Source organism: Trematomus bernacchii, unplaced genomic scaffold (assembly GCF_902827165.1).
Source record: "Trematomus bernacchii unplaced genomic scaffold, fTreBer1.1, whole genome shotgun sequence".
NCBI lineage: Eukaryota > Metazoa > Chordata > Actinopteri > Perciformes > Nototheniidae > Trematomus > Trematomus bernacchii.
In genome coordinates, this window is record NW_022987593.1 from 11,930,326 (window position 1) to 11,983,400 (window position 53,075).

Consider the following 53,075-nt stretch of genomic DNA (forward strand, 5'->3'; position numbering starts at 1 on the left):
AGTTATAAAGACCAATTTTACACCCCGCAAAATCCGTTTGTATTAACGTAATTTCCCGCTGTTGTCAGGTAAAAAGCTCTCAAAAATCCCCTGTACACTACCGGCCCACAACCAAATTAAAAACTAAAAAAGGTAATAACTAGTTGGTGAAGATGTTAAACCACAAAGCAAGCCACACATTTTCCGTCAACAAAACAAACAACATAGATAGTTGTTTTTTTACTCATTTTGATTTGAAAATGTTACATATTGTACTTTTATTGCAGCTTAAAAATGTGTGACTGATTTCTTGATTGAGGTCTGGGTAACATAATGTAAATCAATGGAAGTCAATGTAAATCCTCCTAAGTAAAAAGTGTTGTCACTTAACCATTTCAAAAGCTGAACAAATGGAGTAAATTATCAGCACTATGAAGATGTATTGAATATCAAAATACACATCTCTAGGCTTCATGAATCCTTTGCATACATTTCACAACAGCGCTCCAATTAGACTTGACTTTTAACGGAGAAAATCCCTTTATTGAGACACATTTTGTAAAAACAGCTCCTTCTGGATGTTTTTACCGTGCATATATAGAGGCTTGAGCGATGAATACTGTACCTATTTTTGTAAAACAGGGTATATTCTTTGTTCACTTCACAGAAGATATTCTTCCGAGGAGGGTCATGCGATTATCCTCCTTTGTGTTCATTGTTAGATGTGAATGGTGTATAAGGTTGCATTATTCTTTTCTCTGAAGCATCTATTGTTCCCTCATATTTGTCTAGATATGTTAAAGTTCACTTTAAGCCTCTGACTGTTAAATATCTGACGGCCACTCCCTGATTCTGATCTGCCACCAAACACACACCGGCTCAGAGCTTCAAGTTTGTTTTAAACACATACTGTACAGCGACTGCCTGGACAACAATGATCTGACTGAAATGTGTAAAAACAACAAATGTTTGTGATTTGTTAACGTCTGACAACCAGGATTTCAGACATATTTCATGAGGTACCGTACTTGTTGTTGTCAAACCAAGATGATATATTTTTTTAATTTTTTAATATTTTCGCATTTTCCTTATAAGAATGGAAAATGTATTGGTTTTAAATGTGGAATAAACATTTGTATTTCATACTTCTGACACCGTTTTTGGGTTTTACTGTATTTTGGACAAGTGGCTGACATTTTTGTATTCTCTCCCCAGCGATTTCCACCACAAAGCCCTCTCATTCCCATGAGACTCGTCGCATCATGAGATCACGAAACCTATTCCTACTGGTTTACTTATTTTGGAGCTGCTTTGGTAAGAGCATATTTTCTTTCCTCTACATAAGTGTCAAAGAACATTTCCGCTCATAAAAGGACAAAGCTTGTGATATTCTTTATAGAAACCATCATTGAATGGATGCTGTGAGTGCTGTCCCAATAAAACAGTGTATTGTAGCTTATTTTTTAACATTATTATCCAAAAACGATTAGAAACTTTTCAGGTATAGCCAAACTGTTTTACCTCAACACCAACTGATGATCTAACATACATTGCCCCGCTAGCATTAATATTGTTTTAGATATTCCCCAACATATGCTGTATTAACTGTGTTGTTGAGTAACATTTGCTCAAAACTACTTTTTATGAAAATATTGTAATGCTTAATCATAATAATTCTTCATCTCCCTCATATGGGATCTCAAATACAGACAATTAACATGCATTGTGATATCATATTTTCAACTGGCAAATTACACAGATTTTGGTTTCGATTTCTCAGAAAAAAAAGCTTCTTTCTCAATTTGAACCATTTTGACAAACCTTTGAAGAGAAATCTATTCATAGATTTTCAAAAATAAAGAAATATCTCCCCCCAAAAGAGCCTCAATTGACCACAGTACAATGCAGCGTTCAATATCATCTAAATGACCACTGATATAACTCATATTAATACTTAAAGTATATTACAAAATGAATGAAGCAGGATTAAAGAACGCTATTACATTGGAAGCATAAACAATTATAACCTCATAAAAGGCATTTCCTGAATATATTTACATTTGTAGTATCGGCTCTAACAATGAACCTTGTCTTCTGCTTACAGCGGCATCAAGTGCACAAAGGTAAGATCTGAAATGTGAAATTCAAATAATAAGCATAACAGTGTTTTATCAATCGAGCAGACATTTGTTTATCATAATTAAACAACTCCACCCTGTTCTGGTTTAAATGAACCATGCGATCTTTTGTCTGTAACCTTTTGCCTTGTTTCCTCACTGGTGGAAATCTACAGAAATGCAACTTGTACAACAAGAGAAACATGTGGTCCGGTGAGTGGAGCTGTCAGACGCTGTGTTTATACATATAATTATACATATTGTTTTGCTTCTGTATCTTCCCTGATTTTATGTATGTATTTTGATTCAAGATCATTATCAAATACCTTCCCAGAGCCGCAGGTACAAACGTCATGTTCTGATTTTATCTGTTCTTTGAGAGCTGTTTCTCAGATTGTTTTCTAAACAACAAACGATAAGACACCTTTGAAAAAGTTATAAAGAGGTGAAGGGTGTTTCAGTACAGATTCAACATTTTTCACTGTCAGCAGCTTCAAGATATGTTATTCAGTCAGTAAGATATTTAAAGCTATAATTATTTGTTCTCCCTGGGGCAATAAATAAACAAGTCTGTGGTCGAAAGGAACAAAGCCAAAGGTTTTTTTAATTGAGCTATTTGACCAAGTGACGTGATATAAAAACACTTGTATAAACACGTGGAGAATATCCAGTCAGAGAGGATATTTGGCTCCAGGACTTACTCACTATGACTCAGCAACATATCTACGAAGCTCCAAAAACAACATGCTATCCCGTTTCACTCTCACAACGAATGATACAAAAAAGCTGACCAAATCACATTCCAACAGGACGAAAGGCCTCAGCAAAAAACTAGATTTACCTGAAGTTATAGGCGAAATGACACAAAATACCCCTGGGCACAGACTGTAAAGGCCTACTTCATAATTGCAATACAGACTTTTTTCTATAGTTGTTCCTTTACTGGAAAACAACAGCTGTAATCAATATCTTGGACAATGGCTCAGCTTTTTATATTCAGGGTTTCCCTTGTGTTATATCGTTTTTTGGGACATGTAAATGGTCTGCAGAGGCTAAAATCCCACATCACATTGTACCTTCAAGGCTTTCCGGTACAATGCGTTGGAGCGCTAGCCAATAGAAGCGGAGTGTTACATAGTGATTGGTCAACCACGTAGACCAATCAAAACAGAGCCGGCCAGCTAACCAATCAGCAGACTGGGCTCTGGTTTCAGACCCCAATGACTTCATTCAACTCCAATGAATCTGTAATAATATTAATGATACAATTAAATCGAATAAATTCAGAGCAACATTTTCTTTGAAATCTCCCATAATCAGAGAAATTGAAATGATATACACTATACTTGAAACTACTAACTACTATGAAAATATCCACATCTGAATAGAAATCATTAACCTCACCAATAACCACAAAATGTGCTCTTTAGAAACTTCAAATAATTACTCAAACTACCATTAATAACGCGTGACTGCCAATTTCTGTGATAGATTTTGAATGCGTATCAGAGGGCACTTTAACATTTCCAAAAACGTTCCTAGTGCATATTTAGCAACATACTTTAGGTACATCTGACACACACAGCATGATTGGTTTGACACACAACGCTTCAGGGATTTTATAACAATGATCTGGAACATCGTCTGGAGCACAGTCAGCTCTGAGTTCATGGGAAACCCTGTTACAAAACCTTAAATAGTACATGCAGTGCTGGGGAGAAGTGAGCTACTATATGCAATTGAACCAGTTGTTTAACTACATTTTTCAGTTGCTTCCTGGTAGAGGAATGTCTAGGCCACAAAGGAAAGAAGTATAATTGTTATCTACCATTTGTTCTTTACGATAGACACATCTTTGTCTTTGTTATGTTTGACCTGGAATGTGACTATATTTTATTGTAATTTCATATCACATATACATTGACAAGGTGTATTTAAAGTGTAGATTAGCTTCCACAACACTGATTATGTGTCATATTTAATGATATGAACTGATTATGATAGCTCAGGACTTATGAACTGTTCTCTAATTGCCTCCTCAGAAGCTTTTTTCAGCATGGTTCATATTATTCTATTTCCTTGTCACTCAAGTTTTCCTTTTTCTCTTCTTCCCAAGATGCCAGACTCGACCTCTCACTTCCTGCAATGTGTTGGATTACCCCCCAAAGAAACTGGGAGAGACCACATGCGACGGCTGAAGGGAATGCTTGAAGCGACGATGGACGTGTACACCTTCATGGTAAAAAAGAAAAGAACAACACGTCTGCAGGAATGTAGGCGTGCAATAGAAGGAATGCCGTCCCACCTAACCAGTTGGTGTTGTAATGTCTTTTATTCTCTTCTGCTATGAAGAAACATACAGGCCGTGAAAGATTAGCGATGAGTTATGTGTAACTGATGTGTTATGTCTCACGTGATTTTGCACTTTTATTATTAGCTGTTCAAGGAAACTCATGACTCATATCAGGCTTACAGTTAGAGTTTCTATTAGACAAGGGGACAAAAGGTTCACGTTTTTTTACCAACTTCCTGAAAACTTATTTTAACAGTCAAAACTTAGTGGTAATTGTCAGATATTATAATAGTATACTTTCATTTGTTCTCATCCATAGGGGTTACTTGTATGGAATTATAAGAACATACTTTTTGTATTTGTTGTTTTTTTTTTTTAATCAAAAATAATATTCTTGGATTCTTGGTAGTTAATTTGGTTCATAATTGTTTCTTGTATCTATTGGATATTGCTACAAAACATCTTAAGCTGACATCTCCTTCTAAAGAAATGGCATTTATTAAAGTTTCTCGCCTAAAAAACAACAACATAGGCCTATATGATTACCTAGAGCTTGAACGTATCATAATATAACTCATTAGCCATTAGCTTCCTTAATTATCCATATATTTATGTATTATCTGTTGACTTTTGCATGGGCTCCCTGGGTTATCTGTACGATTTGACTCCCCTGACCTGCATAACAACTACTTTCTTTCCTTTACTTCCTCATCTCACCTTTTGTTTTTTTACACCCCTACCACATCCACAGAAGTCCAGTTTGAGGGGAGTGCCACTCCTCAGCCTGCAGGGAGAGCTGGCATTAAACCCTGAAGCAGATCCTCTCCAGAACGAGGCCCTGGTCCAGATGTGGATAGAAGTGAAGATAAAACCTCTGCTGAAGTCTATCAGCAAACACTTCCTGACCTGCCTCAGCACCAAGAACTTCAGCTGCTCCACCTACCAGACTATGTATGTCTCATTTTCTGTCTATACTGTACCTGTGTTTTTCTGTTTCCTTTTTTACAAAAATGTATCTCACTATATCGTCTCTTCTTGCAGGGTGAGGGAGCTCAGCTACTATTATTCTGAGATGAATCCAGTCCGACAGAAGTGGATCTACCAATTCTTCATGTACCCCTTTCTGTCTGGAGACAGAGTGGCCGGTAAAACTTTTATATGTTCATTTAGACTGTTACTACAAAATACTCCGATAGTAGGGGAAGATAAGGGAAGATGCTTCCTTAGGGAACACATTGAATGTACTGTAAACTTAAAACGTGGTTGGAAATGAGTGAAACTTAAAATAACATTTACAAATAATCACAGTGTTAGGAGTAGCCATTTTTTATCTAATAGGCTAGCACAAAAATAGGCTCCCAACTGAAATGAACTAAAATCCCAAATCTTTACCTAGATTAGCTAGCAGATTAAAGTTTATTTTAAGACTTTTCTTCAGACTAAAGGTTTTATTTCAGTTGTTTCCTTCAGAAAGTTTGCTAAAGCAATGCTAATGATTGTTAGCTTACAAGCTAGCTAGCTAATAGTGCTAACTAGCTGGTGAAGCTACAATTAATAATGTTATGGCTATATATAGGGACTTTATGTTATATGTAGCTATATACTATATAAGGCACATTCTTTATGAGTAGGTTTACTGCAATATCTTACTAAATAATATTTTGAGGTGAGGTCTTACCCCAAGGGTTTAATTTTACACGCTAACTTCAACGTTTCCATCAAACAAATGTGACCAAAACCTCATTGATAGATTCATTTATTAAATAATTAAGTTCATAGTAGCATGTACATAGCATAATATATACACAACTTTAACCGACACAATGATTTTTAGATTCTTGATTTGAGATATATATATTTATTGACACGTGTATTCTCTGCTCAGGGTGTGTGAGCCACGACGAAAGCAGTGAGGAGTGGCTGATGAAGAATTTTGGTGCGTTCAAAGCCATGGCCAGAATTAAGGACTTTTCATCACTCAACATGGTCTTCAGTGGAGTGAGTTTACTTAAGTTCGCCTTAAAGATTTCTAAGATTTACATCCCAAGTCACCCTCACATGGTGGACAGTTTTTATTCAGTTAAAAAGACACGGTGTACGATTACATTTCTCACACTTCTCCCTCCACATCTTATCCTTTTCCCCCTCAGTTGGAGGTTCTTCACCTGCTGTCTCCAGTGCAGAAAGCTGAGCTGCTGCTGAGGCCAGAGGTCTCAAGTTTAGACAATGCCACCCTAAGCCTGGTCTTCCACAGTATGATGACAGGAGACCCTAAACCTAACCCCCCCCCCCACCCAAAGCCCTGGATGGGGCAACAACTGGACGACCCCCGGATACCCGAACTATTCTCCAAACCCCACACACAACCCGTACCAACCGCCGTACCAATACGACAGCATAGGACAGGTACTGTGATGAACTGGGATGCATAACGTCAGGTTTTTTAAATTAAATTACTTAGTGTCTGAATTTAAAATGATGACTAGATAAAATAAGAAAATAATGATTTGTCCTCCAGGCGGGACTTTTGTAGAAAAACAATTAGGCATCAGTGAAGTAAAAAGTACAAAATAATAGAAAATTAAACAAAAATATAATAGTAGGCAGGATAAATGGTTAAATTAATTGTATTGCTTGTATTAAATATTGATATTGCACTTTACTCAGTCTTTGGTTTATTATTATTTCTTTGAAAAAAAGGGAAATGTATACGTTTCCAAACATGTCAACCATTTTTATATTACCGTATAATTGTGCAGTCGTAAAATGTACAGTATTTTTATTGGATTTAAATAAACAGGACTCCAAGTTAAAGCTAATTTCTTCTCCTTTTGCAAAACTTTTCATCATGATACTATATGTCGGTGTTACATCATTGTGCCGCAAATGGCCTAAAGAAATCGTAATTTATTTAATCAAAGAATACAGTAGGCTTATGAGGGGACAACAACAACAGTTAAGATGTCAAAATATCTCTTCTTTTGTTGAACTCACAGGTTGTAAATGGCTTCAAGATGGCTTTCAAACCCATTGGGAGCTTCGTTCATGATTTTGTGTCCTTCACACAAGAGGTACAACGCACACACACACACACACACACACACACACACACACACACACACACACACACACACACACACACACACACACACACACACACACACACACACACACACACACACACACACACACACACACACACACACACACACACTGTACACCTTATCGTTAAAATAACTCCTGACCTGCTGGTGTTTCTCCAGAGGGAATCAGAAATAAGGAGCACGACTCTCACCCAGTTCATGCTCAACTGGACTCTGGCCGAGCTGGCAGACATGTATCGGCCAAAAAATACATCCATGGTTCCCGAGATGCCAGATTTTGACGTGACAAATGTGGAGGATTGGTTCCAGTATGTCGTGATGCCGGTGTTACAAAGGTTCCTGCCCGAAGACTTGACCGAGCTGCCAGAAAAAATCACACTGGCTTTCCACCAAGTGTTGTAAGTCAAGCTAACATTTTAGAAGAAATTGGTCCAAACGTAACGGCTACGCGGACGTAACGTAGCGGCTCAGCCGTTACGTTACGTCACTGGAAAAAGAGAAATCTCCAACGAGGCGTTCTGGGGCAGCATAGACAGGTCTTTTCTGTGTTAGAGTTTTACTCGCTACAGGGTGTACTTTGAGGGTTTGTGATTCTGCAGACCGTTCACATGCATAAAAAGCTACATAACACACAAGGGGACGGGTAATAACCTGAAAAGCATGACATGGGACCTTTAACATCTTAGTATGAAATAAAAGCATTATATTAATCCAATACAATTTAAAGCTCCTATCATCTTAATGATGGCTCAGTTCCAGCAATTACTACCATGCAATGCAGCTGTAGCTATCTCTGAACCTTTTTATTAGCCTCTTCAATCTCATTGTTTCAGTTTTACTGTTTATAATTAACTAATACCATCATATTTGACTATACGCATATACAAAATATGCATTGCAAACACCTGAAGTGGTTGCATTCAACTTTGGCTATCGGAAATGAAAGTTTAATTTAATTAAAAGGATTTAACTACTATAAAATCAACATCCAGTTACCAACCTTTTATAAAAAAGGTCAAATGTATAGCCAGCAATTCATTTAGTCTCAATTATGAAGACTCTGAGTGCTATTGTAGAAAGTGGAGAATTTAGTCGCTGGTGGTGACCAAAAAAGAGCAAAGAGCAGGGTTAATATTGAAATTAGATATGTTCAGTCACTCCAAATGAATGCGTATATTGATTCATATCTTTCAAATGTGCGAAAAAGTAAATTGCTTGCCAACATGTTAGTCTCTTTATAAAAAGAAAACGTGTCAGGGTTGTGGGTTTGTTAGCTTTATCGGAAGTTTCTCTGTCACCAGTCGTCAAAAATCAACACCAGTTAACTCAATCCATCTCCGGTCATTTGTTATGTTTCTGTGTTGTAAAATAGTGTAAAATAATGTTTTTAAATGTACTTTTGTGTCTTGTTTGTGTGCAGCCATCTGGACAATGGTATGTACAATGAAACCTCTGAGATCCAGGATGTCTGCAGCATCAGGCTCGATGAGGGACCTTGCGGGGTGAGGAATCAATTTCATCTTTAGTTGAACGTGTAGCATTTGTATTCATCCTCACATTTACCTGTTGCTTCTTCTTGAAAAGTCTTCCTAAAGAGCTTCCTATCCCATATTCCTTTCCTCCTACCAGCTGACTGATGCGGTGGAAAATGTGGCCAAAGTGTTGCACTGTGCGGCTCGCAGTAATCTGACGCTGTCGGAGGAGGAGATCATGAGGCTGATCATAGAGCTGACCGAACGTCTGAACATGCTGATCAAAGAGTTAACTACAGTGGTGAGTACATTCACCTAAAAATACACTCTAATGCAAACAGATGAGCCGGTTTAAACTCAATGTTTACAGACGTAACTGACGTTGACAACCTTTAAAGCATTTGCTAAATGAACGCATGTTAATGGATAGTGTTTGTATAATACATGCAGAATCCATTCGATGTATTATATATATATATATATGCATGTTACCTTTGTTTCATATACAGCAGCAGTTCCCAACCTTTTTCAACTCAGGGCCCACTTAAGAATCTAAAAATTGTTTCGCGGCCCACATTCAACCATAAACAACATGGAGGCTAAATAAAGTTCTGATTGGTCAATTAAGAACATGTGACACGTTGTTAATCCAGTAGTACAGACCACTGTCAAGGACTGTAATGACCGTTGCTAAGGAGGATCGAGAAAGAGAAAGGGAAAGAGGTTCAAATAAAAAAAGAATCTTATTAATGAAAATGTTTCCACACAAATCATAATGTTTTGCAAATTATTTGGCGGCCCACTTGCAACGCAAGGCCCACAGGTTGGGAACCGCTGATATCCAGAATACCACAAATTGTGTTTCTAAACCCACGTTTGATAGTCATTTCAAGTTTATAGTAAGGATTTTAAGTTAAATAATTCTGGGGTTTCTTTAAGGGAGTTTTTCCTTAATCCTGCAAAGATTTAAGGACAGAGAGTGTTATGTACAGAGGCAAATGTGTAATTTGTTATATGGGGCCAGTGGTCTTTCCCTTATGTAAAAGTAGTGACACAACTGTGTAGAAATACTTTTTTATAAGTACCCAATTCCTGCATTGATTTACAGTGATTTACTAATATGTGGGAAACATCTGGGAAACATTCAACTGTCACAGAACTGTATTGTAAGCTATTTGTAAAAACTTTAAATTAAAATCAGTGCTTTTTCCCTTTTCTTTTCTGCAGAACTTCAAAGAGTTGGCGATGGACTTCCAGCAGATCTTCAGCGAGGTGGAGTCTCCGTCTCTGACCCCAGAGAACCTGGAGGACCCGGCCTTCATCAAACTCTGGTTTAATATCAAGATGGTTCCTCTGCTGCCCAACGTGCACTCAGGCCTCCTGTCCTGCCTCAGCACCAAGAACTTCTCCTGCCCCGTCTACCAGACCATGTGAGCTCACTGCAGACTTGTTTCACACATCAATACACACACTTTATGGCAGGGATGTCCAGACTTATTTCACAGAGGGCCACATACAGCAAAATATACGAAGGGCCGGGCCACTCACTAGAGGTTTATTGCCTCATAAGTTCAGTTATAAATTAGCAAAATCAATCCAATGTAGGTTAATTATTCTTGATACTTGAAAATTCAGTTGCCTACATCACAGCTCTCCATGGGGTTTCATTTATTTTGTTAGCAGCTCATTCCTTAAATCAGAAGCTTCAGATTGCTGATAATAAGAGGAAATATGAAGGGTATATTTCAAGGTTATGCAAGTAAGTTATTGGGCTTTTTTCTTATCAACTTAGATTTGTTAGAACATGTTTTCAACTTTAATTGACTGAATTCATTTGAAAACTGGGCACATGAATACTGTGTAAAATATTTGAGCATATATATTTAAGAAGTACAATATAAGCAGAAGTTTATTATAATTTTTCTATTTGCTGAGGGCCGATTCAAAATGGTCCGCGAGCCGAAGTTTGGACACCCCTGATTTTTGGTGTACTTAATGTCATTTCTTCCTATATGTGCAGTGTGGCAGAATTCAGCAAACACGAGACTGATATGTATCCTAATCCTGACATCTATGAGCACTTCATCTTTCCCTTCCTGATGCATCACAACACCTCTGGTAAGTTAACTCTAAGTAGATGTTTGGCAGATTTTAAAATGTCTTAGAAGGACAACAGAAACGCTGAAGAAATAATCACCAGACTGAATCATTTTTCATTGCAAATAAATCGATACAAAATCACGACATGTTGGCAAATAATAGAAAGCCAAATTGTAAGCTTAATGCAGACTCCAGCTCACTTTAAGAGGTATCATGTCTCTGCTGCAGTGGAGGAAGTATTTAGATATCTCATCTAAAGTAAAGTGAGGTAGAAAGATCTAAATGTACACAATGCAACATGTACTTTGAAGTTTAATCAATATACTGAATGTTTTGCAGATCCCCAGTGTGTCTCCTCGACCAATAGCAGTGCAGAATGGCTGATAAAGAACTTTGGTGTTTATTCAAGATTCCCCTCCATCACTGACTTCTACAAACTCAACCCGTACTTCTCTGGAGTAAGTCACAAAACCCTGACAACGCTCCGTCTTAAAATCACTTTAGAGCCAGTACTTTTCTCCTGGATCCATCTCTTCGTATCGTTATTTTTGTCATATGGATTGTCTATGTTGTGATACTGCTATGAGTCCCTCCTCAGTTTCATGTTTTTTCCCTGTCAAAAATACAGTTTGTTTGATTATTAATTATACGTTTCTTCTCTTTGTCTCCTGTCCAGCTGGAGGTTCTTCCCCTCTTGTCTCCAAAACAAATAGTGGGGATGCTGCTGTTGCCTCTTCCTACTCCACCTGAGAAAGACGTTGTTATCGACCGAGTGTTTGACTTCCTGTTTGAGTCCCCCGAAGACACGAGACTTCCTGAGGTCCTGCACGAACTGCTTTATCTCATCAACAAGGTAACAGCTTTAGAATTATGTGTTTCTTCAAAGAGGCCTTATTACATTAAGGGGGTTTTCCCTTTCCTCTAGTGTGTTATATAGGTTTGGCTAAGGCTAAAATCCCCAAATAAATAACTGTAAAATGTGTCTTTGTCAGGTCAATCCACCCTGTGATGTCTACAGACAAATGTAAGTACCTTCAGAAACTTATTATAACTTTTTGTGCAGCAGCTGAAGTGCAAAGAGTGCAAATACAAAATGAATATTAATCAGCAATGTTTTACATTAGCACTACTTTGTTGTGAAGTAGTGCACATATTTAAATGGGCTATTTGTAAAAATGTCTTCCCAGTAAAGCAGATTAAGAATAGAGAATATATTTTAGAGGATTTTGCAGCCGTACTTGGTGTGAATGCTTTCTTATTTCATGTTTCATGTTTCTTTTCAATGTCAGTTTTGAGAGATTGTACGGAGCCATACCAGATCTGCCACGAGATGTAGAACCATTCATCTGGTCTTACATCGATCAGCTGATTAACGTGGCGCCAGAAGGTCAGTCCCTTTCTACTAAATACTGTTAATATTTACATTAATTATGTGGCCATCTATGCTTCCTGTAGTTATTGAATTGCTCTTTTTACTGAACTGTTAGTGTACAGTTTTATTATTATTGTGCTGATGTGTTTATTGTATTTTTGTAACTCTGGCACAACAATTTCCTTTGGGATGAATACATTCCTATCTTATCTTATCTTTCTCACACACATACAAAAAACCTACAGGATTAACATAAGACTGTATTTGTATATACTGTATCGACTGAGTAGCGGGACAGCCTGCAGTTCATGTCCACACGGTAGAGAATAATCCAAATGGTCCTTTGCTTCTGCCGCGGCTCCAGTCGCCACGATCAGATCCAAATCCGACAATTCAAGCGATAGTAGGTTCCTACACGCTCGTAATCCTCACGTCGCTGTCGGACGTTTTTGACTTAATGTAGTGGCCAATTGTCCAAAAAAGGAATGTTCAAAGGCCACTTAGTCTAGGAGGCGAATTCGAGTATTGACTCGCGTACGTTCAAGAAATCCAAACACCTTGCTCGTTCCATTCAAGTGCTTTATTAGGAGGTTCAATGGATCAGCTGGCGGCCCAATGCCGACGTGGAACCTTTGCACGGTATTTCAACATATAAACAAACGAATCCCAGTCGTACGGATGTGTGCGGTCAAAAACTTTTTCCAACTTCCTCTCTAGACTTCCTGCTGTGTCACGCTGGCAGCGTCATTTATACCTGAGCACGCTCCTACAATCTGCTTTCTATAAATAATAATAAAACTAGAGTCGTCCATAAGCAAGATAAAACGTTACAAAAAATGTGAGGGTCTAAAGGACAGAGGGTGTCGTTTTTCTCATACTGATATTCTGAACAAACTGTGCTGTTGTATTTGCTGTAAAGTGTCTTTACTGTAGGGTATTTTATTATATATACAGCACTTTGGCTCCACCGAAAATCGTTTAAAAATGTGCTATATAAATAAAACTTGATTTGATTTGATTTGAAAAACAGTATAATAATAATAATTCATAGTTATTCAGCTCATTAAATTAAAATAATATTCAATTGGCTAACCAAACCATCATTCATTACCATAATATAATGTGCCTAAATGGCTCTTACAATGTGTATTACATTTAGACACTGAATATTTTGTATCTTTTGTTTTTCACAGAGTGTGTGCCACAGAACTTAACGGTGAGATTTCTTTATATTTGCTCAATATGTTTTCTATCTGAATTTTGTTGCTCATGAATTCATTGTTTTAGACGGTTTGTTTTATAATATTCTTTCAAAGTCATTCATTCCTTAAATCTTTCTTTTACAGTGCCCAGATATCAAGTACAACAGTAAGAGCTCTTCACTTTAAAGTCTTATTGTATCACTTATTACATTACTGTGAGTGCGTTTACAGATAAATTGTTATATTTCTTCTGTTTGACAGGTACGCACGTCTGCAAAGGAGTTGACAGGTAGGAAGGAAGCTGTCATTATTTTAATCCAAAATTACAATAAGTCTTTCAATCTGACATGTATTTACCTTTTTGTGTTTTCACAGCTCTGCCCTGCACTCTCACTTGAACTCATCTGAAGATGTGTCCTGCAATTTCACCCTGGAGACGTATGCATGTGCACAGGTGACCATTTTAAAGTCAGAGTGGAAATGCAAAGGTTGATTTCTGAGAGGGTTTTTTATGCATCATGCTGCCTTGTTTGGATCAATTACAAGACAAGATCAGGCTTCTTTTAAATGCAATTTGGAAATAGAATTGTTGCAGAAACACAAGGAAATAAATAAGTACAGGTACATGGAAAAAGGTTAGAAATTAAACGGTATTACTTTATTAATAATAATAATAATAGATTAATTTTGTTAGCGCTTTTACAGGTGCTCAATGACGCTTTACAGATATAGTGAAAAGAAAAGAACAACTAACACATATATATAGTTAAAATTAAATTAAAATCAAGCAATACAAACACAATCACACATTAAAAGCCAGATTGAAGAGGTGAGTTTTTGTAAGTTTTTTTGAAGGTGGTGAGGTCAGTGCAGTCTCTGATGGGTTGTGGGAGTGAGTTCCAGAGGGAGGGGGCAGCGACGGAGAAGGCTCTGTCCCCCCCAGGTCCGGTGATTGATGCGGGTGGGGATGGATAGGAGGTTGGCTTCTGATGAGCGGAGGCAGCGGGAAGGGGTGTGGTGGTGCAGCAGGTCTGTGAGGTAGGGGGAAGGGGTGTGGTGGTGTAGCAGGTCTGTGAGGTAGGGGGAAGGGGTGTGGTGGTGTAGCAGGTCTGTGAGGTAGGGGGAAGGGGTGTGGTGGTGTAGCAGGTCTGTGAGGTAGGGGGAAGGGGTGTGGTGGTGCAGCAGGTCTGTGAGGTAGGGGGAAGGGGTGTGGTGGTGCAGCAGGTCTGTGAGGCAGCGGGAAGGGGTGTGGTGGTGCAGCAGGTCTGTGAGGTAGGGGGAAGGGGTGTGGTGGTGTAGCAGGTCTGTGAGGTAGGGGGAAGGGGTGTGGTGGTGCAGCAGGTCTGTGAGGTAGGGGGGGGGGGGCTGGTTGTTGAGGGCTTTGTAAGTAATGAGGAGGACTTTGAAGTCGATTCTTTGACGGACGGGGAGCCAGTGGAGGTTCTGGAGGACGGGAGTGATCTGGTCTCGGGAGCGGGTGTGGGTGAGGAGGCGGGCAGCAGAGCTCTGGATATGTTGGAGTTTATTGAGGAGGTGGGATGGTATGCCGGCGTAGAGGATGCTATTGCAGTAGTCGAGTCGTGATGTGATGAATGCATGAATCAGGGTTTCAGCAGCAGAGGAGGAGAGTGACGGGCGGAGACGGGCAATGTTTTTGAGGTGGAAAAAGGCGGTCCTGGTGATGTGATTGATGTGGGGATTGCATTTGAGCTGACTGTCGAAGATGACTCCGAGGTTGCGGATGTGAGGGGGGGGGGGGGGGGATAGAGTATTGCTGTCAATGGTGAAGTTGACATTCTGGACTTTACTTAGATAGTCTGCCTACAAATAGTTGTAGAGAGTATGTGGAACATTTAAACAGCCTTTTAGTTGGAATGTAACTGTTACCTATGCTAATGTGTATAGCATATTCTTAAAATGTGTATTTGTACATTCATTTACACATTTACTTATGTATCTCTACAGACTATAAAAAGAGCAAATTACAATACAAGCAGTATAAAAACAGTGCCCTTAATCACAGTTGTAGTCAAACTCTTGAATTAGCTAAAGTATAAGTAGAGTACTATGATAATACCCAAAATAACAGTCAGAATAGTTTATCATATAGTATATTACAGTGTGACATATAAAGCAAATGTAGTGATAGTTTAACATAACGTACAGTATAACACAGAAAAAGTATATAAAATAACCACATGTATGCTGTAGAATTGCTTCAAAAGGTGGAATGGAATTAAGTCCTTGGATGTTTTTGTTTAAGAAAATAACCTGTTGAATATATCAATACAATGGTATTTATATTTTTCTTTTTTTCTTACACAGCTGGAGGACTTCAGCGCCACTCATCTGGTGTCTCTGCTGAAATGTAATCTGCCCGGAAACAGCTCGCACTCCATTGTTTTGTGGAAGATGCTGCTGACGAAACTCTCCTCTGTCCTGGACCCGGCTCTGGACATGTTGGCCGGCATGGTCAGTATTTTTTACATACACACCAAGTTTTTTTTAAATTGAAGTTTTATTTTAAAGTCTCATCGGGCCTCATGAAATTTTCCTTTGAAGTGAATAATTCAAATGTCAAAAAAAGAGCTCATCAATTTGAAAAAGATTGAATTGCTGGACGAAGGCTCCTCAATATATAATGATGCAATAAGTGTATTTCTCCTACAGCCAATGGTCATGGTTGGTCCGTCGGCCTCGGAGGTGTTGGACGTGCTCGGAGAGATGCGAGTGTCTCTGCTGACGGACGAGGAGCTGATGAACAGCAGCGTCATTAGGAAGTGGTTTTCTCAACGTCTGAGCGCGTTTCTGCCATTTACATCCGGCAGATTCCTGCACTGTCTGACCAACAGGAACCTCAGCTGTCACTCATACCAGCAAATGTAAGTGATTTGACATACATGCCATATGTAGTGATTTTACCGGTTTCAATCACCATGTCCGTTTGTTTTGGAGAAGAGTAGACCTCTGCCGATAGTGGGAGAGACTGCCTGTACTGACTATACTCATTGATGGTTGTATCTCCCATGATCCCACGCTGTTTCACAACACCACCAAACGTCATCTCTTGTTATTGTTTTGATTGAGAGACACCAAAAAATGAAATATTATGGGTTTCAAAAGTCTTGGATCAAGATATACATGGCCTCCATACAGCCCATTTGATTTAGGTGTTTCGGTAACGGCATGGCCATATTTAGTGATTCCACCGTTTTCAATCACCGTGTCCATTTGTTTTGGAGAAGAGTAGACCTCTGCGGATAATTTAGCTCTGCGTTAAATCCTCTGGAGCATCTGGATCTTACGTTATCAGAGAAACAAGCTGTTTTAATCACCTGGTCTGTTTGTTTTGGCATGAAGGAGACTTTTTTTTAAGAAAACACCTGAGTGATGCTCTCTAAAGGGAGAGACTGCCTGTACTGACTTTACTCAGTGATGGTTGGGAAGACTCCCATGATCCCACGCTGCTTCACAACACCACCAAACTTCATCTTTTGTTATTGTTTTGATTAAGAGACACCAGAAAATGACATATTATGGGTTTCAAAAGTCTTGCCTTAAGATATTCATGGCCTCCATACAGCCCATTTGATTTGGGTATTTAGGTAACGGCATGGCCTCTGGTGTCTCTTTAAAGGTGGGGTAGGTAAGTTTGAGAAACCGGCTCGAGATACACTTTTTGTTATATTCCATGGAATGCTCTTAACATCCCGATAGCAATGAATATCTTAAGTGCTTTGACAAAAAATCCATAAAAAATGTCATCTGTGGAAGCCGTAGTACTGTAAAAAGCATGACCAATCATTTTAGCCGGCCCGGCTAAAATAACTGGATGGCCTACCTGCCTGTCAGCCTTCCATCTGTGCACAAACTTATCTCGTGCCCTCATTGGTCATGTGCGCGTTCGTGTGTGTTGGAGGAGGGGCTCTGTAAGGAAGTGGCAGATTTTCTCCGGTTGTGTATTTTCAAATTCTAGCGATCTCGAGCCGGTTTCTCAAACTTACCTACCCCACCTTTAAGTCTTAATTCTATGTATTTTTGCAACATTGGTATTGACGAGAATGTCTTGTTTATGTTTTTCATGCATCCAAAAAGTGTGTTACAAGAAATACATGAAAAAAACCTTGAAAAGATAAAAATGTTTCTAATTCTTTCGTTGATTCTATTCTAAGACTGCAGGTATTTATCCACCATTTTGACAACATGACCTCACACCAACAACATGTGGTGCTCAAGGACTTCATCCTGCGCTTCCTGTCACACCCACACTCAGGTACATGATGCATGATCTGAGCAGCTACAATAACTATTTTTCAAAACGTATTTTAGCCTTTACACGTGTGTGTTTCCCTCCTCGTGTCTCGTTCCAGGTCCAGGCTGTGTGTCTGCCTCAAACAGCAGTGCTGAGTGGCTGATGAAGAATCTCGGTCCATTTTCACAGCTTTTATCCATCAAACAGCTGCTTCATCTCAACCCACACTTCAACCCTGTAAGATTCAACTTCTCTTACATCAAGGATCTAGATTATTGACAGGTTTCATGTGGTTTTATTTATGTTTGTTACTTTATGATTGGTTTACTCTCTTTTTATACTGTGTTTAGTTGCTGGTCGTTAGTTAATTTAATTCTTTGTGCCAGTCAAATGTGTTTGAAGAGTGTGAAAAGCACTTTGTAACTATATTAGAAATAAGCTTTAGAAATATTTTTATTATTTTCTTTTTACTTTTTATTTTTTTCAATATTGTTTTTTTATTTATTACATTTTTATTAATTCTTCAATATTTATTTGTATTATTTATTATTTTGTAATTATTTTATAATTATTCTTTAATTATTTTCTATTCTTTTTTTATTATTTATTTATTTTATGAGGTTTTTTAAAGGGGACCTATCATGCAAAATGCACTTTTTGATGTCTTATATACATAAACATGTGTCCCCGGTGTGTCGGGGAACTCACACAGCGTCAGAAAATAAAACCCTCTCTCTTTTCCTCCGTACCCAAATCTCTAAAAACGGGGCTACAACGGAGCTGATCCAGATTTGCGTTCGATATGACGTAATATCGGAGATGTAGGCTGGCTTTACACCCACGGCCCTATCAGAAACGTTGCTATCAGAAACAATGCCTGACTGTTTTGGACGTAATATGGTCGGTGTTTACATTAGCATCGCTAACACTCAGAGCTAACCTGTACTGGAGAGCATGTGTGTGAAGAAGCAGGAAATAAAAAGGAACTCACCTTGTGGTATAACCGGCAAGAGAGAAAGCCTTTGAGCTCCATACTGTTTCAGAGATAATCCTTGATAATCCATGATATGGCGTTTCATCACGGCAGTATTTAGTTTAGACCAGGGGTATTCAACTAAAATTCAACGAGGTCCAGTTAGAGAAAATGTCCCCATGCAAAGGTCTGGAACATCAAAATGTCTAAGTTGCTTTATGAATTAGTGTGATATATATTGAAGTAGCCTGCAGCTTTATCAACGTCTGCATGTAATCAACAACCGACTGCCAATCAAATAAAGAAAGTACAATTCAAAAACAACAATATTTATTGTCAATGAACATTGAACTATACAGATATACAGTAACATACTGTGGATATGTGTAATGTTCCTCTCGGGCTGCATTTAAAAATAAAATAGAGAAATAAATAAAATAGCTTTGTTAACCGTTTCACATCATGACTTAACAGTTTCAGACGATTATAGAACAACATCAGTCTTTACACATCATAACAATTGAACAGTTTTAAAGTTTCTCTTGCTTTCCCTCTTATATTGCAGTCCCTCACTCACTTTTCTTTAATTCAGTGTGAGAATTGAGCTTGAGCTTGTCCTGCCCGGAGTTTAAATCTGCGCTGAAATGGTGTCAGGGCCATTCTCATACACACATGCAGGTGCTCATTGGTTAGCCTCGGTTAGCCTGCCCTGGAACCATATTTAGTTTTAATTTTGATCCTGGTGGACTGATCATATTGGGCTCTGAGACTGCTTATTTTTTGTGACCTCAGTTCTGACTTGAGAGGGAATGTTTGGTCAAACACTTTGTGTTTTGTCTCATAGTGGCGTTTTGGCACTTTTAATCAGGGTTGGGAGGGTTACTTTGTAAATGTAATCGGTTACTGAATACTGAATACATGGCTCTGAAAGTAATCCGAATACCGTTACAGTTACGTGTCTTAAAAAAGTAACGTATTCAGATTACTTTTAGAATACTTTTGGAATACTTTATTTTTCCATAACAGATGGGTATGTTTTGGTGAACAGGAGACACTTATTTTACTGTTTTAATGGCTTATCAAGAGCACAACTCAAACACAACATCTTGGTGTCATTCTGGACAGCTCCCTCTCATCTGCACCCCACATAAAAAACATCACCCGGACTGCATTATTTGTACTCTCTTAAACCTTTCCTTAGAATATGTTGTGAATTGTCAGGTGTCCTTGGGTGCTTTGAAAGGCGCCCCTAAATAGAATGAATTATCATTATTATTTATTATCTGAAACGACGTAATAACTTTTAAAACTGTTTCCAGTCACTTGCCCCATGCATTCAGCAGCAGCAGGCCATTCATTATTTGTCTCTCCCTGTCTGCCGCTAACACGCCTGTTCACTCGCCTCTCCGTCTTCTCTGCCTGTATCGCTAATTATTCTCTTTACTCACTTTCCTCTCCGCTTCTCTCTGCCGCTCTCTCATCTCTTCTTCTGTGTTTCTCTCCCTGTATCGCTCACTCGTCTCTTTCGCCCCCTGTCAGCAGCGGTTAAAATAGAATCGCCCCGTCAAAATTGAAATCCCCTATTAATGTATTGATTATAGGTCCGGGTCCGTATAGGTCGGCGTCTGGGTCCGGATCCGGACCGCGGTCCGCCTGTTGCCGACCCCTGGTTTAGACAGTAGCTGCCGGGTCCCGCATGAGCTCAGACCCCTCCTTTTTTTTTTTTTTATCAATTTTTTTAAAGCTTTATACCCAAAATCAGCACTTTTGAAACAGGAAGTGAAATAGAGGGATATGAGGCATGGCTAGAATGGGTGATCTGTTTGGTGTTTTGAGCAAAACACTTCATAGACATGTTTTTTATATATTTGTATATATCTGAGACCTATGCCTATGCTACTTTTAATGTTATTGTTTTTGAAATTAGAACTATGACCTTGTTATTCCCGTAGCAGTGAAACTCTTTTTGTTCCTCTCTCCTCTCTGCAGCTGGAGGCTCTGCGGCTCCTGACTCCCTTACAGACCGCTGAGCTGCTGCTGGTGAATCTCCCCTCTGATCTCGATAAAGACGCCATCATTAATGTGATTTTTGACTTCCTCACTGAGTCTCCTGACGAGAAGAAGCTCCAGGAGTTCCTGATGAACCTCGCCAGGCTCCATAACCAGGTCAAAGATTATTTCTCTTGAATAAAAATATACACTTTGCACTGCGTCTTAAAAGTAATAATGTTGTTTTTTCTTTATTTAAAGGCAAACTTTACCTGTTCATCGTACAAAACACTGTAAGTTAAAACGTATTTATGTTGATTTTATAGACTTTATATTGATATTTTTAAAACAATTATATGAACATGAAACTGTGATTTAATCCCACATGTTGTTGTTCCAGGTATACGAGAATGGACATGGCCTTATCCTCCGTTTCTGTAAATACAGCGCACACCATCACATACATCAAGATGGAGTTATCCAAATACATTCCTCCAGGTGAGAACCACAGTCTACTAAACATTACACACATTTACAATAAAATAATAATACAATACTTTACTTGGAAAAGCTTTGAGGTTGGAAAAACCATCTTAAAAATTGAAATCCAAAATGTGAAACTCTTGCTTTGCCATTTATCTAAATTAGAATATTATAGATTTCTTACTATTGAAATGATCATTTCAACTTTTGATCTAAACCACATGTGTCAAACTCAAGGCCCGGGGGCCAAATCAGGCCCTTGGTGGATTTAATTTCGGCTCGCAGGATAATTTCTAATTACTATTAGATCTGGCCCGCCGGTATATTGCACGCACACCTTCACTCCATCCTGAGGGTTTCCTCAGCTCAGAGCCTGACCCCAAACATTGATGAACTTGCACCCAAGATGAGATGCCAAGTATCTGGCTTGAACTAGCATCACAGAGCAGCACACTGAGTTTCAATGGATGTTTCCTTCTGCACTTTGGTTCTTGCGACAACAGGGCATGTTTGGTTTTTTCTTTGAGGGGAATTGTTTTTTTGAAGCTGTTGTTGGCCTGTGGAAAAATGTAATCATAAGAAATGACTCAGATAGAGCCATAAGAAATGAATGCAACTGATTATTTAATGTTTAATGTTGTTTTTATAGGCAATAATTTAAGCTTTGTTAGTTCCAGGTTTAATATGTGCAATAAGTTCATTTCAATAAGTTAAGTTAAAGCCTTTTATTGTCATTGTACACAGAGTACAAGTTTTGCAATAAACATTGAACCAGTCCGGCCCTCGACTAGTACCCATTTTATTAATTTTGGCCCACTGTGTATTTGAGTTTGACACCCCTGCTCTACTCCATGAACTAATTCCTTTTTCTTTGTTTTACAGGTTGCATCATCTACAGCGTACAGGTACATACATGTGATTTATTCTTGTTCAATATTGTGTATCTTAAATTTGATTTATGTTAAAATACTTAAACCGTCTTAATCTTTTTCCCCCTCCAGTGCAATGTCACCATGACAAACGGTAAGTTCTCTCATTGCCTGGAAACAATATACGATATTCAATATCTTAAACAATTAAATGCATCTATTTCTTCTTATTTCTCACAGAAACTGACATTTGTGTTGGAGTGAACAGGTGGGATATATAATCCTCTCTCTCTCTATATATCATACCTTGAGATAGTTTGAACATTTAGTATTATTAAACTGTCACTAAATGTTTAATGTTCCTTATTTATTGTGAAACTACAGCACAAAGCTGCAGCTCAGCCTGAACAGCGGACAGATGCTCGGAGGCTTCTGTGACTTTTCTGTGGAGGAATACGCCTGCGCTTCTGTAAGACATAAAACATCTCAAGTGGTGAAACGCAGTACTTTTATTCAAGTATTTAACAACAGAGTATTTGTTCTTTAATTGAATATTTCCCCTTCGTTCTACTTTGTACTTCAAAGTCAACTTTATTGTTAATCTTCCAGTTTGTGTGTACAGACAGACAGATCAAAATACTGTTCCCACAATCCGAATATAAAAACAAATGTATATAAAATATAAAAATATGTGTGCAAATATGTATATACACAGTCAAAGTTGACTTGTGTAGTATACTTGTCCTCCACTGAGACGTATTTTTTCTCTCAACTGCATTTTTATGACACTTGTAGTCACTTGTCACATGAAATCCTACGGTATAGTCTAGTTGGCAGCATAGTGAACCCAGAAATGTTGAGTACAGAAAGGTTTTATGATAGAAATAAGGGTCCCCAGCACATAGAAACTTCCAGATGCTAACTTGCATATGTTGGGAAATGTGCACAATTAGCACAAGTTGCGTTAATTGAAATGAATGGCATTTAAGCCTACGTAAACAATTGTAAAAAATGTTGACTTTGGACAACTTGGGAGTGGTTTTGGAGGTTATTGAGGATGCTTGAATTCCTTTATTCCTTTAATGGGTACATTTTTTGATTTTCAGGATCAAAAATGTAAGTTTTCACCAGAAAGTGTCACTATTTGTACCTGTTATCATTCTGCTCTTTCGTCTCACAGCTGTCGGGGTTGAAAGCAGAACATTTAGCGGCGGTTCTGATGTGTGATCGATCCTCAAACTCCAGCAGCTCGAGGCCCGTCTGGAAGCTTCTCCTCTCCAAAGCCTCTCATGTTCTGGACGCAGCTCTCGATCTTCTCCCCGACAAGGTACGAATCAGACCTCATTTAAATCTGGTCATAATGAGCTGTGGAAAATAATGTATTTGAATGGTATCATCAATATGTCAATGATTAAGTAAAATGATTGCTGAGCTGACAATTGTTTATTTCTGTAGTAAAACATTTAGTTTAAGTATATACAAAATCTGTGTAAGACTGAGGAGAAGCAGACTTTGATAGGGTTATAAACCATTAAGTCAAATGCAGCTAATGGCTTTGTGGTAGGCTGTAGGGAAATCAGTGTGCATCCTGTGTGTCTCTTTGAGCTTAAAGTAACATCTAAAATCCTTGAATTGTTCTAAAGCACATACATTTGACAATATGACAGCAAAGGGAGAGTGCAAAAAAAAAGAACAGCTAAATTCATTTGAATATTTTAGATACACAGTGAACGTATTCATAATGCACTCATTTTAAAATCTGTTTAAGTGTGTGTGTCGGTTAACAATCTAAAACCATCTTGCCAAGTGTATTCATCCTATCAAGTCACTGTATGTTTCATTCTTCTTGTAGTCTTTGGACCCCACAAATCCTGCAGTGTCGATGATTTTGGACTCAATTCGAGAAATCCGGTTGGATATGTTCGACGTGTCCAGCTTCAACAACCCCGCCCTCCTCCAGCTGTGGTTCCAACGCCGCCTTCGCCCGTTCCTTCCCGCCGTCTCCCCCGAGTTCCTCTCCTGTCTCACCACAAAGGGCTTGAACTGCAGCAGCTACCAGCTCATGTGAGGAGCTCATCTACCCTCCAACTAAATGCTCTGATATTTTATAGGATTTTCTTGGATTAATCACGTCCACTTGTTTGATTTCAGGGTGAAGATTTTGAGCAGTGTGCAGCCTGACATGACACGCGCCACGCAGATGTCTGTCGTCACACACTTCATTAAGGCTTTCCTGACCAGGAATAACACCACGGGTATGTTCTCACATTTATACAAAGATGGTGTGGCAAAATCAGTGAGTGAGTATTTTAAATATAACGTGTGTTGTTCCAATACCCTTTAATGTGCAAGTTATCAAAAGTTACAGTAACAGTTGAAATGGCTGAAATGGCTCATTGTCCACCTGAAAATAATATTATTGGATAAGGATGGAGACAACTTTAATAGATTCTTATAGAAGGACGTGAAATATATGACTTTGAAACAGGCATATCATGTAAACGCAATATACATGTTTTGTGTTTTCTGTAACCTTTGTGGCAGGCCACCTCTACTTTTAAAATAAAGGCACGTTGCAACTAACTACATACAAATGTAGACACATACAAAACACCCTAAATCAAGCATTGTAACATCTAGCATGTCATTTCTATCAAGTTGGTATTTATGTTGTGGCAATTTAGTCATTACTATTTGAGGTATCATGCAATGTGTGCAAAGTAAAATATTAAAGGCAAGTCAAAATAGAGTGCCACAGTGACGCGTCCTAAAACCCGGAAGTAAGTTAGCATTTTACCACTTCCGGTTCCTTCGACAAAAAGCAATGCAATTTCTCCATAGAGACATTGCATTTTGTCGAAGGAACTGGAAGGAGTTTACTTCCGGGTTTTAGGACGCGTCACTGTACCACTCTATGTGCACAATATTCTAAATGCATAATCTATAACGACAATAACTGTATATTATAAAGTTGGTTTTGTTGTGTTTGTGGTGCAGACCCCAGCTGCAGCGCTCACACTAACAACAGTGCAGAATGGCTGCAGAGGAACCTGGGAGGTTTCTCCGTCCTCCTGTCCGTCCAGACCCTGCAGACGCTCTACCCAGACTTCACTGCGGTACGTCCTGTTGCCTTTCTCTTGTTATCATGTTCATTTACTTATTTTTTCTGTGTTTTAACCCTCATATTTGTGTCTGTGTGCACGGTGCAGATGGAGGCGTTGCCCGAGCTGACGGTCCGACAGCTGGCCGAGGTCTCCTCCACCCCGGGTCAGCTGACCTCTGCTGCTGACGTGGAGATGCTGATGACACACGTTCCCGACAGATCCCTCCCCGCCTTCTTCGATGACTTCTCCCCTGCTATCATGGTGAGTGGGAATCAAACACCGGTTTTATATCAATATCTGGACATCATCGGTACCAGGAAACAGTATGTTCACTTAAGTGAGGACAGCATTGTTTTATGCTGTCCTAAACGTTGTTGTAGGCAATACTTGATTTTGCTAGACAGCTATTTTAACAACAAAGTACATTGGTAGTAACTCAATAATGTTAGTAGAGAACAGATCACTTACACAAACCAACATAAACAGGTGCTCTCAAGGATGTCAGTGTATGTAAGAGCAAATATAGAAATATTGTAAAAAACTATTGTAAAAAATGTCAAGATAAATCATTGTTAAATAATGAAATACAATTGTTAATGTTCATTTTAGGACAAAAAAAAACCTATATTTACTGTAACACGTATTAACCCGGAAGAAGCTCTATACTTATATATATATATAGCAAAATCCCACTTCCCACAATAATATTATCTGTAGTTAAAGAGGTATCATCTAACTATATGCTATTTATAAAAGCTGCACTTTTTCTGAGTGTTTTTTTGCCTTTTGTAGAAAATGTTCTCTTTTTTATTTCCGCTCTTCTCTTCTCCCTCAGGGTCATGAGAGCATGTTCCCCTCCTCTGTGCGGTCGGCCCTGCTGCAGGTGGTGTTCGATCGAGCGAACCTCTCCGACCCCTCTGTGGGAGACTCAGAGGTGATGCTGTGGCTGCGCGACAGACTGCGCCCCCTGCTGGTCGAGCTGTCGCCGCGACACGTAGCGCCGTTCTTCAGGATACTGGAGGGAAGAAACTGCAGCATCGAGGACCAGGGGTAGGTTTGGACCACACCGGGGATTTGATTTAACTGGAATCAAGATCATTTTAAAATCAGTCCCTTTTTTGTTTTTAGAAAATGTCAACTGTCTTTTAGATTTTTTTACAACTGTCAGTGAATTAAATCATACAGCAGACAGAAAATCACTGATTGCCTTTTTTTTTTGCTCACTTCATTTCAGAGTGACAGACCTGAATTCAACGATCTCTTCTCTGAGTGAAGAAACACAGGAGGAAATCTACAGCCACATTGTTCAGTCTCTCAAAGGTAAATAACCCACAATGAAAATACACTTTATGAAACCTATTAAAAAAACGTTCAAAAATATGAAAAATAATAGATTTCTTAGTATATTTTTGTACATCTGTTGTTCATTAACCCTTCTTTATTCAACACTTTTGAAAATCCTTTACAGCAAGCAAATGTATGGCCCATAAATCCATCACCTTTGATTTACTATCTTTAAAACCTTGAAAGACTGACAGCCGAACTTTCTCTCTCTCCTTCCTCCAGGACCGATTCCTCTCAAATGCTACGGAGAAAACTACAACCAAAGTTTCTACGGTTTCCTGCAGCGCTCATTCATGAGTTTCCAGTTCCCCAACCTCACCACCTTCCTGTCCCTCATGCCTCACAACAGGGTGCATCAGGTGTGTGTCCCAAACATTGTTCAAGTTAAAGTCTGTGTTGATCTGAGACGATGACACCTTTTTAATGTTTCCTCCAGCTGGTGAACTCCATGCCTCCGTCACATCTTGGAGATTTCCTCCGTCTCCCCGATGTCGTCGACAACGATGCAGAGCTCTGTACGATATACGACAACTACGTGCAGACACCCATGTTCCTGGAGACTGTATGTACACACACACACACACACACACACACACACACACACACACACACACACACACACACACACACACACACACACACACACACACACACACACACACACACACACACACACACTCTCTCTCTCTCTCTCTCTCTCTCTCTCTCTCTCTCTCTCTCTCTCTCACACACACATACCATGTATACATCACTTCAGGGGACATTACATTGACTTACATGCATTTCCTGGAGACTTATCCTAACCATAACCAACACATGCCTTACCCTAACCCTAACCAAGTCTTCACCCTAAAATTAATGATTCCCCTCCATTATGTCCCCATAAGGGAGGCGAGTCCCCACACGTGACTGTGTAAACAGATTTAGGTCCCCACAAGTATAGTAATGCTAGGACACACACACACGCACACACACACACGCACGCACACACACACATACACATACACATACACACACACACATACACACACACGCACAAACACAAGAAATGTAAAAACAGATATTCATGATGATACAATAACGTGTCTTTGTCCACTCACTTACATGTTTTATTTTATTGCACATCATACATACATTATATAGGATTTTATTTATCTTTTATTTTATTAATGCTATAAATGGAAAGAAAAAACTATTTCCCTCTAGGATTATTACAGTATTTCTGATTCTTTTGATTTCTTAAATACATTGTATATTGTCCTGGAGCTTATTCCCTGCTGCATTGGGCTGCAGTTCTAGTCCCAACTGGGGACCATTTACACTCATCACCCCCTTTATCTACCCATTTTAAATCTGTCTCTATCATAAAAGCACAAGAGTCCCAGAAAATATATTTAAAAAAAATGTATATGTCATGTTACACCGTCAGAGAAGCCAGGGACTTGAGACTTGCATTACGAACAACCACGCTGTGCCTCCGGGAATATGTCAATACTGTATGTGCTTTTATTAAGGTGTTAATGTGTGCATAATGTTTCAATGTGTCTTTGATTGTGTGTATATAGGTATATACATATTTGCATACATATTTTTATAAATGTTTGTTTTTGTATTCGGGATTGTGGGAAACAGTATTTCGACCTCTCTGTCTGTACACACAACCTGAAAGATTGACAATAAAGTTGACTTTGACTTTGATAACGTTTTTGCATCCTGGATCCCCACAGGAGTCTCTCCCGGCGGCGGTGCGGCGGCCCACGCTGCCTTGCGTCTGGCCGATGGCACTCAGCAGCTCCGAGAGGTCAGAGGTCGACGCCTGGTTCGACCGACGCCTCCCCAACTATCTGATGTTCCTCACAGAGACTCTGATCAGCCCCGAGGTCACTCACAACGCCTCCTGCCTCGCCTTCCAGAAGCTGTACGTGCTCTCATGGAGGATTTTCTTCTTTGTATCATGGTGTTTTTTGGTGTTTTTAAATCATGTGTTTGGTTTTTCAGTGTTTCAGTTCTTGGTGAGCACAACTACACGGCTGCTGACTTCATGAGGAGAGATGTGTTCACCACCATCCGGAGTTACCTCACCTCAGGTCAGTCTCAGCAATGTGGAGTACATTTACTCAAGTACTGGACTCATTTTGAGGTACATGTACTTCTCTTGAGTATTACCATGTCATGTATCTTTGTACTTCTACTCTACTACAGTCCAGAGACAAATACTGTACTTTTAATCCACTACATTTATTGGATAACTATAGCTACTCCAAGATTAGGATTAAAAATAATGATCCAAACATATTAATATTTATTCAAATTAATTATAAAAAGTTAAGATAAGTCATTACTGATTTTTTAAAGGCTTCCCGGTGATATATGTATTGCAAAAAAACGAAATATTCTCTTTTACCAGCTGCAATATTGAAGAAATTAGCAAATAATGCATTAATAAATGAAATCAAAGTATATTGATATGGCATATGGCTATTGCGTCATCATTATCACAAAATGATCGTATAGGTCCTACACACGGAGCCGTTTTACCCCCCAGAGCGTTGCGTATGCCGTTCTATCCACCTTGGGACCCGTTATCGTTACCGCAGTTGTTTACTGCCATATTCGGTCGTCCTAGTGTGGCAGAACGGTCTATATGACACTAAACAGTTACACAAACGCCCGTATGCGTTCCCGTGGGGCAAGCACCTAAGCTTCTTACTTGACAGTTTTGCCTAATTCTATACCCTCTTCATCAAATTGGTCCTTAAAAAATGTGCAATGCAAGAAGATCAGTATTTTAAAATTAATGTGGTAATGTTTTTTTGATGCAAAGATTTTTAAATGTAGCACAAAAAGAGAACAACGCTTGAAAAAGTCTCAACGTACATGGCTTTATTTCTGTTTTTATTTGTTCTTCATTATCTCCCTGGTTGCCTGTTTGTATCCTCCATGTAAAGCTTTATCATGTATCATTACAGCGACGGTCCCAAGGTGTTACAACTCCAACGATCCAGAGCTAAACTCCACGGCCTGGTTTGCGGAGTACATCGGCCCCTTCATGCCCTTCCTCACTCTGGAGGACCTTCTGACGTTTGGATCTACAAAGGTACTTAATGAATCTTAAACCACAGCTCATGTTTGTTCACTTTGAGCTGTAGATATTTGGATGAATGCTGTACAGACCACCTCTCCAGTGTTTTGACCAATGTCTTGTCTCTTCAGGTCCTGCAGGTGTTCACAGTGAACCCTCTGAACATCGCCCTCCTGAACCACTCTGCTTTACCTCAAAACCTCACCGACTACTACACCGAGCTCGTCTACCTACAGGACGGCAACTTCAACCCCTTACTGTGAGTCGAAAGACCCAAAAGGCCCTCACACATAATGACAAATAAAAACATGTGGTAGTGGAAGAAGTTCTTAGACCTTTTTCTTAAAAATAGCAACACAAAATTGTTAAAATACTCCTTTACAAATAAAAGTCCTCTTTCAAAACTGTTATAAAATTGATAAGATTGCCATCAAAATATACTCAAAGCACTATAAATAAAATAACTTGTTATGTGTAATGGCCTCTTTTAGACACATGTGAAATAATGGATTATAATTATTGACGGCGCATTAATAATAATATAATAATAATAATACATGAGACTTGTATAGTGCTTTTCAGGAAACTCAAAGACGCTTAATGAATTTAATTACTCTCTATAATGTTACTAGATATCTTAACCTACCCTTTTTGACGAAATGTTTATTTATTCGTTTATTTATATTTTGTATTAGCTAATTATCTGAATCTGTAATGTAACTAAAGTTGTAAAAGTAAATGTAGTGGAGTAAAAAGTACAATATTGGCCTCCAAAAATTATTTGATTAGAAGTAAAAAATAGCATTAAATTAACATTTTTAAGTAACCTATTAGTACCTTAAAATGGTATTTAAGTAAATGTGCTGGGTTATATTCCACCTCTGCGTACATGAACTATATTATCTGTTTTAAACCGATTATTATTCTTCCTCTCTCTCTGCAGTCTTCCTCTGTTGTGTCGCTGTGTCGCTCCGGGCACAGCCTTCCTCCAGCTGACGGCAGGAGAGAGTATCATCGTGCTGCACAACCTGACCACACTCTGCACAGACCTGGACCCACAGGTAATACACACACACACACACACACACACACACACACACACACACACACACACACACACACACACACACACACACACACACACACACACACACACACACACACACACACACACACACACACATACATTAGCAGAAGCTTTTTTACAGTGAGATTTTACTACCAGTATTTAAAGGACAAAATACAAATTACATTCAGGGCACAAAAAAGTGACAGAGTGAGAAAATACAAAAACCCCAAACTAGGAAACATTTTTGGATAATAGTATTATCCCTCCAGTAAAGTTTGAATGGACGGTTCATCCCCAATCACAGAGCTGTAGGAGTTGCTAGCAGTAGAGATGTTTTCATTTTCTCGACTATGATGAAACTAGATGGCACTTTGCTTGCGGTACTCAAACCCCCCCCCTCCCAAATAAAATACTCAGAAATCTTGAAATACTCAGTCTAGTCATGAAGGAACTATTTTCTATCTTTCAAATTACAATTATTTGCTGACATATTACATATTTTATATATTGTTAACCACATGCGTAGATATCAAACCAACAACCCATAAAAAAACCTATAAACTTGACGCTCAGCAATTTCTGAGTTCACTTACTTTTTTTTACCAATTAATAATTCTTACGTACATTATCCAATTTTAATGCATGTTGTTTTTCATTTTTGGTGAGTGATCATGTCCTTTTTGCTGCAGCAGTATTTTATCCTGCTTATTTCAGGAGGATAGTAAGAATGTTAGTGTCTTCCCAGTGAACGTCCTCATTGTTAAAAAGTAATGCATTGGTTTCTTGGGGTAAATATATATAGGAGTCAAATTATTAACTTTAATCGGGAACTGCTCAAAAAACAAGCCTTTGTGCTAAAACAATGAACACTGCTCACCTTTACTTTCCCTGTAGGTTTCTGCAGCTTTGGCGAGTAACTTCGGGGACGACATCGACGCCACGGACATTTCTGTCCTCGGGAACGAGAGCAACAGCCTGTCTGTCGGGCAGATCAACAAAATCAAACCTGCAGACCTGTTGGCGGCGCTCACCACCCTCAGCGCGGTGACGGGCTGGAACGAGGGCCAGGCCAAAGCCATCGTCATGTCTCTGATCTCCACGGGGGCCATGAAGGTAGCTGCTCTCCGTAGAGTTCAGATCTGATGTCTGTGATCACATAAGTCAAGAGTATAGAAATCTCATCTGCAGAGGTGGGAAGTAGTGGAGTACAAATACTTCGTTGCTGTACTTAAGTACATTTTTCTGGTATCAGTACTTTACTCCACTACTTATTTTTCTGAAGACTTTTTACTTTGACTACATTTTGAACACAAATACCTGTACTTTCTACTTCTTACATTTTCCAAACAGGCTGGTTCCTTTAGTTTGAATGTGTGTTTGGTGGCGTGATCATTATTATTTAGAGTCATTGCGTGCCTATTGATTTGAACACGATCCGTGTATCCATCACTTCCTGGTCTTCTCTAAAGAAGAGGGACCAATGAAAACGTTGTCATGTTGCCGTTGTTCAGCATGGAAACATTCATTAGCTAACAATGACATTATTGTTCTATTAATATAAAGGGAGGTCAGGTACTCTTTAAAACAGCTGCTAGTTATGGGTACTTTTTACTGAAGTACATTTCAAAGCCCATACTTCTTTACTTTGACTTGAGTAAAGAAGTTTAGTCAGTACTTCTACTTTCACCAGAGTATTTTTAAACACGAGTATCTGTACTTCTACTTGAGTAAAGGATGTGTGTGCTTTTGCCATCTCTGCTCATCTGTGTCTTTTACTTATTTATCACCCATCAGATCAACAGCTCGTCGTCGTTGCTCATGCTCGGTTCTCTCGTCGTGGGAATTCCTTCGAAAACGTTCGGCAGCATCAGCGGCTCCCAGCTGCTCACTGCGTCCAAAGATCCCTCGTTCCTGCAACACATCACCACCGCTTCATCCATCGTCCAGCAGACTTTTGTTAATCAGGTATGACAGCTTCATTTCTTCTGTTACAGGACTGCATTTATATGTTTCATTAAATATTCAAAATTAAGCATTTTAGCTGTAGTTTAAAGGACAGTTTCAAACATCAATGGAAAGGTACTGTTGCTACAAATTAAGACGACACACCAAAGTTCAAGTCATGACTTATTGGACTAATTTATGTGAAGATATACAATTTCCCCGGCCTGGAAAAGTCATTACATTTGGAAAAATACTTTGAATGATCGTATAAACATTGAAAAATATGTAACGTGTACACTGTGTAAGAGAAGGATCTTTATGAAGTTACACCAATTGTTTTTCAGTCGAGCATCCACACATTTGTTTATATCGTTATTCAATGATATTAAGAAAATACTGGTAGTAACAATCAGACACAGGATTGTATGGGTTATGCATGAAGTTTGAAGTATTTGATTTAAATGTAATCATAACTATTACGAGCTATTAGAGATACAACAAGGTTGGGTTCTAAGTATAGCGTGTACATATACTGTAGGTTGTATGTTCAAGGAAATTAGATTTATGGGTCCTTAAAAAGTAATGGAAATGTTTTTACATTTGGTCTTAGTCAATGTTTGTGAAGCCGGTTTAGGAGTGACCTCCTCAAAATCCTGTTCTTGGAAACCTCCAGTGGTTTAACCTGTCTAATAGGTGCAGTGATGAAGACATCTACTACTTAAATACAGAAATCCTTCTCCCATCCTCCCACAGATCATCTCAGTGAACACCAACAGTGAAACGATCATTCAGAATATTCCGGATGAATTGGCCCCAGAGATCCCTCGAGCTCTGCTGCTCGGCCTCACAGGCGACAGCAGCGTCCTCACCACGCTCAACAAGAAGAAGTGGAAACGGCAGCAGGTGAGGGGATTCAACACTAAACACACATTTGAACTAAACACACGCTGTTCTGTAAGTCCTCATGTCACATTATGTGTTTATTCTTTCAGGCTGAGTTGTTCTTTGGAGTTATAGCTGTGGAATCTGCAACCACGGAGCTGGGAAGTGCAAACAAGTGAGTTTTAAGGAAGTTTTAAATAATGTAATAGTCAGGAAAAGTCCTGCATATGGTATATCAATCAACAACTTTATTAATCCCGCAAGGGGCAATTGGTTATGAGCAGCAGCTTATGTCATGTACACAGGAAGAAGAACACACACAGATACACCCGGGAGCACAGATGTGGATCATTCCAATTTACACTATAAATAGTTCATAGCATCACAATAATAAATAAATAAATAAATAATCAAGTTAAAAGCCTTTCAAGAATTTAAAAGTTTGAGTGCAGAAGGGATGAATGATGATGTATATGCCCTTTAAATCATTTCTGTTCCTTCGGCTTTGGCCCCCTTCCCCAACACACCACCCACACACATGTGTCATTCATTTGCCAAAAAGGAGACGAAAACGCACAACAAATGAAGCTACAGATGAATGAGATTCATAGCTAAAGGTTTTTTTTCCCACCAACAGATACTGCAATCAAGGTTCTTTATTGTCAATCTGACATAGCTACAGAGTAATTATGCAGTTGAAAATCTTATGTCACAGGCTTCTCCAACAATGCAACATAATAACATAATAACAATAAGTGCAAGAGCAATACAAAAATAATAATAGTTATAAAAATGAAATAAAGTTATGATGTGGAATAGTGCAGTATGAGTCTATATACAAGTTATTGGAATGATATATATATATTAGGTATTAGATACATACTACTGAGTAGCAGTTGAATGTTTGATGTTGTTTCAACAGTTCAATTGTTTAACAGTCTCACTGCCCGCGGGAAGAAACTGTCTCCGAATCTTCTTGTCCTTGCCCGGATGCTGCGGTAACGTCTGCCAGACGGCAACAGAAAGAACAGTTTGTGGCTGGGGTGATGGGGGTCTTTGATAATCCGTAGTGATTTCTTCCTGAGCCGCTGGGAGTAAAGGTCCTCCATGGATGGCAGCTCCGTCCTGGTGATGTGCTGTGCAGTTTTCACCACCCTCTGTAAAGCCTTATGATCGAGGTCGGTGCAGCTGCCGTACCAGGCCGTCATGCTGCCAGTGAGGATACTCTCTATCGTGCACCTGTAGAAGTTGCAGAGTATCCTGGAATCCATTTTGAACCTCCTCAGCCTGCGGAGGAAGAAGAGCCGCTGTCGAGCTTTCTTGGTGATGGTGGTGGTGTGAAGAGACCATGTCAGGTCCTCAGTGATGTGGACCCCAAGGAACCTGAAGCTTTTGACTCTCTCCACCGTAGTCCCATTGATGGCGATGGGGGCGTGTCCCTCTCCCTGCTGCTTCCTGTAATCCACAATCAGCTCCTTTGTTTTGCTGATGTTGAGATGGAGGTTGTTCTCCTGGCACCAAGATGTCAGGTTTTCGACCTCCTCTCTGTATGCCGTCTCGTCATCGTCTGTGATCTGGCCGATGACGGTCGTGTCATCAGCAAACTTCACGATGGTGTTGGAGCTGTGTGTGGCCACGCAGTCGTGGGTGAACAGGGAGTAGAGGAGAGGGCTGAGCACGCAGCCTTGAGGGGCACCGGTGTTGAGAATCAGGGTGGAGGATGTGATGTTTCCCACCCGCACTGCCTGGGGTCTGCCCGTCAGGAAGTTCAGGATCCAGTCGCAGAGGGCGCTGTTGAGCCCGAGGTCTCTGAGCTTGATGGCCAGCTTGGAGGGCACAATGGTGTTGAATGCTGAACTGTAGTCAATGAACAGCATTCTCACATATGTGTTCCTGTTCTTCGGGTCCAGGTGTGAGAGGGCAGTGTGGAGGGTGAGGGCTATGGCGTCGTCTGTGGACCTGTTTGCTCTGTAGGCAAACTGCAGGAGGTCCAGAGATTCAGGGAGGGAGGAGGTGATGAATAATTTGACTAACCGCTCAAAGCACTTCATTATGATGGAGGTGAGTGCTACTGGGCGGTAGTCGTTGGGGCAGGTGATGATTGTCTTTTTGGGGACAGGAATGATGGTGGAGTGTTTAAGACATGTGGGGACTACAGACTGCAGCAGGGACCTGTTGAAGATGTCTGTGAACACCTCTGCCAGCTGAACTGCACACACCCTGAGAACACGGCCAGGGATGCCATCAGGTCCAGGAGCCTTGTGTGGGTTAACCCTTTTAAAGGATTTACACACATCTGCCCTATTTAAAACAAAAGGGCAGTGTAGCTCCTGGTCCCTCTGTACCTCCACAGCCTGGCTGCTCTCAAAGCGTGCAAAAAAAACTGTTTAGCTCATCTGGGAGAGATGCGCACGCAGACACTCCCGCAGCACCCCCCGCTGCTCCTTTGTAGTCAGTCATTGTCCTTAGTCCCGCCCACATATTCCTAGTGTTACAGCCTTTGAAGTCAGATTCCACCTTCTCTTTGTACTGTCTCTTTGCATTTTTTATTGCTCTCCGGAGATCATACCTAGACTTCCTGTACTCCTCCAAATCTCCCGCTGTGTGCGCGAGAGTGCGCGCTTTCAGTTTGCCGCGCACCTCACCGTTTACCCAGGGCTTTTGATTTGGGAATGTCCGTACAGAAACCTTCGGTACCACGTCATCGATGCATTTCCCAATGTAGCAGATGACAGTGTCCGTGTGTGTGTTGATGTTATTGTCCTCAAACACACTCCAATCCGTGGATGCAAAGCAATCCTGCAGTGCTGAATCTGACTCCTCGCTCCATCGTTGTACTGTCCTTGTTATCGGTCTGTCCCTTTTAAGTTTCTGCTTGTAAGCAGGCAACAACAGTAGTGAGATATGGTCTGATTTGCCGAAGGGAGGGCGAGGGAGAGCCTTATATCCATTCCGGAAAGGGGAATAAACATGGTCCAGTATGTTTCCCCCGCGCGTCGGGAAGTTGATGTGTTGGTAATATTTTGGCAAAACCTTCTTCATGTTGGCGGTGTTGAAATCTCCGGCCACAACGAACGCCGCATCTGGCCGTGAAGTCTCGGTTTTATCAATAAACCCAAACAGCTGATCGAGTGCCGTGTTGTTGTCGGCGAGTGGCTGCGGCGGGATATACACTGCTGTTATCACAACAGATGTGAATTCCCTCGGCAGATGGAAGGCCCGACATGAGATCATGAGGTGCTCTAGCTGTGCGGAACAGTCCGATGAAATAATCTTCACATCTGAGCACCAGTTGTTGTTAGTCATTACACACACACCGCCTCCCTTACTTTTCCCCGAGTTTGCAGTCCGGTTCTGACGAAAAATAGAGAATCCGTCAGGGACAATAGCGGAGTCCGGGATAGCGGGGTTGAGCCAAGTCTCAGTGAGAATTAACACGTTACAGTTCTTAATGTCCCGTTGAAAAGCAATCCGGCTTCTGAGTTCATCTAGCTTATTTTCAATGGATTGAACATTAGCCAGAAGAATACTCGGAAGAGGGGGCCGATTCTCACGTTTTCTTAGTCTGACCAGCAGCCCGGCCCGGCATCCGCGCTTTGTCCTCTTCTTGCGTCTCTCAGGTAGAACAGCAACAGGTAGCCATGGTGAATCTCCATTGTCTGTCGGAGGGTTAATATTGTCCACGAAGTTTCGCAATTGGAGAAGTTCCTCTCTGCTATATTGTATGGCAGAGTAGGTGCGGTCGGCTAGCATGTTGCGAACCATGTTAAAAGTAAAACGGCAAAAGTAAAAGAAATATGTACAAAATACGAAAATGGGCAAAGTTGGAGAGGAGCACGAAGACGATGCGGCCATCTTCACCGGCGCATCATGCATTTACATCATGCATTTACATGCAATCATATCTTAATCTTGGCCTCAGTCATAGTGTGTACCGTGTATAATTGTGTATACTGTATATCGAGAATAACGTGTGTGTGTTTTTATGTGTTTGTAGCTTGTCGTCCTCTGTGCTGCAAGGCTTCACGTGCACCGGAGTGAGGACTTTTAAGACGGTGCAGATCAAGAAGCTGATCAAAGCCTGTCGGAGGAAAGGAAAGAGAAAGGTCACACTGGTGGAGACTCAGGTGAGAGTGTGTGTGTGTGTGTGTGTGTGTGTGTGTGTGTGTGTGTGTGTGTGTGTGTGTGTGTGTGTGTGTGTGTGTGTGTGTGTGTGTGTGTGTGTGTGTGTGTGTGGTGTGTGTGTGTGTGTGTGTGTGTGTGTGTGTGTGTGTGTGCGTGTGCGTGTGCGTGCGTGCGTTCAGTGTTTTCAATCAGCAACTGCATTTGGCGAAAGGTAGTGATTTGAAATGTACTTAAATGAAAGTCTTTGAGTGACTTAAAGATATGTTTCAGATTCTTATTTATTTAGAAAAACAAGTACTTCTTTCTAAACCATTTTTAAGGCTGTTACTTCTCCTTTATGTCTTTTTTTTACTTTCACCTTAACATTTACAAATCACAGCAGCGTGCAACTATGTAGGAGATGTATCCCAAATAATGTAAACGTTTCTTCTGCTCACCAACAGTTGACCTGCATGTACAACTACATCAAAGACGACTCCGACGCCACCATCTTCAACATGTTTCCTCCTGATATGCTGATGTACTACGAGTGAGTCTGGATTTAGGTTGAAAAACCGATTTAGTCTTCATTTCACAGATCTTCAGAGCAGTGTGTGTTATTGACCGACTCTCTGTCTGTGTGCAGTTACTCTCTGGTGCCAGAGGCCATTTGCCGGTCGTATTTCGAGCAGCTTTCAGACGCAGACTTCTCCGTCTTCTCCTCCGACCTCAGCTACCAACGCAGCGCTCTGTTTGATAACGCGAAGAGCTGCCTGGTGAGTCCACGAAACAAAAAATCACATATAATGTCCATCTCAAGTTCCCGAAGTTCAACACTAAAAGAACTTATTGAACAAAAGTCAAACTGTCTTTCTTAGACATTAAAAAGTGTTGAAACAACGGAATCAATTTATTGGAGGGAGATTAAGGTTAAGTGACGATATAAAGGTTCAAATTAAATACCTATCAGGATGCCAATTTAGTTTTGAGTCTTGTTGTCTGTCAGTGCAAATGCATTACATGTACAATACAGTCATTGTGATAATATCAATGAAAACTAGAGGCACAAACAATAGTGTCAACTACTAGCAATTCACTTAATATTTTTTTATAAAATCATTGTCCAGGACACTTTTTCCCGTGCTACAATGTATTTTTACTGACCTTACTTACTTTTACTTTAGCTGAATGGTTAGTATTTAACTTTACCGCAATGTCCCTGTTTTGATTTCAGCTGTAAGACCTGTGTTGCATGTTATACCTCTCTATCTTTACTCCGTTTCCATTTCCACCCTTTTATCTTTCCAATAAAGGCAAATCAAATTAATAAAATGAGTTCAGGACTCCAGAGTAAAGATGTGACTGATTGAAATTCAAAATGTGCTCCATTAAGACTATTTTTATGATATTAAATATAATCTGCTATCATAACGAACCCCGGATTTAAACTGTACATTAATGTCAGTCTGAATGAAAATCTAACCGTATTCCAGTCTGTAATTAATTCCTGTTTCTAACCCTCCTGTCTTCTCAGAATATAACCAACACGAGTCTGACGGAGGATAATGTGTCGGTGTTAGGGAACATGTGCTGCGTTCTGGACGGGTCGTACATCGAGAACTCTGACCCGTCCATCCTGGAGAAACTCAACAACTGTCCGGACCTCACAGACGCTCAGGCGGCCGCTGTTGAAGCTCTGCTGCAGGGCGGGAAGACTCAGTACGGGTACGTCAACAGCAGCAATATCATACATTTATCATCAAATCTTTTGTTTACTTGGTATAAAACCTACTTTATTTCTTACAAGCAACAATAACATTTTCGCTGTTTCTTTCTCCAAAAAAAAGTCAAAACAGATAAAAAATGTAAAGAAAGCAAAATATATAAGTTTGAATTTCAGTTTGTTAAAAATACATGTCTTTATTTTTAACCAGAGCTGCATCAACATGGACATTACAGACTCTGAAGGACCTCGAGATGTTACCGCTGTATCTGACTTCCAGCTTCTACGATAACTTTAATAAAGTGAGTAACTAACACGTGGATGAATGCAAATAGAAGAACAAATTGTGATTCCATTAGTAAGTGAGAAAGTAGCTAAGATTTTATTTGAGTAGCAAAGTGCTTCACATCGAAAAACATGGATATACAGTTATAAACAGAGGATTGAAATACATTACAGCTCCTATAAGGGGAAAGAAATGTGGTAAAGAAGAATTTTAAAGCAGTTTACAAACAAAGGAATATATAATAAGTTTGATATGTGTGAAGAGGAAAGACCATGTAGGCATTGTAAGTGTACATCCTGGCATTATGTCGCCTGCTTGGTGATGGATTGAGATTTTCTTGAGTTTCATTTTGTGTTTCGTTTTGTTCCTGCGAGCAGAAAACAAAGCGGACGTTCTTGAAGTACTTCCTGAAAGTTCTTAGAAGCAACGGAGGGAGCAGAAAGAAGAGGAAGAGTCTGAAGAAAGAAATAAGAAAGTCCATTAAGAATAAATCAAAGCGATCTGTCGGTGAGTCTCCCTCCGTTATCTGCTATTATCTCTTCATGAATTCACCGTATTAAACATTCATCTTCCTGTGTTTAAGTCGCTGAGTGCACTGTAGGAGAGATCAATCAGGTGATCATCAGCGATGACACGTTCCCCTTCGACTATGACGACATCACTCAGTTTAACTGCTGCCTCAGCGCCTCCACCGTTAAAAACAATCTGGACGGCATCACGGACAAGGTGGACGACGAGGATTACCTCAAGATCGTTCTCAGCAAGCTGCACGAGGTGAGTCACGGATTGATTTGTAAATGTCTGATCAATAAGAGGTCAGACTTGTTGCTGCTGTTTAAGTACATTTTATTAAAGGAGTTATATACCTAAAATCTGTATAAATTGTATACACTTCTTCCCTCCCTTTACGTACCAGAAAACGTTATTTGCAAATCAAAAATGTTATCTACGTCAGCGGCAAACATTTACACACAGTCAAATGCAATCTAATCTGAATGAATATCATTTGTTTTGTGCACATTCAGTATTTTTTTAATATATATAATCCGTTCTATGGACGTCTCTTTAGTTTTGTGTTTGTCCTGAATTGTTATCACTGAATCATTCTTAAATATTCTGTGTTATTTGCTTCTTTAGTTTGGTGGTCTGTCAAAGGTGTTGTTTTTTAACAAACATAAAGCAATTTGTTTAAGAGTGTGCAAGCGTATTCTTGTACCATATGAATGGAAATGGGAAAGGAATTTAAAAAATGATAACTAAAAAAATAGCTATCACGTAAACATTGTGTTTCCATAAGTCCATTTATGGATACAAGACACTTTGATAATGCTACACAGGATTTTCTTCAAAGGGGACCTATCATGCAAAATGCACTTTTGTACGTCTTTTATACATGAATACGTGTCCCCGGTGTTCCAGGGAACTCACCAAGTGTCAGAAAACACAACCCTCTCTATTTTCCTCCATACCCAAATCTCTAAAAAAGGGGCTGCAACGGATCTGATAAAAACTGATCCAGATTTGAACACTGTCCTGACGTCAGGACGGTGGCGCTACGGCTATTGGGCCAACTCCACCAATCAGGAGGAGACAGCCACGGCCATTGCCGTTCGAAAGCGCTGGAGACGCTGTAGTACATATGCCAGGCCTGTAGGTGGTGCTGTTCTCACAGAATCTGCCCTTGCAAAAACAGGGCTACAAAAGTGCAAATTGAGCAAAATGAGGCATGGCTAAAATGCATGAAATGTTTGGTATTTTGAAAAAAAAAAAGTATAAATATGCCTTATATAGGTATGGTCCTACACTATATTATTCAAATATAGCATGATAGGTCCACTTTAAATTATTTGGGACATTATCTTAGCTTCTTTCACCTTCAAAGTCTGTTTGCATTGATTCTGTTTTCCGTTTTCAAGAATATATCTGCATTTAAACTCTTTGTACATACATTGAGTGACTCATCCTCTCATAAGTGTCTCATCTTCACTTTCCCTCTGTTCATTTACAGATACATCTCCACAGAGAACTTTAAACAGACTAACTGACTCTTATTCTCACATATTTTAAGGCGTACTCCAGCTCTGACATCCCAGAAGCTCAGGTCCAGCTCTTGGGCCCGGCGTCCCGCGTTGCCACAGTGGAGAACATCGACATGTGGACCATCACTCAGATCGACACTCTCTCCTCTCTGATGGACTCGGACAATGGGGAGTGGGACTCGAGCCTGGTGAGCAGACAATTAATTAAAGGGGACCTATTGTGAAAAATCCACTTTTTCATGTCTTTTATACATCAACATGTGTCCCCTCTGTGTAAAGAGATTCTGAAAGTTTCAGGAAAAAAGATTCTCTCACTTTTTGTCCTGATCCATTTATGGCGCGTTTCCACTGCAGCGCGGAGCTCGCTTTAAGCGTGCCGAGCCATGCGGGGCCCGTTTTTGGTTGCGTTTCCACTTGGCCTAGTACCGGCTAGCGGGTCCTAATTCACAGTTTTTCTGGCCCCATAAAATCGTGGTTCTAGGGCCAGGAACACCAGGCTGAGTCGTGCTGAGTTTGCTAAACTAGAGAGAGAATCGCTGGCAAGGGGGCTACAACTACAACAAGATGAACATATTTGACCGTGATTTAATTGTAATACACGTTTCAAAATGATGCCGAAGTAACAACATACTGATACCGGTTAGTAAAAACCATGAATTAATGCTTTGACAAGTCTGCAGACAGACGGCAGGCGAAAAACCTTTTAAAATGCGTGTTTTCTAAATGGAGATCGGCTAAGCTAACGCAGTATATGCTCCGACCGTCCACACTCACAACAACGGCCTATACAGACATAAATAAAGCAGCGACTGTACTCGCCATGACACAGGCAGTCTGTGGTTTGTACTTGTTTAACTTTTGTCTAGTTTCTGAACAGATATGAGGAGCTGTGAGCTCTGAGTGCTAACAGCTAACGGCTGTGTTGTTTTTCTGGGGTTCTCATTGAAGATGACGTCACGGCTCCGCCTACACTGCGTTACTATAGATACTACCCCAGTTCCTAAACTGTAATAGAAATGCACCATAAAGTGAGCCAGTCCTAACGAGGCCTAGCCTTACCGAGCGAGGCCGTGTAGTGGAAACGCGCCATTATATAAAAACCTGTCTGAAAATGAGCTGATTTTGGCCACTTTATGATGTCATAACGATTGTTTGGCTTGTGTAACCATTAGCCAATCTTCATGATGTAGTCACCTGGAATGGTAAATTATAAATAAAATAAATAAAATAAATAAATAAAAACCTTCAAATGAGAAGGTGTGTCCAAACTTTTGACTGCTACTGTATGTGTACAAATATGTGCTTGTGTGTCCTGATGAATGAGTGTTTTCTGTTGTCACCAGACGAAGGCCATCGTCTCTAAGTATCTGAGTACTGAGGGGAACAGTCTGGGCAGCACGGAGCTCAACAGCCTCGGAGGAACCAACCTCTGCTTCCTCGACGTCAACGTCCTGCAGAACATTTCCTCACAAAGCCTCAAGTAAGGATCGTGTGTGTGCGTGTGTGCGTGTGTGTGTGTGTGTGTGTGTGTGTGTGTGTGTGTGTGTGTGTGTGTGTGTGTGTGTGTGTGTGTGTGTGTGTGTGTGTGTGTGTGTGTGTGTGTGTGTGTGTGTGAGGATCATAGCTCGACTGTCTGTTAAAATATGTTGTACGTTTTAAACTGCCGCTTGATTCAAGTACAACATTTCAGAAAACCGCTTCTTCTTGCTTTAACATCCACCCAGGAGATGCCAAATGATGATGATTGTAGTACAACATAAATCCAAATAAAATAACAGTTTTTTCAAGTATTTCATAATGTAAATGTGTGTACTTAATCCATTGTACTCTTGTTTACGTTGTTTGTATCCAGCACCTGTAGACAGAGGTTTTTAGCTTGAGCCTATTTTCGTCTCTTACTCTGTGTCTCTTGCTCTGCAGAGAGGCCAACGCCCTGACGGTGTCCTCCTGCACCTTGGAGAAAAAGAAAGCCCTGTTCACCATTGCCAAAGAAGCGTTTGACACAAACACCCGCGCAACAAATATCCCTACTTCCACCTACCAGCTCATGGAACCTTACTTGGGTAAGCAAAAAGACCCACACACACATCCATACAGCAAAACTTTATTTTGAACACAGTTAATCCCGTTTATTTCTGTCCTGGCCTGCAGGAGGCGCGGATTTATCCTATGTCAAAAGTCTGTCGACCTCCGACATCAACATGGACATGGCTACCTTCACCGCACTGGACGAGAATGTTATACTGGTCAGTGGTGTGTGTGTGTGTGTGTATTAGGGGTGGGAAAAATAATCGATACATCATAGTATCGCGATACTTGGCGATATTGTATCGATACACGGACGCCAAGTATCGATATTTTATTATATAAACTGTAGCATATCCCTCCGAAACAATGTGTATATAAAACAGGAAGTTACGTTAAGACATGTATACAATTGCAATGAAATTAACAAAAACAATGCCATCTCCTTTTCAGGTTCAAATAACACAAATTGTGTTATTTACATAAACTATTCATATTGCAAATACATTTTTTAACCAGGAAGGGAAGACAGACATGGATATGACCCATGTGATTTGCATTATCGCAATATATCGTATCGCAATACTTAGCATATCGTAGAATCGCAATACTATCATATCGTGGCTTAAGTATCGTGGGCAGCCTGGTGATTATGTGTGTTGAATATAGTTTTTTTTGTAAGCAGTGAGCAGTAAGGGTTGCAAGGTCTTTGAAGGCAGAAGTCTTTAAAAGGTGGACCTTTTCCGAGAGAACTTAAAGAGGCGCCAGCCATACTAAAGAAAAAGCACTTAAGCCGGACGCAGGTGGAATAAATATCCAAATCCCAAAGCATTAATACAACTTTGCGAAGTTTTACTCTACAAGTTAAAGTCCTGCATTTCAATCTTTGCTTAGAAATACAAACCAACCATTTTAAATATCAACGTCTTGCATCAACTTTAGGTTACTTGTGTAACCCCTGTTCTCAGAGTAACCGAATGCAATAAATGAGAACACACATTTGGACAGCTCCAAACTGGAGGGGTGCCAGCCGCCATTTGCTGTAAGAAATACACTGACGAGGGATTAGTACCTCATACATCCCCACAAAAACCCTAACTACAGTATAAGAAGTAGTTGAGTAAATGTACTTGTTTAGTGGTTGATGCTACCTGCATGTTTAGCTAGGTCTGTGTGTTTTTGTTAATTTTCACACAAAAATCTTTGCTCTGCTCTCCATAGGACCTGACTGTTAATGACGTCAAAGGTCTGCTCGGCACCAACTTGGCAAATTTGAAGTCCTATGAAAACCAAACGCCAGTACAGACCTGGATTAGCCAGAGGCTCCAGACTGACCTCAACACGCTGGACATCGGGCTCACGGGAGGCAAGGCCGGCTCTCCAACCACCGGCTCTCCAACCACCGGCTCTCCTTCCATCACCACTAAGTCTCCTACCACCACTAAGTCTCCTACCACCACTAAGTCTCCTACCACCACTAAGTCTCCTACCACCACTAAGTCTCCTACCACCACTAAGTCTCCTTCCATCACCACTAAGTCTCCTACCACCACTAAGTCTCCTACCACCACTAAGTCTCCTACCACCACTAAGTCTCCTACCACCACTAAGTCTCCTACCACCACTAAGTCTCCTACCACCACTAAGTCTCCTACCACCACCAAGTCTCCTTCCATCACCACTAAGTCTCCTACCACCACTAAGTCTCCTACACCACTAAGTCTCCTACCACCACCAAGTCTCCTTCCATCACCACTAAGTCTCCTACCACCACTAAGTCTCCTACCACCACTAAGTCTCCTACCACCACCAAGTCTCCTTCCATCACCACTAAGTCTCCTACCACCACTAAGTCTCCTACCACCACTAAGTCTCCTACCACCACTAAGTCTCCTACCACCACCAAGTCTCCTTCCATCACCACTAAGTCTCCTACCACCACTAAGTCTCCTACCACCACTAAGTCTCCTACCACCACTAAGTCTCCTACCACCACTAAGTCTCCTACCACCACCAAGTCTCCTTCCATCACCACTAAGTCTCCTACCACCACTAAGTCTCCTACCACCACTAAGTCTCCTACCACCACCAAGTCTCCTTCCATCACCACTAAGTCTCCTACCACCACTAAGTCTCCTACCACCACCAAGTCTCCTTCCATCACCACTAAGTCTCCTACCACCACTAAGTCTCCTACCACCACTAAGTCTCCTTCCATCACCACCAAGGCTCCTACCACCACAACAAATGGCACCTCCACAGGTGAGTCACCATGTAGTAGTAATAGTTTTCTACCTGTGTTTTGAATTTTTGTTTTACTTTAATGTATGCACCACAACACCAAGTCAAATTCCTCGTACGTGTCAACCTACCTGTTAATAAACCTGTCTCTGATTCTGTCACATGGTTCCTATCACCATATTCAGCCCCGCCCCTTTCCCCGTTTCGGGTTCAAATGTCTTAGTTCTTCTTTTATTTGGGATCAATCACAGCTACACTACGTTGATCAGAGGCTTTTAAAGTACCACATCCATCCTCTGTTAGTGGCTGTGAGGATGACATATGAAAATGACCTAAAATCTCATATGAGGACATTTTTGATAACTCTGTAGTGTCCTGTGGTGCAGATGGCCCTGCTTTGAAGAACTAGCAAAAGTACCAAAGCAAATATGCCGGTTGGACTGCATACTAAAGCTCATGTTGACACTTTATAATAACTCTCACTGCCAGAAGGATAGACAAAAGTCCACAGTGTTGACATTTATAAAACAAGTTAACCTAGAGACTCAATTAGCCTAGTGTGCTATTTAGCTAGCAGACATTAGCTATTTAGCAAGTGAATCTATCCATCTATCTATCTATCTATCTATCTATCTATCTATCTATCTATCTATCTATCTACTATCTGTCTGTCTGTCTGTCTGTCTATCTATCTATCTATCTATCTATCTATCTATCTATCTATCTATCTATCTATCTATCTATCTTCTGTCTGTCTGTCTGTCTGTCTATCTATCTATCTATCTATCTGTCTGTCTGTCTGTCTGTCTGTCTGTCTGTCTGTCTGTCTATCTGTCTGTCTGTCTGTCTGTCTGTCTGTCTGTCTATCTATCTATCTGTCTGTCCGTCCGTCTATCTACTGTCTGTCTGTCCATCTATCTATCTGTCTGTCTGTCTGTCTGTCTGTCTGTCTGTCTGTCTGTCTGTCCATCTATCTACTATCTATCTATCTATCTGGCTGTCTGTCTCTCTGTCTGTCTGTCTGTCCATCTATCTATCTATCTACTATCTGTCTCTCTGTCTGTCTGTCTGTCTGTCTGTCTGTCCATCTATCTATCTATCTACTATCTATCCATCTATCTATCTACTATCTATTTGTCTGTCTGTCTGTCTGTCTGTCTGTCTGTCTGTCTGTCTGTCTGTCTGTCTGTCTGTCTGTCCATCTATCTATCTATCTACTATCTATCCATCTATCTATCTACTATCTATCTATCTGTCTGTCTGTCTCTCTCTCTGTCTGTCTGTCTGTCTGTCTGTCTGTCTGTCTGTCTGTCTGTCTGTCTGTCTGTCCATCTATCTATCTATCTACTATCTATCCATCTATCTATCTATCTATCTACTATCTGTCTCTCTGTCTGTCTGTCTCTCTGTCTGTCTGTCTGTCTGTCTGTCTGTCTGTCTGTCTGTCTGTCTGTCCATCTATCTATCTATCTACTATCTATCCATCTATCTATCTACTATCTATCTGTCTGTCTGTCTGTCTGTCTGTCTGTCTGTCCATCTATCTATCTATCTATCTATCTGTCTGTCTGTCTGTCTGTCTGTCTGTCTATCTAGCAACATTACCAGAGATCCTCTTTCACATCATCATGAAACAACAGTTACATTTATGTCTGATCTTAGTTGAACATAAGCTGGATATATTGGGTATTGGATGAATGATGTCAGTATTACTGATGTCTAAAGTGAGTTTGTGTGTCTGTTTCAGGAGCCCACATCCGAGCAGAAGCTGGAGTCACCTTCTCCGTCCTCTTCGCGCTCTTCATCGCTTCTCTTGTATGAAAAAATACATGGCTGATGTTTGTCATTGAGCAAAATGAATATATAGTTATAGAAGAAATAGTGGTAGCTACATGCTACATTGTACTGATTTAACTGTGCAATAACCAAACAGTAAATGTAAATAATGTATCCTTAATTTGTTTATTCTTCAGCAGCAAGTGCATGCTCTGAATGTTAAATGCACTTTTTAGGCTCATATATTTACTACTTTTGTGTTTTTTCCCTGGTGTTTCAGGTGTTATGATTGTTAAAATGAAAGGTTAAAAAAATGAAGGTGAAATTATGTATTTAAGTCATTGTAAATCATATAGAAACAGCCCTTTGTGTTCTGTAGACAGGCTTACCTTGATTACGATAAATAATAAAAACTTGATTTTTACATTGTTGAACAATCATTAAAGTTTCTCTCTTGCTTGGTCACAGTTTATTAATATTACGGTTTGAAGTGAACACATTTTCACAAAGAGTCACACGCTTTAATCTGTGCAGGAAACCAACACCATCAACAAATGTAGTTGCAAAGTCATTATGAATACAGTCTGTGTCTCGAGTCCAGCCTTCTAAGGCAGCCACTAACAAGACGAATAATAGTGTTAACTTTTATTACTGTCATACTCAGGATAAACACATTTTCTGAGTTTTGACAGTGTTTCATTCAGGACGAAACGTCAGTCTGTAGTCCGACATTTCAGTTTGTGTTGCAACAAACAATATTTTCCACATGAGTTTATCTGAATATTATTTAATCACAAGTGAATCATTTGGATATAAGTAATCAAAAAAGCCTTGTGTTAGTGCCTTAAACTATGATTCTACTATCAAAACACAGCTTGAGTATTAGTTATAAGCGTTTGTACACGCCAAGTACAGCCTTGCAGGTGGGACAGGTGTGCTTTGCGTCTTTCAGCCGGTCCACACAGAGCGGGATGAGACAGCAACCTAAAACAAAGCTGGAGAGGACAAAAGAGAATATCAGGATTCAGGATATAAGTGACTGCTAACATCTTATTTTTTCATGAATCAAAAACTAAAATGATCACTACTTGTTTATGAATTTCACAAGTCAGTTTCCTTCTGATCACACATCAGCACATCTGCTGCTGAAATATGAATTACACCTGGTAACTTAGACAGGATGTTGTTATGGAAATGAAACCGTTTCTTCATTAAAAAGTCACATTCTTTTCAATAGCCTCTATGTCATGTGACCGAATGACTCCAGATCAAGGCAACATTGTAATACTACACTGGACGAGTAAATCACATCTGTTTTGAGAAATACCACCCTTTAATAAAGTGTCATTAATTTATTTCATAACAACATTAATATTGAAAATAAAATGAGATTTATCAACAAAAAAAGCTGAATTTAGTTAAAATAATTTCTTTGAAGAAACATGTGACTTTTCAATAGAGAAACAGTTTCCTTTTTTATAAGAAAGTCAATGTCAAAAATCCAATATAAAGAGATGCATACTACTTGGAGTCATTGGGTTACATGTTATGGAAGCTATTATACAAATCCAAGAGTTTTCAATTAAGAACTGCACCTTTTTTGAGAATTGTATTAAATATAAAATAGAAGAAATACTAAAATCCTAAAAAACTAAGGATGTCTTGAGTAGTTATTTAGTTCTACAACAATCTGGAGTCATAAAGACGCATGGCAAGGAGAGTTGTTACTTAAAAAACCTTAGATTTGTTCATAAAGGTTTTCATATAAAACAGACAAACCCCAAAAAGCCAATAAAAGTAGTGTGTCCTCCTTGTCGAGTTTAGTAACAATATATGGTAAATGCGACTTTTCAATAAAGAAAATGCTGAATTATCACAACAATATTCATATAAAGTAGAAAAAGCACTGAAATATGAATATTATAATGAACCCAGTTACGCTCCACCCCTCTTCACCCACAGAAGAAGAGTCCTCCACAGAGCAGGTAGGTGAGCAGCCCGGAGGAGTGATGCACCTGGGAGAGGACCGTCTGACGGCACTGAGGACAGGACACCTGGACCGGACCGTCCCCCAGAGGACCGACTGCCACTGCTCAGCATCAGGAGGGAGGAGAAGTGAAGTACAACAGAACACATGGGGGGTTTTTTTTTTCAAGGATTCAAGGCTTTTATTGTCAACATAGCTACAGTGTAGTTATGACAATGCAAATCCTGTGATCTAAGATTTTCATTGTCATAACTACACTATGTACAAATGACAATAAAAGCCTCGAGTGTGTCACAAAACGTTGTGATAAGAGTTAGAATTTCTAAAAAAGTTACAGGATATTGGAGCTTTTTAATAATGAGGAGCAACCCATGTGTTCTGTCGTACAGCCGGTATAGACTCACCCACTGGTATTTGTGCATTTGCCATAGTTCCTGTAAATAAATCGTATCAAACATTTAGGTATAGGGCTGCAACATGTACATACTTTTTAATTATTTAGTAAATTATTGTAGTGATCACAAATGCAACGTATATCAGAATCAGATTATACGTATTGTCATCATTCTCAGGCACAAACAATGTCATAGGCTTCTCTCAATGCAGTAAAATAAATAGGAATACAATAAGTAGTGGTAAAAGCAGTGGTAGCAGCATAGAGAAGGCCCCAATTATATTAGATTAAAATAAATGAAATGTACATATGTAAATACTTTACAATACTACAGCATATGGCTGGGTGTTCCTAAATAGATGTCATCAATATAAGTAATCATACATCTTTGAAATCTTTCAACCTTCGGTTATTGACTGCCTCTATTTTGACAAAAATAATAAGGCATTATTTTTTAACAGTTTGAACATTATTTAAAGGAGAACACATTTTTTTTTCAGTTTGGGAGGTATTTTTAATCAGGTGGTTTTGTTTGTGTGCAGGAACATTTTTGATTCCTAGAATCCTAGGGAGGCGTGTGGTGCAGTGGGTTGTGTGTTGGTTTTCGGATCAAGTGGTCACAGGTTCAAACCCCACTGCAGTCAGCATGTCGTTGTGTCCCTGAAGACACTTCACCTCAAATTGCTCCTGTGGGGATTGCACACAGTATTGAGTATGTAAGTCACTTTGGATAAAAGCGTCTAACAAGTGACATGTAATGTAGAACATATTCTCAAATCACTATGTGACTCTTGTATACTATATTTTTCTGTGTATCTGTGTTATTGTGTTGCTCTGTTGGAGAAGCCTTTGACCTAAGATTTTCATCGGCATAACTACTCTGTAGCTATGTTCGTATGACAAAATAAAGAACCTTGAACCTTGTGAGCCTCATTAACCATGCAAGTAAGACGTACAGTACACCTATACAGTATGGAATTAAACATTGTTACTTGTTATAGTGCAACACAGTTCACACTGTAACGCGGACAAATATCTTACAGATAGCTTAAAATCCTATAAATACTATTAGTTAAACAAATGAACAGTTTCTAAATAAAGCAGAGTACTTACAGTCGTTGTAGAGTAAAGTCTGACTCCAGAGTTTTCCCCACCGCCGGCTACACCTCCTTCTCTTCCCCTGAAGTCATGAGATTGCTGAATTGCCTCCTGTGTGAACTTCTCTGACCCAACCCTGCCACAAATCAAATGAGCGAGGAAATACTTTTATAACAACAATCATAGATTTCCTATTTCCCACATCGGTGCATGAGAGGAAATCTCTTACATGCTAACCTTTGACATGATATCGGTTTTTTTGCAACAGTATATATATATACACATGCCAATAAAAAAACACATACATATGTTTTAGGTTGATTTGATTTCTTAAATCTCCACAGTCATTTCCTCATGATAGAAATAGAGATGGGTGCAAATGACCTCTTCAAATGGAAATAAACAACTACCATCTGTTAAAGTGAAACACATACTGATGTTTTTACAAGGCATTTCGTCACATAAGAAAGTAGTAAAAGCTATTTTTAAGAATGAAGGAACATAAGATGTATAAGTATCTGGTCAACTTGAAAACATTTACAACATCCCTGTGTCTGAGAGACTTGCAGTGCATGCAACTAAAGACTAATACCTCTCCATTCAGACTGAAATGAGCAGCACATGACTCCGACTGCTCCAATTCAATCTGGCATTTAACTCTTTGCTGAACACAGCGCTACGGGATGTCCCTTCAGCACCAAGGACATACCTTCATACAAACATAAATCTATTTTTTTTTTAAAGGCCAAGAATATATTATATATTTTTTAAAAGGTGTTGGTTATTTCTTGAAAGGCTTGGCATCGTAGTTTTTATCAAACACTGTCAAATAGACGTAAATGACACATTATTGGGAGTTGTTTTAAAGGTCCCATGTCATGGCCATTGCTACTGATCATAATTCCATTGTTGAGGTCTACTAGAATAGATTTACATTGTTCAATTTTCCAAACTCACATTGGTTTCTCATACAGCATCTCTGTATAGGATGTGTATTCACTCTCTGTCCTAAACGGCTTGTTGGAGCTCCTGCCCCCCCTCCCTATGAGCCCACTGTGCTCTGATTGGTCAGCTCGCCCACTCTGTTCTGATTAGTCAACCACCGTTACAGCTGGACATCAGTGTTTATGTGTTACAATGGTGTTTGTTAGCAACCAGAAAATGACACCAGTAATGACAAACAGATGAGAATGCTGCGTGGGGTCTGGGTGCCGTGTTGGCACGTAACGGCTCCGCGGACGTAACGTAACGGCTACGCAGATTGTTCCATTTGGGTATGGTCACGTCACTGTACCCGGGAAGGAAAAAATGGAAAATGAGAAATCTCCAACGAGGCGTTCTGGGGCAGCATAGACAGGTCTTTTCTGTGTTAGAGTTTTACTCGCTACAGGGTGTACTTTGAGGGTTTTTGACTCTGCAGACCGTTTATATGCAGAAAAACTTTCATAACACACAAGGGGACGGGTAATAACCGGAAAAGCATGTGATGGGAGCTTTAAGATACAGATTAATATGTAGTGAAACAAGTACTCATTCTTTACTGAAGTAAAAGCAGAGATAGCATAGTCTAAAAATACTGCAAGTAAGCAAGAAAGTCCTGGTTATTATTAGCAACATTTACTTAAAGGTGGGGTAGGTAAGTTTGAGAAACCGGCTCGAGATACACTTTTTGTTATATTCCATGGAATGCTCTTAACATCCCGATAGCAATGAATATCTGAAGTGCTTTGACCAAAAATCCATAAAAAAATTTCATCTGTGGAAGCCGTAGT

At 39.8% G+C, this 53,075-nt stretch overlaps 2 protein-coding genes across 4 annotated transcripts; one reads left to right on the plus strand and one right to left on the minus strand.

Annotated features, from left to right (window-relative positions):
- Window positions 1-6,550: 6,550 nt before the first annotated feature.
- On the plus strand, window positions 6,551-48,248 carry LOC117481709. Of its 3 annotated transcripts, none has more exons than XM_034129547.1 (58): window positions 6,551-6,795; window positions 7,386-7,460; window positions 7,653-7,891; window positions 8,914-8,995; window positions 9,123-9,266; window positions 10,193-10,395; window positions 10,986-11,083; window positions 11,405-11,523; window positions 11,742-11,918; window positions 12,058-12,089; window positions 12,355-12,452; window positions 13,631-13,653; window positions 13,784-13,805; window positions 13,901-13,928; window positions 14,015-14,093; window positions 15,965-16,111; window positions 16,310-16,521; window positions 17,812-17,912; window positions 18,010-18,128; window positions 20,854-21,030; window positions 21,115-21,146; window positions 21,254-21,351; window positions 22,219-22,241; window positions 22,338-22,359; window positions 22,446-22,473; window positions 22,590-22,674; window positions 23,386-23,532; window positions 24,058-24,269; window positions 24,357-24,460; window positions 25,203-25,321; window positions 25,415-25,570; window positions 26,145-26,359; window positions 26,544-26,629; window positions 26,876-27,012; window positions 27,090-27,215; window positions 28,381-28,571; window positions 28,652-28,740; window positions 29,623-29,750; window positions 29,867-29,994; window positions 30,679-30,796; window positions 31,699-31,917; window positions 32,599-32,769; window positions 33,502-33,651; window positions 33,741-33,805; window positions 37,628-37,757; window positions 38,199-38,284; window positions 38,381-38,510; window positions 39,269-39,459; window positions 39,669-39,759; window positions 40,121-40,250; window positions 40,327-40,517; window positions 41,812-41,970; window positions 43,126-43,262; window positions 43,703-43,845; window positions 43,934-44,028; window positions 45,029-45,339; window positions 46,029-46,069; window positions 47,796-48,248. In XM_034129547.1, exons 2-58 carry the CDS (start codon window positions 7,404-7,406, stop codon window positions 47,867-47,869), a joined length of 6,915 nt encoding a protein of 2,304 aa, XP_033985438.1. In that variant the 5' UTR covers window positions 6,551-6,795; window positions 7,386-7,403; the 3' UTR covers window positions 47,870-48,248. The 3 variants fall into 3 exon arrangements, with proteins under 3 accessions (XP_033985438.1, XP_033985437.1, XP_033985436.1); XM_034129546.1 differs by having other exon boundaries at window positions 45,029-45,234; window positions 45,346-46,069; XM_034129545.1 differs by having other exon boundaries at window positions 45,029-46,069.
- A 462-nt stretch (window positions 48,249-48,710) lies between these two features.
- LOC117481957 (lipopolysaccharide-induced tumor necrosis factor-alpha factor homolog) lies at window positions 48,711-50,285 on the minus strand. Its single transcript, XM_034129902.1, has 3 exons — window positions 50,216-50,285; window positions 49,781-49,913; window positions 48,711-48,819 (listed from the first exon to the last, which is right to left on the minus strand). The coding sequence occupies exons 1-3, from the start codon at window positions 50,238-50,240 to the stop codon at window positions 48,711-48,713; spliced, it is 267 nt and encodes an 88-aa protein (XP_033985793.1). The 5' UTR covers window positions 50,241-50,285.
- Between the last annotated feature and the right edge of the window lie 2,790 nt (window positions 50,286-53,075).

Coding starts and splice junctions, on each gene's coding strand:
- LOC117481709 (XM_034129545.1), top strand. CDS start 7,404: ATGGCTTTCAAACCCATTGGGAGCTTCGTTCATGATTTTGTGTCCTTC. Junction 24,270..24,356: donor TGCAGCAGCTACCAGCTCAT/GTGAGGAGCTCA, acceptor GTTTGATTTCAG/GGTGAAGATTTTGAGCAGTG. Junction 40,251..40,326: donor TAAATCAAAGCGATCTGTCG/GTGAGTCTCCCT, acceptor CCTGTGTTTAAG/TCGCTGAGTGCACTGTAGGA.
- LOC117481957 (XM_034129902.1), bottom strand. CDS start 50,240: ATGGCAAATGCACAAATACCAGTGG. Junction 49,914..50,215: donor AAATGCACAAATACCAGTGG/GTGAGTCTATAC, acceptor GATGCTGAGCAG/TGGCAGTCGGTCCTCTGGGG. Junction 48,820..49,780: donor GGAGGACTCTTCTTCTGTGG/GTGAAGAGGGGT, acceptor TGTCCTCTCCAG/CTTTGTTTTAGGTTGCTGTC.